The sequence below is a fragment of the Tachysurus vachellii genome, chromosome 10, assembly GCF_030014155.1.
Source record: "Tachysurus vachellii isolate PV-2020 chromosome 10, HZAU_Pvac_v1, whole genome shotgun sequence".
Taxonomy (NCBI): domain Eukaryota; kingdom Metazoa; phylum Chordata; class Actinopteri; order Siluriformes; family Bagridae; genus Tachysurus; species Tachysurus vachellii.
Window position 1 is genome coordinate 19,064,765 of NC_083469.1, and position 72,089 is coordinate 19,136,853.

Here is a 72,089-nt window from a genome sequence, read left to right on the forward strand (position 1 = left end):
CTGAGTGTCATCCATATAGCAGGGTTATGAAAACCCATGTGAGGATATGAGCTCACTGAGAAAACAAGTTTAAATTGAGAACATAAGAGGACCCAGTACTGAGCCTTGTGGGACACTAGTAGAGAATCTGCATGAAGCAGATGTGCATTTCCAACACCTATCATTTTTTGTCTTACCATTGCCATGCTCTACCACAAAGCCATGATGATAGACAGGAGCATCCTTATGATTGACTATGTTGAGGTTTCTGAAGCATGAAGCTTCTCATTGATGACTACAAGGGCAGTTCATGTGGAATGTGCCACTGTAAAGCCTTTGTGGAACTTGGAGGTAATTCTGAGTAAAATAACATTTTAGAATTTACGAATCTGAAAATTGGAGAATTTAGCAATAACTTTTACTTCATTTTTATTCCATATAATTTTTATTTAGGCATTTAGCCTTTAAAGTAAGCATGTTAATCCATATCACTGACCCTGGAAATCCTTAAGTCATAAGAACAGATAACAGGTCAATCCAAGCTACAGGATTTAGCTAGATTTAACAGGCTTTAACATTAAAATTGAGCTCTGTTATCAGTTCTGTGCTAAAATAGCTTTCTGCTTTTCTGCTAACAGAACCTACCAAAGCTTTTTACCAACACATCCCTATCATATCAGGTGTTTCAGTACAGAAACTAGTTAATGACTAACAGGTGGAGTGTTTTAAAACTCTATGTAACATGCATTTAGACACAAAAAAGACATAGTGCATTATATTAGCTGAGAGCAGAGAGAAAGAGAGAGATCAGAGGATGATCGTATCCCCATACACTCACTGGCAATATCTGGGAAGCAGGTGTTTCACTGGAGGGAGTCCAATCACAGGGCATGTCTGTGGAGCATGCCAAAGCTGGAGCCAATCAATTTCAGCAAGAAAAAAGTACGCACCTTCTAAATCCCGCAGCTGAGTCCTTTTCAGAGCACTGTTCAATCTGTTCTATGCGTGGAGTGCTGTGATCTACTTTTTAGGTATCTGCAAACAAGACAGTGCTAGTCGGCTTTGGGGGGAAAAATAAATAAAAGAGTGACTCAGTTTGAAAATGACAGCCGAGGCTTGGGGTTTTGCAGCAGTTTCTTTATTGTAAATGAATTTTTTGTGGGTAGAAAGAGTATAAAATGTAGAATATTGCACAATATAAATCAATTGCACTTTCTCAAAGGTTAACAATGCATCTGTGTATCATTATGCTACACTTACAGCTAGTCCACACTGTGCAATTCGACTGTAAATCTAAACTAATATGTGTATGAATTATAAAAAATATATGGTTCGACTGATGTCTAGAGATCAAGTGATTGGTTCCTAACAATATACTGCATTTAGCATTGAAGTAGATGTAGGCTATGTAATGGCTTGAGGGAAGTCGACTTTTCTCAAGTAGCTAATACAAAGCTGACAAGTAATAACTGCTTAAATTGATATGAATAAGATATTTACATAGCCCTTTTTGTCCGTCACATTTCACGTTTTAGTTCTTGAGGGATTTCAGGTTTTGAGTGTACACAAATAAGCAGGTACATTTCCAGTGTTTGTGTTATTATCCCAGCGTTCGTTATCCCAGTGTTTAACATTAATTGTAGAAAACACCATGTAATTTGCCTGAAAAGATACAATAAAACTTCATTATTTTATGTTTGGACAATCTTCGGCTACACGGTCATAGATGTTGTTCAGTACGAAAGACAGACTATTGTCGAAATCAACAAGTCAGTACAATTTATAGAAAACATTTTTCTTGAGAATGTCAGTTCCTCTTGAGCTCACAGAATATTACAATCTACCAATGTAATTACTTCTCAACAGCCAAATCCTCAACATCATAAAATTTTCAACATTTATAACAGATATAAAGTTAGCTATGAAATAAAGTACTCATGAATAAAGCCATGTATTGTGCATGCAGTCAAATAATTCTGCATTTACACAAAATTTCTCAGAGTAACTTAAAATATGAACAATTTAATAAAGAAAGAAAGAAAATAAGAAAATGTTTTAGATTCAACATTCACTATATTGTTTCCCAAAGTTTGTGCTTTGCTGACTAGATGTCTTAGATGACCGTCCAAAGTAGAATTGAACTACTTGTGAAGGTTATTTGTTCCACTCTATAGAGCCCCTGCAGAAGTAGACAGAGTTAGGACAATAAAATGAGAGATTTTTTTGGATTTAATTAGTAGCCCTAATCTCTACTATCCAAATTGCTGGCTATCTTTACTGTAATCTTTAAACACACATAAAAAAAAAAACTTTTGGTAAACATGATTCCAGATTCCAGGTTGTTATTAAAGATGACAGGATAAAAACAAATGCAAATCCTCATTAAAATCCAATGTCAAAGAGCAACCCAAGTGCTGCAACCTCAAAACACTAGATTGTGGTATTTCACTTTTTGTTTGTCAGTGCAGAATTTGACAGGATGCTCTAGTTGTTCTTGTGGCATCATGGTGCATGAATGCTGGAAATAAGAGAAAGGTGAAAGCATCGATTCAGAGAAACCAGAGTCTCCAGCGTGCATGCTTCTTGGCTTCAGCCTTGGATTTGCGCTTGGGGGTGGAAGTGTACACTTCATGCGTATAAGGCAGAGAAGGGTAGGCCGGGTCTACTGCTGGACACAGTCTTTTCATCAGAGGCTGGAGCTTATCCTCTTGCAACTTAAAGTCCAGCTCCACACTAAAAAAAAAGAGATATATGCATTTACTTTAGGCGTGAATATAATAATTATAATGATTGTAATCCATCAATAATAATTATACTAGTATCAGGTACTTTTACTCATACTGTACTTGTAAACAATTCTCCAACTTTCAAAACCAAGTGATACTATGTGATATAAGCCCAGTATACAGTATGATGAACTCTTATGAACCTACAACAGATTTAGGATGTTTTTAACGACTAATCACGGCAGAAAATGTGCTCTGAGTATTCATTATGGTTCATAAAATCTGGATGCGTAACATTCTTTAATATTTTTAAATATTTATATTTTCCTTTAGAATTTTCAAAATTGCTTTTTTATGTTTGTTTCTAGTTTTAAATTAGATTTAAATTAGATTAGTTTTAAATTTAAATAAGAATATTAATTTTCAAGCTATAGCACAATTGAATTTTTTTTTTGTGTTAGAATTAAATAAAATTATTTTATCTGTTTATTTAAAATTTTTGGGATTTTCTGAGAGAATATGAATATTTAAGACGTTGCCCATTATCTAGGTCACTGTTCAAAATAGAAAATTTGAATAAGCAAATTGACAAGCAAATTTGTGTTATTAGTCACTTTTAGACATTTTTCTTTTTTTTTTTTGAAGCATGTGTTCTGATGACATGCTGATGAATTTGATCTCGCTTGCATCATCAGGTTTTAAAGAAACACGTGAAATTGAGTGAACTCTTTCTCATTAAAACAAAACAGGGACGTACATATACTCAGATACTCGAATATTCTACGTTTCAGAAGTTGTTGCTGATATCATTTGCAATGAAAAAAAATTGTGTTCAATTTCAGTAACAGTTTCACTAGTGCTCCCAGACCTTAGTTAGACCTCACTGTACATCAGGAGTAAGTACTATAACACCTTACGTACAATACTTATGACCTGAAAGAACACATTTTGCCATTTAACAGAATCTTTATTTAAAAGCACTGTTTTAAATGTTGCACATGAGAGCACTTCAGTTCTGTGAGCTTTGCTTTCTTTTTCCTCACTCACCAGGGTCTTCAGGGTCTACATTTTGCTCAGGAATCAAGGTGCAAAACACGGTACTTTGCACTCATCTTTAATGGCCCTATGTTTTCAGGTCAGTCACCCTCTTGTGTCTATTAAAAATACCATTTAAATGGCAAATTGGTTTTAAACATAAACTCAGCCCAAGAAGTTGATGTACATAGGAATACACAGCAGAATTATTATATACTGCATGTGTTATAATTAACATATTATACTATTATTACTATGAATAGTATTGATAGAAAAAAGTATAGGGACACCTGACCAATCACACCCACATGTGCTTTTTTGAACATCCTATAATACATAGATGAATCCTTTTTGGCTGTTTCAATAAAATTTTGGGGTGTGCTTATAGAGTTTTGTGCTCATGCAGCCACCAGAGCATTAGTGAGGTCAGGTACTGGCTGCAAAGTGTTAAACCAGTGATGGCAGAAAGTCAGATGGTGGACAAAGGTGAGAGGATGGACGGTATTAAAGACACCCTCCATGCCATACTGGCCAAACACTGCTGCTGCTTCTCTAGTAGATTAGGGCAGCTTAGTTAACAGAGGCAGGATGTTAAATGGTAGGATGGCATAAAGCTGCTTTAACTAAAAAACAATTTTAGGATAACAACATGGTAGGAATTGTTAAACACTGGATGATCTTAAATATATACATATCCATCCATACATCTATCCATCTATCTATCTATCGATCTATCTATCTATCTATCTATCTATCTATCTACCTACCTACCTACAGTGCATCCGGAAAGTATTCACCGCGCTGCACTTTTTCCACATTTTGTTATGTTACAGCTTTCCAGCTTTAAATGGATTAACTTCATTATGTTCCTCAAAATTCTACAAACAATACCACATAATGACAAGAGGTTTGTTTGAAATCTTTGCAAATTTCTTTCTTTCTTTCTTGAAGCACCTTTGGTACCAATTACAGCCTCGAGTCTTTTTGATGCTACAAGCTTGCCACACGTATTTTTGTTCCATTTCTCCCATTCTTCTCTGCAGGACCTCTCAAGCTACATCAGGTTTATGGTTCTTTGTTTTTTTTATCTCTACATGTTAAACTGTCAACAGAAAAGGACCATAACTCAAGTTCAGTATAAACACACAGTTGACTTTGTATACTACTGTAGTTGTGCTATGGGTGTGTGAGTCACTGTGAGCTGTCTGACCCACTCTCCACCCTACAGTTATGATCCCTGGCTGATAAGATGATTTGTGTGGACGGGAGCAGTTAAATCCTCCGATTAGTGTCCTGCACCAGCTTTAATCTGATCTAAATAAAATCATTCTGCATGCAGCCGTGTCCTGAATACTGTGACTCATCGTAGAACAGTGCTGAGATGTAAAAGCTCTGCAGTCCATAAACGACCCCCACCCCCCACCCCCGACAGAATTTATTAAAATCCAAACACACATAACAGGATGGATGTGAGTACAGTCATGAGCATCAATTATTATCTATTTATTTAAGATTAGTGGGTGCTCTAAATAAATTACAGCCGAGTTGGCAGGCAATTGTATTCACCCAAGCACAAAAAGCCCATGTTTATTTTGCTTGTTATGAGATCACTTGGCACTAGAAGATACAGCGTGTGAGTGTCTGACTGCAGTCCGCGATGATCTACTCAAATAATATGTGTCCTCTGAATTTTTGTCCTGTTTCCTATGACAAGCAACGTAGTTCTAGTAACTGATAGATCCACGCAAAAAAATGATTGGAGTAGATTTCTTTCAGTGTATTAAATTTGGAAATAACACTCAAGTTTGTGTTTTATTCTTCCTGCACTGTTTGTGAAAGCTTAGCAGTTTTTGACTCTTATAGATTGAAGAGAATGGGGTAACAGTGCACTGCTCCAGCATGTATATAAGACCGTACTGAGCAGTTATTCATTAGGTAGGTCTGGACAATTGATTTCTTCGCACACATTCCTGGCCTTATACAGTATGTGGATGAGTTCATGTGGACAGCTGGTAACAAAAGTACTTTAATGATCAGATGACCATTTCATCAAAATGAATCACTTTATACACTATATTATAAATATATACAGACATTATATCAGTTTAATCCTAATGAGCAAGCCAGAGGTAATGTTGGCAAGAAAAAACTCCCTGAGATAATGTGAATGCCACTAAACGAAGTCACTCATCTGGATAAGATCGGCTAGTGCAATTATAAATAATTTTCCTTCTGTGATCTATTCACTCTAAATTTGTTGAAATTTAAGTCTGATTTGTTGATGTTTTGTGTTTGAGTGCAAAACCACTTGCAGTCGTAAAGCTTTTATAATCAACACTATTCAATTCAATTTATTTGTATAACACTTTTAACAATGGACATTATTTGGACAAAGCAGCTTTACAGAAGTTTAGAAACATAAAATAAAAATGATAAAGTTTAAATTAAGCTACTATTTATCCCTAACATTTCCTAATCCATTGAAGCAAATCTGTAACAGTTCTTGTCCAAAGCCATATTCAGGGTGTTTAAGTGGTACCATCCACAGTAATTATATTGATAATAATCTGTTCAAGGTGCACATTCAGTCCCTACACAAGAAGTTTGTACTACGCATGCATTACATTACTTTGACTGGCAGCTTAGTTATGGATTCATAAAACTCTCCTTTTTGTTAACAGCAGATAAAGGTAACCTCAGGTCTTTCTCAATTATATGCTCTGATGCTTACACATGCAAATAACTGCACACTCACAATGTAGGATTTAGATACTGCCCAAAGAGGTTTTTTTTTTTGGCCAAAATACAGACTTACAGTATGTGTACTGCCATAAATATTTGAACAATAGGATTTTTTATGAAGGCCTCGCTTCTGTGTTTGCACAAAGCAAGATTGTTAGATAAAGATTGATTGAGATTGATTGTGTAGTGTTTACTCTGCAAGTTGCTGGCTCTTTAGCAATAAGTGAGGGCAAGATGGAGTACAAGCTGTCTGTATCTCAGTAGGTTACTCTGAAGAACAGGTTATTCTGGAGACTTGGCTTAGGTGGTGCACAAACATTGTATCTTATATCTATGCATTAAGACATACACTCAACACAAACGTGCTTTCATTATCATATCATTTTTTTCAACTGTTTTTATTAACTAATCAGTTCAGTACAGAGATGAAATTTAGAATAGAATTGGAGATTCGTGTGATAGATCCATCCCCCACCCCAAACACACACACACACACACACACACACACACACACATATATACAGTGCGCAGCGTAAATGAATAACACCTTTTAAAAAGTAACATTTTAAACAATATCTCAATGAACACAAAACAATTGTCCAAAATGTTGACAAGACTAAGTTTAATATAACATCTGTTTAACTTTTAACATGAAAATGAAAGTTAATAATTTAATTTAAAATACACATTTTTCAGTTTAACTTAAATTAGGGTGATGCAAAAATGAGTACACCCCACTTAAAGTAAAATTTTAGACTAAAAATGTCTAATTTAACAAGAATTCAATCACAGGTGAGTCTAAATATTCATTACACAGGTGTCCAGCAGACAGTTGACTATAAAAGGGTGTTAGGCTACATCCCATTTCATGCTGTCAGCAATGGCACCACATGGAAGAGAAATGTCACAAGACCTGTGAAAGAAAATTATTTCTCTACACCAGAAAGGTGAAGGCTACAAGAAGATCAGCAAAGCTTTACTTATCAGTCAGAATACTGTAGCAAAAATGGTACAAAAATTTTAAAAAGATGGAACCCCGACCATCTCACAGAGACCTCCAGGTCGTCCACGGAGGTTAACACCTCGAGAAGAGCGTCTTCTGATGAGAAGGGTTGAAGTAAATCGGCATGCAAGTTCACTGCAGTTATCTAAAGAAGTAGAAAGCCAAACTGGGAAGACTATTTCCCATGACACAATACAGCGTACACTGCACAGGAATACCTTGCATGTGTGCAGTCCACGAAAGAAACCTCTCCTAAAGGCCAGGCACAAAATATCCCACCTAGAGTTTGCCAAGGCCCATGCTGACAAAGATGAAGACTACTGGGACTCTATACTCTGGAGTGATGAGACCAAGATAAATGTTTTTGGAACTGATGGCTTCAAAACTGTATGGTGTCGCAAAGGTGAGGAATACAAAGAAAAATGCATGGTGCCTGGTGGTGGCAGTATCCTTATGTGGGGCTGCATGAGTGCTGCTGGTGTCGGGAGCTGCATTTCATTGATCTCATCATGAATTCACAGATGTACTGCTCTATACTGAAAGAGAAGATGCTACCATCACTCCGTGACCTTGGTCGTCGTGCACTTTTCCAACATGACAATGACCCTAAATACACATCTAAGGCCACTGTTAGATTTCTGAATAAGAACAGTTTAAAAGTGATTCAGGGGCCAAGTACTGTACAGTACGTCTCCTGATCTGAACCCAATTGAACACCTATGGGAAATTCTGAAGAGAAAAGTTCACTCTTCATCCATCCTCCAAAAGAGGTCATTCTTGAAGAATGGAAAAAGATGGATGTTGCAAACTGTCACCAGCTTGTCCATTCCATGCCTAGAAGACTTGGTGCTATCATTAACAATCGTGGAGGCCATACAAAGAACTAGATGTAGTCTACTTGCTGTGGGGTGTACTCATTTTTGCATCACCCTAATTTGAGTTAAACTGAAAAATGTGTATTTTAAATTAAATTATTAACTTTACTTTTTACTATTATATTAAACTTAGTCTTGTCAACATTTTGGACAATTGTTTTGTGTTCATTGAGATATTGTTTAAAATCTTACTTTTTAAAGGGGGTGTACTCATTTATGCTGAGCACTGTATAACATCGACATTGTGGAACATCGACAAATCAAGCTGGTTCCTGTTAGCACTTATGTTATAGCAGCTATAAACAACCCAACCCAGGCTGTCTTTTTCTGTCTCTTGAAATGAATAATACAAAAACATCCAGCTTGACATGTTACAGAAAGGCTTAACGTTACAGTGACTGCTTGTTGTGTTGACACTGCAGAGCCCTTCAAAATATTGTACTGACAACTCTACCAGCTAAGCTAAAGCTTAGCTTAGCTTAGCTAAAACTCATTTCATTTATTTGAAGTGTTCGCCATACACATAGGTGTTGTTACTTTAGAAATGTCAATGCATTACAAGAAGTATATTAATATAATTTTTTTGTAACTGGTGCCTAGGTCAGAGCCATGATGTTAACAGAAAATTATTCCAGACCAATCAGACTTGAGTATTCAAGAGTGCTGTGGTATAATCATAGTTATTAGACTTGTCAGGCGATGCATTATTGTTATTCAGAAACAACTGTTAAAACATGGGTGCTGCAATTATCTAGCCATCTTCAGTAGTTTATGATTCTGCTTTCTAGCTGTGTTGCAAAACATGGCTTCTATCCATCTCCTGTACTCCCTCTGTCTGTTTAAAGATCCATCAGTGTCCATTCTCTAGGATGCTTGGGATGGGGAGAGGATACAAAGAAAGGCAAGTTAAGGAAACAGAAGAGAATTCACTCCCGAGTGAGGAGGGAGGAACAGGATGGCTGACTGGCCCGATCGTCTGATTGGCACTTCAGGCTAAAATGCAGAGCTAACCATCAACTGTCAGGTCATGCTCTCTAGACAGCTCAGGAACAGATTGGAGCAATCAGACATCCTCTTTTCCCCCTTTTCCTGTTGCAGATTGTTTCAGTGAGTCAGCAGGGCTCATTAGTGCTGACTACAGCACGGCATTCATACCATTGCTGGCTCCCAGCTGCACACAGTATCTTTATCTCTCTTTATCTTTTTTTCTAACAGCTTAGCAGACTTAAGGCAATCACAGAGTGAAAGAGATCTCTGACAGCTGAAAGAATTCATCTTCACCTGTTATAAAGCATCGGATTTTCTCCGTTTATTCCACCGTCATAAATTCTTTATTGGAAACAGACTTGTGACTAACAATGCAAAACGCATCTTATGTAAGCGACAGGGACAGAAATCAACCACCAGTTAATAATTCATGCCAAAAGGATAGTAACAATAATTGTCCTTGATACAAATAAAGTAGGCATAATGCTGCATACTACTTATATTGGCATAAATACGTTTAAATGCGTTTAATGTAAACGATGTTGAAGTGTTAGAATGTGGAATTCGCCTCGCATTAAAAATGCATCTGCTTGGGTTTTGCCTGAATAAGTGGATATCCACAGCTCAAGATGCGAAGATGGTGGGCACTAAACATTATCATTTTTCAAGCTCTTCTTTGGACAGTCATATTGAATTGATGGTGGATGATATGAAACAAAGAACAGGCTTTCTAGTAAACAAAGAGATACAGGGGAAAAAAAAACATGATTTTTTGATGGATTTGGTATTCATTCTATATACAGTACAGTATATTATGGCCCGGCTTTATGCATCTTTTTATATGCTTTTAACTAGTGAATTAAAATTAAAATAATAATGAATTACTAATTATAATAATGTCTAATTTAATAGACAATAGTTTATAATAGTCAATTTCCTTATTAAATGACAGACAGTTGCATGGACCTCAAGCTGATGTGAAGTTCTAACTTTTCAAGAAAAATAGGGTGAATAGTGAAAATATTATGAGTTTACAATGGGAAACGTGTTCTTATTCTGAATATCAGTGTCATCTCTCAAAGCATTAGACAAGACAGAGCCACGTCAGCAAGGAAATAATCATTGCTTATCTCAGTTCTGTTCTATTTATTAAAATATAAACACGTTTTGATTAGGCCATTTTAAGCATTTTTAAATATTTCTGCTGTCTGTAGTATGAGAACATGCTTGTGCTGTTAAGATGATGAGAAGCACTGATATTTTGACAGTAGTTATATGATTACAAACTGAACTAGTCTTATATCCATTCACTACGTCTCCTCCATGTATCCTAAAACCTGTTTAAATCCTGAGAAAATTAGACTTAGCTAGAAAGGATTTTAGACATTTTACACACTCTACTTTGATATTACTACTTTAATCTATCTATCTATCTATCTATCTATCTATCTATCTATCTATCTATCTATCTATCTATCTATCTATCTATATATCTATCTATCCATCCATCCATCCATCCATCCATCCATCCATCCATCCATCTGTCTATGCAAACCGGAAACCCTGGATGCGATGGTGGAAAGTCGGATGGTGGACAAAAGTGAGAGGATGGACACTATTAAACACACCCTCCATGCCATACTGGCCAAACACCGCTGCTACATCTCCAGTAGATTAGGGCAGCTTAGTTGTTACAGGCACAGGTACAAGAAGTCACTCTTGCCCGCTGCACTCTGATTCTACAATAAGACAGCAGTAAGGTTGGGAAGTTATTCGGACTTGATGATAGACATGTCTATTGATTTTTACTTAGTGTCCCTGCACATGTACACGCACTGTACACTGGCACTTTATTTATTAATATACTTATAATTATTGTAAATTTGTATACTTTTATACACATACTACCACAACTGCTCACCCCATATGGCTTAACTTGCTAACCTGTACAGAAATTGTGTATGTAATTCTCTCTTAATTGTGGTACATTGTGAAGTCTCGAGAAGTGTTAAGTCTTAGTCCTCCTAATTGCTCATTGTGTTGTGCTGGTTTCACACCAAACTTAACCTTGGGGAGATTAATAAATTATTCTCTCTATATATACAGTATAGCTTCCAAACGTATTAATATTTTGTGTAATTAACATTGTGTAAATAACAATTAACATTACTCCCGTTTTGGAGTCCTTGCACTGGCTCCCCGTTAGGTTTAGGGTTGATTTTAAGATTCTGATGCTTACCTACAAGGCCTTACACGGGTTAGCTCCTCAATATTTGGCTGATCTTTTAATTCCTTATATTCCATCTCGCGATCTTCGTTCTTCTGAAACTGGTCTTTTAACTGTTCCTTTAACTCGTTTAAAATCGATGGGAGATACAGTAGGGCCTTCTCTTCACTAGCTCCAAAACTGTGGAATTCATTACCAACTGAGATAAGGCAAGCATCATCTCTTGGCACTTTTAAATCTCTGCTTAAAACTTATTTTTTTAGGGTAGCTTTTAATTTGACTAATTGTAATTTTACATAGTGCTTATTTTATTGTCTATTTTTGTTGATTTAATTTTAATCGTTATATTATGTGTGTAATTTTTTTGCTTTTATTTTGCTTTTGTAAAGCGCTTTGAGATGTTCTTTTAAAAGCGCTATAGAAAATAAAGGTTATTATTATTATTATTATTATTATTATTATTATTATTATTATCTCTCTCTCTCTCTCTCTCTCTCTCTCTCTCTCTCTCTCTCTCTCTCTCTCATTCTCTTTGCGTCTATTAAAGCATGCCTTGAAGCAAGGTTGAGATGGACTTTAACCAGAAACATGGCAAGCACATCACACACAACACTGTCAAACTGGGAACGAAAGCTGAGAAAAATGACTCTGCGTATGTTTACAAAGAAATGTCAATTATGTGGAGGAAGTTTTATAAATGAAATTAGATTTTGCTGAAAGGTCTTAATTTCCCCTATGTATAGAGACATCCAGGACATTATCCAGAGTGACATTATACAACTGTAGGTGTCTGTGAGCTGATGTATATGGGAAAAGGGCAGATGCAGTGGTAGCTTTATGTGTGAGGCTTCACTCTCCGTGGTTAGTGCTAACTGGCATATGACCGAACTGGGGTGGGGGAATCTCAATGCTTATATGTTAGGATTATTTACCATTATTTTTCCACCTAACATCAGGCTGATGTAATTCCTGTAAGGTGGTTACACAAATTCACACATGCTTAGTTAAGCCTGTGAACAAATAATCTGAACTCAGCACTTCAAATTGCATGTGTGACCTTGTCATTTTTTGTTTTTAAATGATATAGTCTACTTTGTAATTCGTCACAGACATGCTGTTGAAATTCATGCACAGAAAGGTGGCAAATTTCAGGAATAAACAGTTTCTCTTATATGCTGTTGGGGGGATTTTGCAGGTATGGTTTGGATCTTACAGGAAAGTCACTTTAAATCAATACAAATTTATTCCTGCTTATCTTTAACCTATGATGAAACATTTCTATCCTGATGATTAGAAAAAGTGATATGCCATGGCCTTCACTGTCACCAGATCTCACATCCCATGGTAGCTTAGCAGGCATGTGTAATTCTTGTAGGATGTTTTGAAGCACAAACGAAACAATACAAAAAAGAGATTTAGTTTAGAGATCTAGTTTTGTGTAGCCTATAATTGTTTTACAACCAGGGTAATTATTGCCCTGCAAATTGCTTGTTTTCTTTAGTTATTTAAATCCTATCACACTGCTGGATACATCTGAATATGCTGAACAGTTATCAAATGGAACTGATGAAAATCAGCCCAAAGTAAACAAAATAAAATGGCATTCTTAAACTCTATGTTTATACAAACAAGAGAAACAATTGCACGTTTTGTATCAACGGTGTTTAACTGACTCCTCTGGCTGTAATTCATTTAAATTCATATCTAATCTATCTAGACAAATGCATTCCCACTGCCATCTTCAGTGTGCTGGACTGTCACTTTTTTATGATAAATGGGAAGCTCACATACACAGTAGCTCCTTCAGTATAAGAGTCCATGTAGAGTAAATGAATGAAAAAAGGTTGCATATAAAAAAGTGTGTGCTTTCATAATGCATTCATATGCTTACATGCTGATATAAACATTCATAAATGGATATCAAGCTGTTCACGTTCAAATGAGGCGTATAAGTGTGCTTGTTTGGATGCATGCAATAGCACTGAACCATAATAACTTTGTTGGTCTTGGTAATAAAATCAGCACTATGCATTATAAATGTAAAATCTCCCAACCACAGTGTTTTCTATAAGTCTTGTAATCCATATGCCATTGGCACACACATTCACACACATCTTATAGGTCATCCTGTGATTATATAATGATGCAATCCAACGCTCTGTGTTGTAGACAGAATGCCCTCTGGCTTTGTATTACATATATGAACACTTACATGATGAATGATCACAGAAGAAAATGTTCCACCATCCGCTATTCATTAAAAGAAACAAAAACATTTTTTGTTTGTTTGTTTGTTTGTTTTAGGTTTCCTTGCTTCCCTATAGCATAATTTAGTTTAATGACTAAATTGGACAAGCTATTTCGTGAATGCACATGAACGCAAGTAGATATATATGAATGCTGCACATAAGTAGTGTAACTGATGGATACAAACTGTTCTCTTTCAGCTGCTGAATTACAACAATGAGATCAAGACTCATCTGTGTTTGTGTTAATAAATAAAGATACTATCGAGGGTATATTTTGCACCGTTAATAGGTATTTTGCTCCTGGAACATAAATATAGTATACCTTTAAGAATACTTTGTGTACATAATTGGTCCTTAAGGACTACTGATGCAACTAATTCTAAGTACACTCTGTACATTTTCACAGATACACACTAGCTAGAGTGGCTCATGAGTATAGATTTTGGTGAGGTTGCACAAGATTAAATAATAGGGGGATGTGGGAGACTGGTGGTTAAGGTGCTGGACTAACAATTGGAAGATCATGAGTTTGATTCCCATGTCCACCAGGCTGCCACTGCTGGGCCCCTGAGCAAGGCTCTTAACCCTCAATTGCTCAGTTGAATAAAAAATGAGATAAAATTTAAGTTGCTCTGGATACAGGTGTCTGCTAAATGCTGTAAATGTAATAGTATAGTCTCAAATATCACATCTGTCTTATGCCAACTTGTGTGTAGTGAATTTTTAGAATAACCCTGTAATAAGCAGCTTTTTCACATTGGGCATGTTTGCTGTGGTCCGAGTGCGAGGGCGACTGTTCCCGGTGCCTCCCTGCTGCATTGTTCTGTTTTCAGACTCACTTGATTCTATTGAACCCAGGTGCATTTACGTTCATCTTACATCATCACAAAGGCGAATACAAAGCGAATCATCATATTTTTTGTTTTTTAGTATTTTAGTGCTATTATGCACAGCAAGGAATCTCACCTCACAATGTTCTCCTGCAAGACATGAAAACACACTTTCTGTGGAAACTAATAATGTCATCATCAGCTAAACACAAGAGCAGGTTACTTTACTTATTGAAAAAGTGCAGACCTGAGTACGAGTTGCGTTGTGATTCACTATAATTGTGTTCCAGTGCAAAACGAAATCAGTCCACATTCAACAGTTTTGTTTGTTTGTTTTTTGTTTGTTTGTTTAGGATTTTTTTTTTTTTTTTTTTTTTTTTTTTACAAATAATGGTGTTCATGATAGTTTTAAAGATTTAAGAAAGCATATACAGCGAGTCGCAAAAACATATCATTAGAACTGAGAGCTTCATAAACGTACACAAATCAACATGCTTAGTTAAAGTCTGAGAGCTCAGTGCTTCAGATTAAACTGGTAACCTTGCGCTTTATTTAGCTTTCATCATGAGGCTTCATCACAGGGATTCCACAGTCATGGTGTTGAAACTGATGTACAGACAGGTGACAAATTAAAGGAAAATACAGTTTCTCTGCTGTAGGAGGCATTTTTGAGTATGACTTGGATTTTATCCTATTACAGAAGTCAAAACAAATCAATACACATTTATTCTAAAAGAGTGATATGTCTTTCAGTGTCACCAGATCGCTCCATCATCACCATCAAACTGACTGAGGGAATATCTTTTGGGAGAATTGTGTTTTGCCTGTCTAGTCCATTTACATTTATGCATTTGGCAGATGCCCTTATTCAAAGCAACTTACATTTTTATCTCATTTTATACAGCATTAAGGGTCTTGCACAGTGGCCCAGCATTGGCAGCTTGGTGGACTTGGGATTCAATCTTGCAACCTTAGGCTAGTGCATCAACCAAGTACAGTTCTGGAGACTTGCCAAGGCATAATTTGTGCCTTTTGTTACCTGTCTGTATGTTTGCAGTGCATTATGGGACTATATATTGTCTGTATAGTATCAAGAGTGTCTAGAGTCTAGCCATTCTTAAAATATCTTGTTTGGTAATAACGTGTAAAGTAGCGCTGAATGACTCATAAAATGCAGAATAATAAGTTGACTGTTGACTTTGACAAAAACACTAACGCTATGTGAAATCCACTGTTTAGCATGAGACTGGTGGAGTGAGCAGCTGTCAAACCCTAAGACACTCCCACCTCCCATTGAACCTATCAGTATTCACCATCTCCAAGCTTATAATTATCACCCCATTTAACGACTCATTAGCCTGCGTATTTATACTCCCTGTTTCCTACTGTATACTTTATAAGTCTTGCTATTCCCATGCACAATTCATCCTTACTACTGTATATCCTGCTTTAAGCTTGTCCTACTGACTTTGGATTAAAAACATTCCCTAAGTAACTGCTTCTTCATTGCTCCTGGCTTCCTGTCTGTAATTTCTTTCTTTTTTTACGTGTTGTTCCTAATAAAAAAAATGTGCATGTGTGTCTGTAATGTTTAAACCAAAAAACCCCCAAAGAGCTAAAAAATAAACCTAATTTAATAGAATCCATTTTAGTCGGTGTGTGAAAATGCTAGGCAGAAACATAAACAACATTCTTTTCATAAAATACAGTATTTCATAATAATGAGTTAATTGCCTACATATTTATGGTAAGCACAGCTTATAGTGTCTCACCTGTAGATGATGCAGGCACTATTTCGGCACGTGTCACAGTTGGCTGTATCCTGCCCTGTTCGGTATGATAGTCGGCTGCCAAAGAAAAAAGAATATGTAAAAGATCTGCCTCCTTGTTCTAATAGTATTCTTACCAACACCCTGGTCCTGTGAGTTAGCATTGCTACATGCTGCACCAACATTTATTCCACTGAAGATACTCAAAATAATGAATACTCATAATAAAATATAGGCAAAAAATGTTTGATCAAGTACAATTCCAACACCATGGTTAATTAAGCATAGCTATACTTGTACTTGCTCTGAAACAAACATCCATCACCATGTGACACTGGTGGCATTGGACATGAGATAATGTTGCTGTGTGAATAAACAGACAACAGGTGAGGAAAAAATAAATGTGAGTGTAGGAGAGTGGAAATAACATCTCTTAAAGCAGTAGACTGATTGATAATCATTTACATTCAGTGATTGACAACAAGGGCTCCTGATGCAGTTAAGTCACCAAAAAAAAGTATAAAGTCTTCAGCTCTAGAGAAACCCTTTTTCCAAATTAGCTAGTAGCTAGTGAATGCACTAAATTTGCAATCAACAAGCTGACAATATGTCCCTGATTGCTTAATACTAAGTAGCTGAAAGATCTTCTCAGTATTACAAATGTGCTCAAGTCTCCAGTGTTATTATGACATACCTACGGCTATGGCTCTGCCAATGTCAATATTCACAGCGAGAAATTTGGCTACGCATCACCCTGGCCAGGTTTGATGTATTATTTGTGTGCCGCCATGACAGGAGATTTTGGTTTCTCCTGAGAAAATAATGCTCAGCACCCAGAAGCCATGCAGTTATGCATTTTTATTAAAGCTTAATGAAAACTTAATTGCATCACTTTATTTGTCAGTGCACTTGGGCATCATGGTGGTCATTGATATTCTGTCCATGTAAAACAGCTGGTGCTGTTGTATGTGCTATGTCACATACCTTACATTTGCCTAGCATAGATGCAGATTCTCATATATGAAATAAAAAAAGAATACAGAATACAGAATTAGAAATGAGCAGCTAATATTTTCAAATGAGACATAAATACATATAGTGGTGTCTAGAAGTCCATGACCACAATGAAAGGTTTATATAATATTATAAAAATATGGAAATAATTCTGCAAATTATGCCCAAAAAATGTGGTACAACTGATAGAAAAACCTGGATCTTTTAATACAGACAGACATGTATCATACACATAGATGGAGATGAAAACCAGCTTTAATGTATCTTGGAAATTAATTGGTGAGTATGGAAATTATTTCCTCTGTTGCACGATTATTGGACCATCTCAATTTCTTTTGCAATATCTTTCTATTTCCTTTGCTCAATCTTGCATGCTTTTGGACCACTGCTGTTGTCAAAAAATGTTTAGTGCTTTGTTTAATAATTCATTTATATTTCTAAAAATATCATTTAAAAAATTTAAACTATTTTTTTTTAAATATGCCATTAAAAAAGCAAATAATCCCAACCTTTTAGATGTTGGGGTCAGAGTGCAGGGTCAGCCATGATTCATAGCCCCTGGAGCAGAGAGGGTTATGGGGCCTTGCTCAAGGGCCCAGCACTGCCAAGCTGCTTGAACGCGGCCCCTTAACCACATGAGCCACCACTGCCCTGTCTGCAAATGTGTGTTGTTGACCATATTAACTGCTTTATACAAAAGGTCAGATTTTCCTCATGTCTAATCTCTTCTACTGAAGCTATTCTGAGTCACTGCCATCTTAAGTGCACACTGTATTTAAGGCAAAATATATACCATATAACACTAAGAACCTCTGAAATTCATTCAAATATTTATAATATACTACTTTCCATTCAAGTTGTTGTCAGTAATATAATTTGTAAGGAAAATTGTTGTATTAAATTAGAAAAGTATGCAAATAGAAACTTTACTAGTGCTGTCAGAATTTTGGACAAGAGTGTATATGAATAGGATGCACAATTTTAGAAAGCTTGGCCACACAGGACGTCGTACTGAAGGTCTGCATTGTGTATCGAATCATACAGGACACAAACTGGTGACTTTTAGTTTCAAATGGATAAGCGGTAAGATATGTAGCTTGTAGGCAAAAGCAAGCAGTCCTACATGTGGCTGGAAGGACAAAAGAAAAAGGTTAAATTTGGATAATAATGTGTAATTTATAGTATAAAGTAAACTCATCACAGATCAAGATTATCAAAGGATGGTCATGTGCACATGATGTAGCAATCCTTTTTTTTTTTCCCTGAGTGTTTTCCAATGTTTAAAACAATTAGATGTCACTTACACATTTAAATCCAAATACATATACTGATATGATTTGTTGAATCACTAAATAAATACAGACACATATACTGGCATTACACCCTTAATGTAAAGTATTATTATTATTATTATTATTATTATTATTATTATTATTATTATTATTATTATTATTATTATTATTATTTATGAGTAAGAGTTTTTTCTTTCTAGAGCGTATGCTCAATTTATTTGCCATAAGTGCTGACTAACAAATTTCATTCTTAGGCTACGGATTTTGTTTGAGATTAACATTTAAGAAGATTACTAATAAGAACTTATGAACTTGTTATTAATTGTATTCATGCAGCTATTATTATTTACCTATTATAATTATTTGTTTGTCTGCAGTAGAATCTTTCTAATGGTCTAATGGGGGTTCACAAACTGGTTGAGACCCAAGCAGATGCTTGTGTATATATCCATGTGATATTAAAAAAAGATCATCATAAATAATAAACGAATAAACCAATAAGTGAATGAATAAATAAATAAATAAATAAATAAATAAATAACTTTTTGGGTTTCTGATTAGACTCCAATATGTGAATCAACAAAAGATCGTTTTAGCATTTCACACAGGAACTCCTAAGGCTCTAAGCTCTCAATCTGTCAAAATTGTCAAAAAAAAAAACCAAACAAAAAAAAATCATGCTAAATGAATTAAGCATTCTTGCGGTTATGACATGTTTGAATGTGCGATTGGATGTGTTTACAGAGGGGCTCTCTTCTTTCCACTATACTCTGCCGCAGGGATCTGGCACAGTATCTTGTGCTAACTGCAGGCTTTAGCTCAGTTCATACTGGGAAAGACGTTTTGGAGTGGAGCCCTGGGTTTACAGTAGGGAGCATGACACCATGCTTCATCATTAACCTGTGAAAAACTCCCTGGCAACTACAGTCTGCCTTACATTACACACCATTAAAATATCTTCATGTTGCTTTACAGTGGAATCCTGCAATGTTTCAGCAGGCTGCTGAGATATGGGTCATTGTTTTTATTATTTGCTTATGTTATTATGCAAAAGAACGACCAGTGAAAAACACAGTGCTGCTCGGAAAATCTAAAATTGCAGCACCTGCTTCACTGTACAAAATTGCCTATAAATAAACAGCTACTCGTTAATTATTGAACTACCTATAATCAGGGCCTTATATTCACTCCACTTATCACTATAATTTTTTTATTACATTTTTAGTGTTTAAGGAATTCATGTAAAGAGTATTATACTATATTATTATATAAACAAGCACTTGCACTTGTTACAGTAAACAGCGGTAACTACGGAAACATTTGGGTCTATGATGCATGTGGTTTGGTGGACCATTCTTTTTTATTGTCAGATGTTTTTCTTGGAAACATGACATGTATTCCAGATAACACTGACACAAATTATATATGAGCTAAAATGATTTCTGATTTGTTGTCATCTTTGTTTAGTGTTCCCAGACAGAACAACTGGAAAACTGAAATGTATTTTGACAAATATGATAGTTGTCTGATACCAAACCTCAATCCCAGTGAGAGTGAAGTAATGACTGCTGATTTTGGTTCAGTTGCAGATGCAAAATATCAAATAGTAGAAATGTGTGTAGTTTGAAACTGTTTGAAAAAATGAAAAAAGATTATATTACACATTAAACCACCCTGCCTTCATGTCACCCAGCTGTATGTTAGCTTCATATTTGATTCATTCTTAGTTGTATGATTGAAATATGTATACTCTATCTTTCTGCTAGCTTTGTGAAATCTGTATAAAATCACTATGGTTTTATCCCCTTAACATACACTATATAGTCAAAAGTATGTAGAATCCTGGTCACCACACTCATGTGTGCATGGTAAACATCTCATTCTGAAACCATGAACACTAATATAAAGTTGGTTCTAGGAAGACTTCCACTAGATATTGTGAGGATTTTTGCTCATTCATCCACAAGAGCGTTAGTGAGGTCAGGTAATGATGTTGGGTGAGGAGGACCAATTCCTCCCAAAGGTGTTCATTTGTGGCTGAGGTCAGGACTCTGGACAAAACTCTTCTTCCACACCAACTTTGGCAAATGTCTTCATGGACCTTGCTTTATTCACACTAGGCCCCTTCTATAGACTAGGCCCCTTGGTTACAATGAAGGGAAATTTTAATTTACAAGACAATCTAGCCAATTTTAAGGTAAGGTTTTTGGAAAACCCACATATAGGGGTAAAGCATTCACATACTTTTGCCCATATACTGTAGTTTACAGATATTATAGTAATACTCTGAAAATATCAGATTATAAGTTGTGATAATTGTGCACCTTAATTCTAGCTTGAATTAAAGTGGTAAGTACACCATCTGCTAATATACTACATCCACTTTTTACTGACAAATCTGGTGGTTTTCGCTTTGATTTACATTATAACCCTTGCCTCTCGACAAGACCGAAGTTAACCTGTTTTTAGGTTTTTCATTTGAACAAAATGAGTTTCAACATAAATCGTAACTAAATAACCCAGGCTTATTGATTTTGCGCAACAGTGGCAACAGTTCACCTTGATTTCATAGGTGGCAAGTGACTCTACAATCTGTAATCATATACCAGCTGTAGAACATCCTGTACTCTGTGTATTCTGTCTGAACACATGCACTGAAAATATACAGGTTTTCGTCAGATATGGCATCCTTGTGGGTTGGGGGTGGTGCTTTGTGAGCATTATTTTCTGGCAGCTACAGGTAATTCGTTGCCAGTTTGGATAGAACGTTGAGTAATTGACATGCTAACGAACCAGCCGTGATAATGATCAGAAATTGGTTTGGGCTGCTGAATTTATTTTTGGATACATTTGTGGAACACCAGTTGTTGGAAAGTATTGTAGCAAGAAAGCCTGCCATTAGCTAATGTACCCTCAAAATGAATAAAATGAAGCAGAATGATTATTCCCAGAGACAGTTAAGTTTTACCGCCATCTGTGAGACAATCAAAATAAAGTTAGAATCATGTCTGGGTCTCTGGGTATTAGCCTGGGGAGTGTGGAACACAGTACAGTGCCAAATTTCTACTGTACAAATCATTTAGTACTCAATTAATAAAACAGTAATAACTCGATGTTTGAGATTAGGGATGTATGAACAGGAGGCAAACTACTACATTTTAACTTGGCAGAAAGTTTCACATAGAATCTGGTTGCATCTAGAGGTGTACAGTATAGCAGATCTGGAATCCCATGGAAAAATAAAACTTAAAATTATAACTGTGCAATATATATCTGAATTTCTTTTAATATATACAGAATAATATAGAAGCAGATATTAATATTTGGAGCAGTGAAAATTGATATTCAGCAACATATTCTATGGAACAGATTCTATGGAAAGCTGAAAGCATTTTGGTAAGCATTACATATCAGATGGTATTACATAATGCCATAAGTGCTGGATGCTCTGCTTTTTCAACCAAGTCCACCTTGCCTGACTTGGCCATGCTTCGATTTGGTTTAAATTCAATGCTCACAGTCTGAGAAACATAGAAAATCCCTTGTGGTAGCTCTCCTGGCCAGCAGAGACAAACAGGGGCTTTTATGTGCGCCTGCTGCTCTGCTTCCCCTCATGAACACAGCTGCTTTAAGCACAGCACAAGCCTGAGTAGGGGATCAGAGGGTGTCACTCTAATAATAACTGCAGAATGGTAGGAAGTCTCTCACATGCACACACACATACACACAGAGCCATATTCCTTTGGAAGATGAAAGGCCTGCCTGATGAGGCACTACTAATTGAGGCTTTTTGAGTGGTGGTTTTGTGATTCCAAGACCAGGCAGGGCTTTTGCTTCTCTCCTGGTGAGGAATTAGCTAGTACTCCACTGTTTCTATGTCTATGTGGAGGTTTTAAAGCCATTAGCTACCCTACGCATAGCCCTTATGGCCCTTTAATGTTGCTTCAAAGGGAGTTTAGCCCAGGATCACTGCTGAGGATGAGTAGCCAATTTAAAATACTTCAGGAAAAATGTATTTTTGGGTGCACCACTGGTGTCAAGCATATGACCAGCGGCTGGGACCATACAGATAAAGGTTGTAATATGGCCCACCAAATGAATATAGCTGATTCTAAATCAAATTTGCAAATCTTGTGGAATATAATTGCAATTAATATAATTGTTTTAGGAAACAGAGATAGTACATGTTAATTCCATTAGGGGGCAAAATTGACTAATAACCACTAAGGCATAAACTCAGCTATTGATAAATGTGCTTAAGATACTCAATATGGTCAAAGATTTGTGGAGATCTGATCATTCCACCTTTATAACGGTCTTTACCTACATGTTTCCTTAAAGTTGAAAGCACACAATTATCTAGAATTCACACAATCTAGAATGTCTTTGTATGCTGTAACTTAAAGATTTCCATTTGAACATGTTCCCGCATGAGAATGGTCCTGTGCACATACTGTAGCTAGGAGCCTTAAAGTCATTGTTTTCTAATGTTGGTGTGAAAGAACTTGAGTGACCTGCAGTCCTGACCCCAGCTCCACTGAGCACCTTTGAACTAGAATGCTGACTGCACCACAGGCCTCCTTGTCTAACACCAGTGCCTGACCTCACTAAGGCTCTTGCGGCCACGCTCCAAAATCTAAAGGAAAGCCTTCCCAGAAACCGGAGGTTATTTCAGCAGTAAAGAGGGACTGAATCTGAAATGGGATATTCAAAAAGCATCAGTATGATTGATCGGGTGTCCACAATCTTAGCCATGTGTGCAATTCCTCATTAGTAAGCTGAAAATGTTATGCTGCACCCATGCTTTTCCAAAAGAACAGGGTAAATATTCATGCAATATTTTACAATTTTATGTGTAAACTTAATATGCACCATAATGATTTTTCTCAGTAGGTATTACTGATTTATTTCACTCAATATTATGGACCATACTTTCAGGTAAATAACAATAAACAGACTTTTTTTTTTAAAAGTGGTCCAGCTATAAGCAAGCTTGGCTTTAAGATATTGTTTAATCAGTGTTGAGTTATGGTTGTCTTTTGGCAGCTAGATTCAAATATATTCATTGTTGTCACTCCATGGCACTCTTATGACAAGTTATTACAACAATACGTCATGCATTACCCTGAGATTCACATAAGCTCATCTATCCTTCCATGAGCTATAAACTTTGCATTGAAAAAACTGCTGTGATATGGTGATTGTGCAAGTACAGCTTTTGAGTGGCACATGTGTTTATATATAGAGTGTGACTCACCCCTCTCGCTGTGCCTCTCCTTTCTCTAGTTCCTGAATGACCCCCAGCAGTACTTTAATGGTCTCCTGGCTTGAGCTGATGAGAGTCTCCATGGCCTGCAGTCTGGCTTTCACGTCTCCATCTGCCCCAGGCAGTGGAATCATCTGCCCACACACATGACTCCTGGTGACTCCTCTGGTATCCATACTACCAAAGCCATAGCTACCATGGAAGTGAGCCTGACTGGTATCCTGGGCGGGGCAGCTGGCTGCACGTGGTAGGGTCTGAGACTGCAGACCATTCAATGGCCCAGGTTCTTTCTTACGCTTGCACTGCACTGATGGACTGTCCAGACATTCCACTTGTGTCAAAGATGTCCATGCAATGGGGCCTGTGACCTTTGAAATGGCACCTCTGTCCTGCAGAGGTTGGGTTGATGAAGATGCGGAGGAACTTGTGGTGCAGTTGGGCTCTTGTTCTGCTCCCACTTCACCCTGATTGGTTAATCTTTTGTGCTTGGAGCTACTTCCTTGGGTACACTCTTCTTCCTTTGATTCTGGTTTGTGCAGGTTTGCATCTACTTCCCGGCCTTGACCTGAAGAATCAATGCTGCTATCTGGGCACAAATCCTGCACATCAGCACATGGTGGCATACTGTGCAAAAGTACTCTAGTCTTCTGTACATTTGCTCCACGTGGCCTTTCCTCCTCAGTAGCTTGCACTTCACTTAAGAACCCATTGTTTTGGTTCTCATAGTTCTCCACCAGTGCTGTGTGTTTGATAGTGTGCCCCTTTTTGCGCTCGAAGGGGAAAGTCTGATAATGCTTCTTTAATTCGGGTGAGGTTTGCACTGCTGTGCTCTTAGTCACATTGGGTATGGAGCGGCGTGCTGGCATGGTCATGTACCTTTTGTGTACGACCTTGCATGAAACAGAGCGCGCCCTGGTGCCCCGAGCTAGACGTGCTGCCTCATTCTGAGCCTCGCAGATGTCCTTGAAGCGGACCTGCAGGGCTTTGTTCCTTTTGTGAACCACGTCTCCACTTTTGTTTCTCTCACTTCCAAGGGTTGGACCTTCAGCCTCTGAGTCTGACTCTGAATTTGACAGGACACAGGGGCCTGCCTCCTTACTAACCATCACTCCTAAGCGAGAGAGAGAGAGAGTTAACGAGATGAGGAAATACAGGGTATAAAATGACAGTGATTGCAGCTTCAGCACAGATGGCCTAGTTTTATTTATTGCTTAACTCACAACATCCTTGCAGTCAAAGCTCATTTTTCTCCCTGTTTTATTTAAAGGTGGAAGTCACAACTGACATTGATCTTGCTGAATTTAGACTCATCTCTATAGCTATGCTTAGTGTGTAGAAAGTAGAAAAGCTCTAAATGAAATAGATACACTATGCATGCTGATAGGGCTTTTGAGGTATTAAACAATGTAGTCCAATTATCTTTTTAAAGCAAATACAAGAACAGAAAACAGAAATTAGAATAGGACAATCTGGCTGCATTAGAGATGAGGGTCTAGAGATGATGCTTGCTGTGGTTTAAAATCTTCCTATTTCATATGTTGAAAATGAAACTGTCATGACTTAATATTATAGCATATAATATCATATCATTGTATCATTATCATATTATTATATACTGCTTATATACTTAATAATATAAATTCTGATAGATAATAAGGGAGATAATACAGTACAACACCAGGCCTTTGCTTCTAAAATGAACAGTTGGTTAGAAACTCACGTACACAGCCAAGCAGTTAGGGAGGGTTGCTGCAAAAAATAGACTTTGTTTACTGGACAAATTGTCACAGGCAAAATGTGTCAGTTTTGTAATTTGTGACAGCGCTGCAATTAGGAAAATATAAAGCGACCGCTTAAAAAAAATCACATAACCTGGAGAGTAATAGTCAGAGTCATGAACCTCAGCCTTCCTGTTTTTTGTCTGCCTTCATACCCATGAAAGTTTTATAGTTGACTCAATTTTACATACTAATTTGTGTGTGTAGATTTTAACAACATCTTTGTACAGTAACTACACTTTTAAGCAGAAACTACAGTATTATTCCCAGTAACACCACAGCAGCCAAACCTAGACATATGGTATTTACTAGATGCTGGAACTGAAATAGGCTTAACTGCAATTATATTTCATTTATATATAGTATGTCTATATATGTGTGTGTGTATATATATATATATATGTATATATATATATATATATATATATATATATATATATATATATATATATATATATATATATATATATATATCATAATGTGTGGCAAAATCTAAACTATTTGTTAAAATCTTTAGGGAAGAGCACAGCTCAGGAACACCAAAAAGTCCCAGAAAACTACATAAAACAATTGTGGTGGATGACATGATAATTCTTCCCCTGGTGAAGAAAGATGGTTTCATAACAGTTTGCTATGTCAAGGACACCCACCAGGAGGTAGGTCTATCTGTGTCAAAAGCAACAATCGACTGAACCATTTACCAGCATGAATACAGAGGGTTTATCAATAGCAGGAAAGACCAGAGTTTGCTAAATATCTTAGAAAAAGGCTTTAGCAGATCTGGAACAACATTCTATGGACAGATAAGACAAACATAAACTTGTGCCAGAATGAAGGTAAGAGATGAATAAGGAAAACAGCAGGAACTGCTCAAGATCTAACGCAAGCACCTCATCTTATGGCGTAGACATATGTGTATGACTGGTAATATAAATAGATAGGTAGAGATCCACAGCATTAGATAAGAGAAGGATTTTCCACACTTTTGCCAACATGATTCTCCAACATGCCTTTTGGCAAACATGAAATTTTAGTCACCACTACAGCATACAGCCCAGGTTGAATGTGGAATGTTAAGACTTAGTCATTTGTTTTTCACTCATATTAACAGCTTCTCACACATAAAATGTACTATACATTTTATTTTGACATGATTTTTAGCCTGTTTTAGTTAAGCCAAGCAATTTATGCTGGAACACCTTGTGATGATGATACGTGTCAGCTGAAGAAGTGTTTCCCTACAAAATCCTTCAACAGCTTGTGACTGATCAATAACACCACAAGAAGACCAAATACTTCAGGCCAGATCATAATTTCAGTCTTAAATATGCCATAGGTTTCAGCTGAACATTAGATGGAATCCTGTTGACTTGCATTAATACTCGAATATTGATGGAAGATAAACAATTATATTACTATATTTTATTACTTAAAGATTAAGATAATATAATTTTGGCTTCAATAAAATTTACGATACATAAGTAATTGATTCAAGACTATTAAACTACTGCTTAATGGGTAAGGAGGCACATATTTCCTCTTACAATTATAAAAACATGGTGTCCTTGCATTACTATGAATTGTCGCAATACAAGAACACCACATTTTAGGGTATGTTTTCTGTACTGGCCCAATAATGCTACTTACTGTATACATTTCTTTAAAAAAAACAAAAAAAAAAAACAGCTAAATAGTTCCCTAGTGCACTAGCATTCATGGTGAAAGGGGACAGGAATTAATAAAGCACCCCTCAATATATAATTCTGTTTGTTATGTAATAAATTATGCCTAACTATGCATGATATGAAATGTCACACAATTGACTATTCATAAACTGGTTGAAATAAAACAAATGAAAAGAACATCAGGATAGAACTTACCGACTCGTTGTCGATGAGCTAATTCACTATCCAAATGTATGATTTGATATTCTACAAACAATATTATCTGTCAGTGAATAGAGAAAAATGTTTATTGAAATCGACTTACAGTATGACTGATCTCTGACTGATGCATGGTACACAATTTGCAATTGCTAGTTGACTTCTCAGAGTTTTTGACATTCCACATTTAATTCATCAATGAATATCAGTTTAGACCATCTCTGGACAACCTAATTACGTATTTAGACCATTAATGTCCATGGGTTTAGCTGCCTGGCAGCCTCAGGGTCTCTAGGTGTCTGAATTTCACTGTGTAAGCTCATCTGAGTAGACAGTAATACACTTATTCACACTATATCATGAAGCCTCTGTCCTCTGGATACTATCAATTCTATTCTGCCTTTCAAATAGTAAGCAGATGGCTCTGTCCAATAGATAACCAGGGCAAATGTGAAAGGAGCGATTGAATGTACTGCTATAATGTATGTTGCAAATACGGTATCATAATAACATGATCATACAGCATACAGAATTGTAGCAGAATTGTGAATAGATGCTAACTTTTGTTCAAGACCTGCCCGAGGATCTGCAGACTCACCTATCTCTCATTTGCTAACACCATCTGTTATCTGTTGTAAACAGATGGCAAAGTCTGATTGATTCATTGATTTGATAATTCACTTAACATCATGCTTGTGGCACGCCTGTGAGGTGGCGCTATTTTTGAAATAGGATTAAAGAAAAATGGATCCTACTTATGTTATTCTTTTCTGTACTGTCATCTTTAAAGAAGACATTATGTACTCATTATGCATCATTTATCTGTATTTTCATTTGAGCAACATCTGGTGCACTGTTAGCTATTGTTCTGGCATGCTATTAGTTATTATGAACATGGATCATAAATCACAATCATGAAGAATAAAAAAAATAATTCTACATTTTACGTGTAAGGGCAACATGAGCAAAGATTTTTCTTGAAACATATAATCTATACTTTATTTGGATAAAGGAGAGATTTTTGTATCTGCTAAAACACACACACACATATATATATATATAAAATATATACAAAAATATGTAGCTGTATATGAAAATGTCACACAATTTGACATCTCTTTAAAACAGGACAGCACCACCCATCATCACCCGGTCTCCTGGTCACTTTACAGCAGTATAACCCCACCCACTCACTTTACAGCAGTATAACCCCACCCCATTCACTTTACAGCAGTATAACCCCACCCCATTCACTTTACAGCAGTATAACCCCACCCATTCACTTTACAGCAGTATAACCCCACCCATTCACTTTACAGCAGTATAACCCCACCCAACTCACTTTACAGCAGTATAACCCCACCCATTCACTTTACAGCAGTATAACCCCACCCAACTCACTTTACAGCAGTATAACCCCACCCAACTCACTTTACAGCAGTATAACCCCACCCCACTCACTTTACAGCAGTATAACCCCACCCACTCACTTTACAGCAGTATAACCCCACCCCATTCACTTTACAGCAGTATAACCCCACCCCATTCACTTTACAGCAGTATAACCCCACCCATTCACTTTACAGCAGTATAACCCCACCCATTCACTTTACAGCAGTATAACCCCACCCAACTCACTTTACAGCAGTATAACCCCACCCATTCACTTTACAGCAGTATAACCCCACCCAACTCACTTTACAGCAGTATAACCCCACCCAACTCACTTTACAGCAGTATAACCCCACCCCACTCACTTTACAGCAGTATAACCCCACCCATTCACTTTACAGCAGTATAACCCCACCCACTCACTTTACAGCAGTATAACCCCACCCACTCACTTTACAGCAGTATAACCCCACCCCATTCACTTTACAGCAGTATAACCCCACCACATTCACTTTACAGCAATATAACCCCACCCCATTCACTTTACAGCAGTATAACCCCACCCCACTCACTTTACAGCAGTATAACCCCACCCCATTCACTTTACAGCAGTATAACCCCACCCCATTCACTTTACAGCAGTATAACCCCACCACATTCACTTTACAGCAGTATAACCCCACCCCATTCACTTTACAGCAGTATAACCCCACCCCATTCACTTTACAGCAGTATAACCCCACCCCATTCACTTTACAGCAGTATAACCCCACCCCATTCACTTTACAGCAGTATAACCCCACCCATTCACTTTACAGCAGTATAACCCCACCCATTCACTTTACAGCAGTATAACCCCACCCCATTCACTTTACAGCAGTATAACCCCACCCATTCACTTTACAGCAGTATAACCCCACCCATTCACTTTACAGCAGTATAACCCCACCCATTCACTTTACAGCAGTATAACCCCACCCCATTCACTTTACAGCAGTATAACCCCACCCCATTCACTTTACAGCAGTATAACCCCACCCCACTCACTTTACAGCAGTATAACCCCACCCATTCACTTTACAGCAGTATAACCCCACCCCACTCACTTTACAGCAGTATAACCCCACCCCATTCACTTTACAGCAGTATAACCCCACCCCATTCACTTTACAGCAGTATAACCCCACCCCATTCACTTTACAGCAGTATAACCCCACCCCATTCACTTTACAGCAGTATAACCCCACCCCATTCACTTTACAGCAGTATAACCCCACCCCATTCACTTTACAGCAGTATAACCCCACCCCATTCACTTTACAGCAGTATAACCCCACCCCATTCACTTTACAGCAGTATAACCCCACCCCATTCACTTTACAGCAGTATAACCCCACCCCATTCACTTTACAGCAGTATAACCCCACCCCATTCACTTTACAGCAGTATAACCCCACCCCATTCACTTTACAGCAGTATAACCCCACCCATTCACTTTACAGCAGTATAACCCCACCCCACTCACTTTACAGCAGTATAACCCCACCCCATTCACTTTACAGCAGTATAACCCCACCCCATTCACTTTACAGCAGTATAACCCCACCCATTCACTTTACAGCAGTATAACCCCACCCCACTCACTTTACAGCAGTATAACCCCACCCATTCACTTTACAGCAGTATAACCCCACCCCATTCACTTTACAGCAGTATAACCCCACCCCATTCACTTTACAGCAGTATAACCCCACCCCATTCACTTTACAGCAGTATAACCCCACCCCATTCACTTTACAGCAGTATAACCCCACCCATTCACTTTACAGCAGTATAACCCCACCCCATTCACTTTACAGCAGTATAACCCCACCCCATTCACTTTACAGCAGTATAACCCCACCCATTCACTTTACAGCAGTATAACCCCACCCCATTCACTTTACAGCAGTATAACCCCACCCCATTCACTTTACAGCAGTATAACCCCACCCCATTCACTTTACAGCAGTATAACCCCACCCATTCACTTTACAGCAGTATAACCCCACCCCATTCACTTTACAGCAGTATAACCCCACCCCATTCACTTTACAGCAGTATAACCCCACCCCATTCACTTTACAGCAGTATAACCCCACCCCATTCACTTTACAGCAGTATAACCCCACCCATTCACTTTACAGCAGTATAACCCCACCCCATTCACTTTACAGCAGTATAACCCCACCCATTCACTTTACAGCAGTATAACCCCACCCCACTCACTTTACAGCAGTATAACCCCACCCATTCACTTTACAGCAGTATAACCCCACCCCATTCACTTTACAGCAGTATAACCCCACCCCATTCACTTTACAGCAGTATAACCCCACCCATTCACTTTACAGCAGTATAACCCCACCCCATTCACTTTACAGCAGTATAACCCCACCCCATTCACTTTACAGCAGTATAACCCCACCCCATTCACTTTACAGCAGTATAACCCCACCCCATTCACTTTACAGCAGTATAACCCCACCCATTCACTTTACAGCAGTATAACCCCACCCCATTCACTTTACAGCAGTATAACCCCACCCATTCACTTTACAGCAGTATAACCCCACCCCATTCACTTTACAGCAGTATAACCCCACCCCATTCACTTTACAGCAGTATAACCCCACCCCATTCACTTTACAGCAGTATAACCCCACCCCATTCACTTTACAGCAGTATAACCCCACCCCATTCACTTTACAGCAGTATAACCCCACCCCATTCACTTTACAGCAGTATAACCCCACCCCATTCACTTTACAGCAGTATAACCCCACCCCATTCACTTTACAGCAGTATAACCCCACCCCATTCACTTTACAGCAGTATAACCCCACCCCATTCACTTTACAGCAGTATAACCCCACCCATTCACTTTACAGCAGTATAACCCCACCCCATTCACTTTACAGCAGTATAACCCCACCCCATTCACTTTACAGCAGTATAACCCCACCCCACTCACTTTACAGCAGTATAACCCCACCCCATTCACTTTACAGCAGTATAACCCCACCCCATTCACTTTACAGCAGTATAACCCCACCCCATTCACTTTACAGCAGTATAACCCCACCCCATTCACTTTACAGCAGTATAACCCCACCCCATTCACTTTACAGCAGTATAACCCCACCCCATTCACTTTACAGCAGTATAACCTCACCCCATTCACTTTACAGCAGTATAACCCCACCCAACTCACTTTACAGCAGTATAACCCCACCCCATTCACTTTACAGCAGTATAACCCCACCCCATTCACTTTACAGCAGTATAACCCCACCCCATTCACTTTACAGCAGTATAACCCCACCCCACTCACTTTACAGCAGTATAACCCCACCCCACTCACTTTACAGCAGTATAACCCCACCCCACTCACTTTACAGCAGTATAACCCCACCCACTCACTTTACAGCAATATAACCCCACCCCACTCACTTTACAGCAGTATAACCCCACCCCATTCACTTTACAGCAGTATAACCCCACCCCACTCACTTTACAGCAGTATAACCCCACCCCACTCACTTTACAGCAGTATAACCCCACCCCACTCACTTTACAGCAGTATAACCCCACCCCATTACCTTACGCAGTATAATCCCACCCCACTCACTTTTCAGCAGTATAACCCCACCACATTCACTTTACAGCAGTATAACCCCACCACATTCACTTTACAGCAGTATAACCCCACCCATTCACTTTACAGCAGTATAACCCCACCCATTCACTTTACAGCAGTATAACCCCACCCCATTCACTTTACAGCAGTATAACCCCACCCATTCACTTTACAGCAGTATAACCCCATCCCATTCACTTTACAGCAGTATAACCCCACCCCATTCACTTTACAGCAGTATAACCCCACCCATTCACTTTACAGCAGTATAACCCCACCCATTCACTTTACAGCAGTATAACCCCACCCCGTTCACTTTACAGCAGTATAACCCCACCCATTCACTTTACAGCAGTATAATCCCACCCACTCACTTTACAGCGGTATAACCCCACCCCACTCACTTTACAGCGGTATAACCCCACCCCACTCACTTTAATGCAGAATAACCCCACCCCATTCACTTTACAGCAGTATAGCCCTACCCATTCACTTTACAGCAGTATAACACCACCCATTCACTTTACAGTAGTATAACCCCACCCATTCACTTTACAGCAGTATAACCCCACCCCATTCACTTTACAGCAGTATAAGCCCACCCCATTCACTTTACAGCAGTATAACCCCACCACATTCACTTTACAGCAGTATAACCCCACCCACTCACTTTACAGCAGTATAACCCCACCCATTCACTTTACAGCAGTATAACCCCACCCATTCACTTTACAGCAGTATAACCCCACCACATTCACTTTACAGCAGTATAACCCCACCCACTCACTTTACAGCAGTATAACCCCACCCATTCACTTTACAGCAGTATAACCCCACCCATTCACTTTACAGCAGTATAACCCCACCCATTCACTTTACAGCAGTATAACCCCACCCCACTCACTTTACAGCAGTATAACCCCACCCATTCACTTTACAGCAGTATAACCCCACCACATTCACTTTACAGCAGTATAAGCCCACCCCATTCACTTTACAGCAGTATAACCCCACCCATTCACTTTACAGCAGTATAACCCCACCCATTCACTTTACAGCAGTATAACCCCACTCCACTCACTTTACAGCAGTATAATCCCACCCCACTCACTTTACAGCAGTATAACCCCACCCATTCACTTTACAGCAATATAACCCCACCCCATTCACTTTACAGCAGTATAACCCCACCCCACTCACTTTACAGCAGTATAACCCCACCCCATTCACTTTACAGCAGTATAACCCCACCCCATTCACTTTACAGCAGTATAACCCCACCCATTCACTTTACAGCAGTATAACCCCACCCCATTCACTTTACAGCAGTATAACCCCACCCCATTCACTTTACAGCAGTATAACCCCACCCATTCACTTTACAGCAGTATAACCCCACCCACTCACTTTACAGCAGGCACAGTTAGAAGGCGCACTTTGATCTTGGAAGGAGCATTTTATCAGTAGCCCAGTTAAATTCAGTGTCAGATTTTAAATTGATTTAACTGCTTTATTGGCATGTGCTTTATTTTAAAGAGCTTTTCCAGGAAAAAGCTTTGCCTAAAAACAACAGTCATTGTTGTAGACATTTTTTTGCCATTATCTTTGGAATTCTAATTTAATTTTGTCATATTACAGTGTGTTAAGTGTGAAATGCTATTCCTCAGCCCTACTTTAATCTGTACATCTGTATAGCTGTAGTACTAGAGAAAGAAATGTGTGAAGGAGGCACATTTGGCACATTATATTAACAGGCATTGATGATCATTTCCATTTAAAATCTCTGTACATAAAGTCACTTAAAATCCAACTACAAAGCAAAATCATTTTGTCGGAGTTCTATTTGATGGTGCTTTTCTCTCCACCCCCCTCTCTCCAGATTATACATAAAGTATCTAATCCTCTTCCTGGTTTATCGTTCTCTTCATAATCCCAGGTTGCAGGTGGTGTGTGAGTGGCTCGATCTGATCTGTCTTCCTTCACTGGACTCTGTGTTGATGATGCATTAGCCCTAAACCTTAGCCTAGCCAAAAGTGTAATGATTTCTGAAGCTATTGTAGCGTTAAGCTTATTCCACATGGTTGACCAATCTAAAATCCCAAGGGCACTGTGATTAAGTGAAAAGTGAAGTTAGCTGAAAAGTTAGTTCAGTGTCAACTCCAGAGCGTTTGACTGGAGCTAGATAATTACATTAAATAATTTCGTCTAAAATTTAAGTAATAGTCTATATAGTTCAGCGGTGTCCAATTTTATCCTGAAAGGGCAGGTGTGCGTGCAGGTTTTCATTCCAACCAAGCAGAAGCCATACCAGAGTTTACTAAAAGCCAAGAACAACTGATTAAACAGGTGGAGTCAGGTGTGGCTTCTGCTTGGTTGGAATGAAAACCTGCACCCACACCGGTGCCTTTGTGGATAAGATTAGACACCGCTGATATACTGTAGTTCCTAATGGATGAGTAATTTTTGAGATTTCCTTTTTTTTTTTTGAGATACACAAATATTCATGTGAACAAAGCAGTGATGGACAACCATGCGAAGCCTTATGCAGGATTGTGTCTATTGTAGTAACATTATATGTGACATCAATTGTAAGCCAGATTTGAGCGGTGTTTCAAACTCAAGCATGCTGTATTCAACTTAAACTTCATCTCCATTTTTTTTTACTTCATTCAATTCATAAAAATCACACAAAAAAAATCCTATTTTTTTCCTTTTTTAGCAATCTAAAAAAATTATTATAATCTTATATAAGCATGATAATAATCTTATATAAGCAGAAAAAGGACAAGATGGAAAGTCTGTTTATGGACTGCCTCTTAGTCTTATGTCATGTTTTTATTGAGCTGTGTTTTAATTACAGCTGGACCAGCTTCGGCTGTAGCTATTCTTCGTGTTTCACTGACAAGGTTGTGCCTTTGGGCATTAGTTTTCCTGATAACCAGCACATGCCAGTTGCACCCGAGAATTGTGGATTGGGCCAATAGAAATGACACGCCACTCTCGCCAAGCAGCTGCAACCCTTAGAAGCGTGTAACATCTTTATCAATTTTATCCCACATTTCTCTGTGCAGCAGCAGCACACACGTGTTAAAGAATGTAAGAGCTAACGTTTCGCTTTAAACTTTATGCAGTCGTAATAGTTGTTCTGAGCTGCTTCTCAAAACTCAAAGAACTATGTATGGACTATGTAACTGATATAGAAAATCTAGGCAGATTTGTGTTTGAAGGCTACATTCAGACATTAATCTTGATAAGGAATATTTAAAAAGTGTATGTAATAGTGAACACATATGTAATTTAAAGCCCATATCTTGATTTCTATAATCTGATGTCACATAGTCTCACTTCACTGCTTCCACTGTACTTATATTAGAACTGTACAGAACAAATGCCAGATAAATATTGCTGCCATTTTGCACATGCCTAATTAAAGGCGAGTATAAACCCACACTTCTGTGATGCATCTGGTAAATTCGGTGGGTCACTCTCATTCCAAGAACAAGTCACGTCATCCTCTGGCTTCATTCAGGTCCGTTCAAACATTTCTGATGAGTGCCACATGCAGCAGTTACTCTTCCATTTTAAACGATTCATTCCACACCAGCTGTTTGAGATGCGGTAATAATACAAGTCCTTATGACACTATTTTTGTAGCTGTCTCTAGATTTTCTTTATCTTTTTATAATTTCAATATTCTTCACCCACACACATGTAAACATATGCTCACTTTAAATATAAATAATACAATCTCGCCATTTATATGCTTATACAGTATGCTTCCGTTTCCAGTACATATGTATTGTGTGCCACTACACTTCTGTACTGCTAGTCTGAGATAAATGAAGCTTGCCTGAAGCATGAACGTATTCAACCAAAAAAAAAAACAACTTTGGAATGTTGGATGATTGATGAAGCTCCAGTGGATATCTTGTAAATGTCCTTTAAATTACGAGTGCTTGACATCATTTGCCATTGACTGGGAAACGACTTACACTTCTGGGTAGGAAAAAAACTTTTGTGTTCCATGTGAGATGATACAACACTTGTAAAATTAATACACAAACAGTAAAGTGCACAGCGTATAAGGTTATTGGAAAATGTTAAACGTTTGCTAATCAATTTATTCAAGTAATATGAAAGGTTAAAATCTGGTTAAAATGACCTACCAGTTCTGCTTTGTTTTGGCAGCTGGTAGCAGGTCAGCTGATGAAAACATAGCTGCATTTTCAGCAGTGGCGATTTTATATCCACATTATAAAGCTGGTTTTGTGCAGATACCTGTGCCTAACAGATGAATGAGAATTCTCTGACTATTCCCGCTGTATAGGAATCAGCTGACCTTGTTTTTTCTTCTTGCTGCCAACACGAAGATGCTGTTCATGACACCGGATTAGCTGCCTTATTGGCAGACTCTGCGGTTTCAAAGTGAGGAGGAGCACAGTAGGATCAAATGGCTGTTATTACAACTGCTCAGTGGGGAAGGATGTGAATCAGAACCAGGAGCTAATCCTGCTAAAAAAGCAGATGAATGGAAATAGAAATAGTACAAGGATGGAATCCCAGTAATTTCTGCTAAATAGACGGAAATGAACATCTAGCAGAGAGTCTAATGGAATGAACGGTGAAGAAAGAACATAGCGTGAAAGTGAACGAGGCTGTAGCTAGCTATTTAATAATGAATTACTTGTTCAGTACTGATTTTTGGGTTTAATTCACCAAATTGCATTTGGTGCAATGGACAAAAGAACAAAAAAACACCTGCCTTCACAGGTGAGTTTTGACAGTGAGATATAAATAATTTAACACGACCTCGTTATCTTGCCAGGGATGGACATTTGAATTGGTATGACAGGAAAGAAAAGAAAAAAGCCCTTTGAGGGCAGAAAGAGAGAGAGAGAGAGAGAGAGAGAGAGAGAGAGAGAGAGAGAGAGAGAGAGAGAGAGAGATGAAATGGTTAAGCAGAAGGAGAAATAGAGGTGAGTTCCATGTCCTCCTGGACAAGAGGTTGAAAAGTAATATGGGTATTTTTTACACTGGCAAGCATGCAAGCGAGAAAGTTCTTTTCTGAGAAGACAATGTAAGCAGCTGTCTCATACTGAAGAACTATATCATTCTCTCACAGTGAAAAAGATATCATCACATGCTCAGGCAGTGACAAGAAGGAAATTTTTCTCTCTCACTCACATACACACACTCTCATACACACACACAGACTTGCTCACTCACGCACACACAGCCAATCTGTATTGGTAAATGTTCCAGTAAAGCTGCCATCACTCAGAGTTGGCCCCAGTAACCCCTTGGTGCTTCAGGATATTGCTGAATCCAACCACTTCTTTCTTGAGTTAAACTGCGGAACCAAAAGCATTACAACACTTGGTGTTTTACAATGCAGCCTATTGACTACAGACTAAAATACGCAACCAAAATGGGCCTGAGAATATTTTTATATTAGTGATTAAAAAAATCGGATGCTTTTAAATCAAATGTCTCTGACAGTAAGAAATGATAGAGCAGGTAATCCATGGGTTGTGAAACCTCTTACGTAAAACAGTAAATCAGTGCTTTGGTTTAAAACACCAATTCAGCAATTTTTAATACTGTATAATTTTTGATGCCTTACGAGAATTTAAACTGTTTCTGAAAATATAACAATATAAACAAAATAACTACAATTTAGCAAAAGCATAACTCACTGAGCCCCAGAAATGGTACATAACCATCAGCTGTGCAGATCTCCATCAAGCACTTACTCGTTGACTGCTCGGACATCGGCTTGTCCGCATCAGCCGCACGGTTCTCATATCTGATTGCGAGTGGAAAATAGAAATGCAGACACACTCACCCTGAGAGGAGCATGAGAGCAGAGCGAGAGCTGCAGACTCCCGATGCGCTGGGACATCTCCGTTCACTTAGCTCATCACTCTGGGGAGGCTCGAGGAGCAGAGACACTCGCGGTGTGGCTCGAGGTGATGCCGGAACTGTGCCTTACACACACAAACACACACACCGCAGAAAGTGTGTGACGAGCGTGAGTGCAAAGACACAGATGCTGTTGCACATCCACAGCAAATGAAAGTGTCAGAGTGAGGATCTGATTGAAGAAGCTTGGGAAAAGAGTCCAGATTCCAGAAAAGTCCAGGATATCTCTCCCTCTCTCTCTCTCTCTCTCTCTCTCTCTCTCTCTCTCTCTCTCTCTCTCTCAGGTTCTCACATCACTGAGGGTGTCTCACACATCCACATGCTCTCGGCACACGCCACACACACGCACACACACACATCACGCACAGATTCACGGAGGCTCTCTGTCTTCCACTGCTGCAGTCTTGTGAATGTGTATGTAAGAAGGAGAGGTATAAAAGCAAGGGGGTGGACAGGGAGGCAGAACAGGAGATTGGAGTTAGAAAGGGTTAGGGGATGGAGAGATAGCGAGGGGGAAGTGTGAGAAAGAGGAGGAGGAGAAGACGTGTGGATGTGTGTGAGAGAGAGAGAGAGAGAGAGAGAGAGAGAGAGCTCTGGGGAAGTCCGGACTAGTCAGCATGCGTTGATCAGTGAGCAGTTATATAATCACTGAACAGGGAGGAGAGAAATGTGTGTGCGTGTGTGGATGCCCATGTGTTTGTTTGTCTTCCGTATTGTCTGATTTTAGCTTATTAGAAGATAACACGAAAGGGAGAAGGATAAGGAGAGAGGACAACAGAAAGGAGAAAGGTGGACATAGCATTACTTGGATTCTTAATGTGTGTGAATAGTAATTAGCAACATTCCTTTGGGAATGGATCAACATTGTTATTAACCACTGCTTTTTCACACACACGCACACACACACAAAAACACCCCTCATGCATGTCATTGTTCACCTTCTGTAACACCATTTTGATCACATAATACCTCTCTGCAGCATTTTGTTTTTCTTCATAAAAGACTAGTTTGTTTTTTTAAGAGAAATGACACAATGGAGATTGAATGTAAAGAATTTGTGACCACCTATACTGTACATTATGGCTGAAATCCAATAACAGTATCTACTGTATACAGTATATGTCTATATCTTACCTATATACTGTAGAGCATAGAACATATCTGTATCTCTATATGTATTTAAACCTGCATAAAAGTAAAATTCTCCCTCTTATGCAATATTTTTGTTCTGTCCTATGGGAACCCAGTTCAAATGAACTCAAGTCACTCAAGTCTAAAAAAAATACTAACGTCTTCTTGTCATACTGTATCTGTATTTCCATCCATTTAGAACACATTTTTCTATTCAGAATATAATAATGTGTTCATATTCAGCTGCATCCCTATTATACACTATATACTTTTTATATTCTTAATATTCTGCAATGTTCCCCTCAGATTTCAGGAGTTGTCAATAACATATCTGCTCAAAGTCAAATCTCCTGTCTCTGCAGCACCCCAGGCTCTGTAAACAGAAAAGATTATACGGACCGCCAACATCTAGCTAATCAGGACAAGGAGTCTTCTCTACTTGCCTTGTCATTTAACTCTTTGGAGGTTTCTGTGGAAAGGAAATCCTCCTGCTGTCTCCAATTAAGGAGCTATGGCCACAGTGGAAGAAAGAACAGGAAAAATAATAAGACTGAAGGGTTGGAAGGATGGTACAGTATAAGCTGGTGGGTATAAGAGAATTTTCAAGTATGGCTTTTAGCAGATGCCTTCATCCCAGTGGCGTCCAATCTTATCCACAAATGGCTCGTGTGGGTGCAGGTTTTCATTCCAACCAAGCAGAAGCCACACCAGAATCTACTAAAAGCCAAGAACAACTGACAGGTGGAATCAGGTGTGGCTTCTGATTGGTTGGAACGAAAACCTGCACCCACACCGGGCCTTTGTGGATAAGATTAGGCACCGCTGCCTTATCCAGAGACATACTGTATGTAGAAGTGCCTTGTCTATCAAGCAGAAGACTATCAAAAACACATCTTCATGCTAGTTCACTAGATCCCGGTCTAAGTCGTTTTAACTGGGGAACCTTTGGTGCAGTTTGAATCCAAGTGTGATTGTTTTTCTTGCCCCTGCAGCATTATTCTGGTTACAGACTCTATTCTGTGAACCTCTGTGAATTCTTAGCTCTCAAGTCACTCATTTGGGTCTTTTGTCACGCTCTCCCGCTACACATTGTATTTCTCACGCAGAAAAACTTACTATTTATCATATATTTAATATGCCGCAGCGCCCAAAATAATGCAACAACCAATAAAAAAAAAGCATATCGTGGAATTGTTCGCTATCATCCTCATTCACCCACAGGAGCTGCGAGCATCATTTTGAGCACAGAGTAAGTCATGATCTCCTGTTTTAATGTTACAACAAAGGGCTCTCAAGTTTAAGTTTAAGTGTTTGTTGCCTTTTTGGACTCCTTTATCATTTGTAATGTTGCTCCCATTTAAAACAGTTCAGCTCAAGCCCAGCCATTTTTAGGGTCATGATTGAGGACAATGTCCTGTCCAGAGACAAGCTGTTTCGTGTTGAGGTTTTGTTCAAACCGACCATCGGAAATACTACGGTGGCAGAGAAACAAATCCGAAAACACATGAACAAATCCGAAAACACATGAACAAATCCGAAAACAAATTAACAAATCCGAAAACACATTAACAAATCCGAAAACAAATTAACAAATCCGAAAACACATGAACAAATCCGAAAACAAATTAACAAATCCAAAAACACATTAACAAATCCGAAAACACATGAACAAATCCGAAAACACATGAACAAATCCGAAAACACATGAACAAATCCGAAAACAAATTAACAAATCCGAAAGCACATTATCAAATCCGAAAACAAATGAACAAATCGGAAAACACATTAACAAATCCGAAAACACAACGACAGAAACAGTAGGTATCGTTTTTGAATGGAAACTTACCAATCATTGGACAAGACACCTGTCACTCAAGATATACGTATGGGTATGGAATCTTATGTGTAATGTGTAAAGTTCTCCGTTTAAATATAAGAAAATAACAGAATTAATCCACAGTGATCCATTCCATCCATCCATTCCAACTTTTCCCTGCGGCAGACTGTTGAACTTCATGTATACCTTGAGTGACAGGTGTCTTGTCCAATGATCGGTACGTGTTCCAATCACAAACTATACCAACTTGGAATGGAAACTTACCAATCATCAGACGAGACACCTGTCATTCAAGATATACAGGTGAATGACAGGTGTCTTGTCCGATGATCGATAAGTTTCCATTCACAAACTATACCAACCTCTTCCGGGTTGTCTGACTTGTCGTTGTGTTTTTGGATTTGTTAATGTGTTTTCGGATTTGTTAATGTGTTTTCGGATTTGTTAATTTGTTTTCGGATTTGCTCATGTGTTTTCGGATTTGTTAATGTGTTTTCAGATTTGTTAATGTGTTTTCAGATTTGTTAATGTGTTTTCAGATTTGTTAATGTGTTTTCAGATTTGTTAATGTGTTTTCAGATTTGTTAATGTGTTTTCAGATTTGTTAATGTGTTTTCAGATTTGTTAATGTGTTTTCGGATTTGTTAATGTGTTTTCGGATTTGTTAATTTGTTTTTCGGATTTGTTAATTTGTTTTGCACTTCTCGGCCACCGTAGAAATACCCTCTCTGCATCAGCATTAGAATGTGGAAGCATTAAAACCAAGACTGCTATCTTTCAAAGCCTCCTAAATTGGTTCAAGTCACCTTTGAAAAAAGGAACCAGGGGCCTCTATTTTCGATGGTTTGAACAAAACCTAAAAATGTCTGGGCTTGAGCCGAACTGTTTTAAAGGGGAGCCAACATTACAAATGATAAAGGGGTCCAAAAAGGCAACAAACAAAATAAAAAACACCAGTCATAATCTCTCTCTCTCTCTCTCTCTCTCTCTCTCTCTTTGTCTCTCTCACACACAAATCAATAAATGGAAATTGAATAAATACTTTGTATTTGTTAAATTATGTTCAGTGAATCTTACCAAACACAAAAACACCCCCATTGTGTTTGGGGGGGGGGGGGGGTGTCACTCTTGCCTGTCTTCAAAACTTGAGAGCCCTGTCTTACATTATCACAAACATGCATTGAGAACGAAATAGAATTAACTACCGAATGTACACTACAGAATGTGTGTGCATATTAGCGTACACACATTCGGTAGTACCAAACGGATAAAATTTAACTCTCTGTTCTGAGAAATTGAGTTGTTGTAGGAAGCATATGTTAATTCTTAGACTTTATAATAACTAATAAATATCTAATAAATCATGGTATGTACAAAGTATTCAAAATGATTATTATTCCTTCACAAAGAAAAAAACTGTATGGGACTTGTGGGAGAATTTTAGCAATGCTGTCTGTCAAACATCTCTGAGAGCCCTATTAGTATGTGCTAGAGGCGGAGGAGGAGGTTCTGCTGCTTCTCCCTGTCTGTCTGTTTGTTGGTGTAAATGGAGTCTCAACTGCTCTGCTATGGGAAATGAAGAACTTCATGGTGAGGATCTCCAGAAGTGATTCCAAGAAAAGCAAGCAAGATGTTTACCGTATTGTTTTCTCTTAGGACATTAAGTTATTGCTGTGAAGCAGATCTTCAGCAAAATCCCCTAGAGAGGAACTGTCTAGAGATCTAGTGCAGTCGTCTCTTCACTAACTGAAGTATCTAGAGTACAATTTCTCACTAATAGAATTACAATCTGTGTTATTTTGTGTAGTGTGTTTTTTTACAGTGTATTTTTATAATGGAAATGTTGCATTGTCAATTTTGTGTACGATTTAGGAATAAATAATATGGTAAGTTTGCTGGTAATTGATACATAGCTAACAAAAGCCACTTAGTTTTCTGCAAATGAAATCGCTATAAATAAACTTTTATTCCTTTTTAGCACATTAAGATTTAGGACTGATTTGCTTCTTGGGACCCATCAAGTGGTTTATTTTTGTTGTTTGCTTGCTTATTGCTCTCTCTCTCTCTCTCTCTCTCTCTCTCTCTCTCTAGCTCCTAACACACCTCAAACAGATAGTCATTGTTGGGACTATGAAAGAGCAAAAACATGAACTAAAACTTCATACATGTAGCGTACATCAGGCAGAATGAGAATCTATTTGCAAGAGGTTTAATGCTAGCAAACAAACCAGAAACCAAATCCAGATTTCAAATCATACAGACAAGCAAAACATCACTGCATGGTCAGTCATAAGCATTCCAGTGCAATCTAGAAAAAAGCAACAAAAATAAAAGCAACAAAATTACACACATAATATAAAGATTAAAATTAAAGCAACAAAAATAGACAATAAAATAAGAACTATGTAAAATTACAATTAGTCAAATTAAAAGCTACCCTAAAAAAATAAGTTTTAAGCAGAGATTTAAAAGTGCCAAGAGATGATGCTTGCCTTATCTCAGTTGGTAATGAATTCCACAGTTTTGGAGCTAGTGAAGAGAAGGCCCTACTGTATCTCCCATCGATTTTAAACGAGTTAAAGGAACAGTTAAAAGACCAGTTTCAGAAGAACGAAGGTCGCGAGATGGAATATAAGGAATTAAAAGATCAGCCAAATATTGAGGAGCTAACCCGTGTAAGGCCTTGTAGGTAAGCATCAGAATCTTAAAATCAACCATAAACCTAACGGGGAGCCAGTGCAAGGACTCCAAAACGGGAGTAATGTGATATTTTAACTTTGTTCTAGTAAGTATTCTTGCCGCCGAATTTGGTCAAACATGGTATAGCAATCAGAACACACTTTGGAGACTTTGAATTCATACAATTGTATTGTGGGATTATATTTCTATTTTCTAAGATTATTTGGTAATGGACACATGATTTATTCATTTTAAGATCAATTCAAGTTAAAGTGATTTCTGTAACTGTTTTTGTTATGTACACTGTCTAGTTATGTAACACTGGTCTTTTTGTTTGTTCCTGAAGTTCATGTGTTTTTCTCTTATCTGTGGGCAAAATCTACGGTCTAGGTTGTGTCCTCTTACATGCATACGTCAGTATAAAAGCCACCTTTAAACTATAGAACACCCAGCTTGTCTCCTTGCAATAAACCATTTCTTTTATTACAAGTCATCATATTTCTGATGACACATTTGTATTTTGATGGTCATCCAGAAAGATTTACAACAGCACAGAAAGGCAATAAGTAAATATGCATGAAAATATGGTTCAACCAGGAAGTGATCCACAAGTGACTGTTAGAGGTCATGCTAATACTCTGGTGAATGCAACGTCTGCTACTTGAAGACATTTTTCAGCTTCGTTCAGTTCTCTAAATATCTCATTTATCATTTTTTTGAGGTATCTATGATAGCCAAACACACAAGAATAAAATAACATTATACGAATTAAACAAAATTGAACCGATGATCTAATATGAGAAAATGCTAATAATTGTTACACAATCCGGTAAAAACCTTAATACAAGGAAACCTCTCCTTAGCTCTCATTGTTGAACCTTTCATTGGAAGATGCCAAGTATCAGAGAGATAGAAACGCTTTTGAGTTCTTTACAGTTGCACTATATTGATGTTTAGCCACACTCCTGGACTAAAAATAGTGTGAATATAAGATGGAAAATTCTTTGCTCCATCTGCTCTCTTCTGCTCTAAAGCTTCTACTTAGATGCTTGTGCTTTCTTCTTGCTCTGCAGATGAATAGGATGTTTGACTCCTGCTTCCTCTGTGCCCTTGAAGGTCATTATATACAAATCCTTTGGCTGTTTAGTGGTGTGGTTTATCACAATTCCATTATAGTCTATACAATGTGTTTGTTTTCTTTCTGTGTATTATGTAAAGTGCAATAGTAGTGTGTAGTGTTGATAGCATTATCACGTCTCCGCTCCATGGTTCCCAGGGCCACATGGGTTTAATCTCTAAAGCATGCCGGGAGGTAGTTTGGCTACTCTAAATTGCCCCTAGGTATGAATAAATCTTCTCACGTTCACATCTATGGGCAATTAAGTAAAGCCAGTCCACTTACTGGTATGTATTTTGGAAAGTGGGAAACCAGAAAAGTCTGGGGAATCCCATGGGAACACAGGGAAAACATGCACAGACAGCAACCCACCCTGCCAGAAACCAGACAAGACCCTGTTAGCTATCCCTCAAGCTATGAGGCAAGTAATGCTAACTATTGCACCACTGTTCCAGCATTGGCCCAATCATTGTACATACTGTAAAATACAGCACTTGTACTGGCAACAGATTAGAAAAATGGCATGGCAGATTTCAAATTAGCAATTATAACTTAAAAAACGTTCAACGAAACATCATCATCAGCCTTTTATTCGAAAACACAGTAATTTTGACTCCCATTCTATTAGGCTGCTCGGCTCTATGGGTGTCTCCAGGTCTTTTACTGTAATTCTGGGCTTGCTACAAGGTGGGACTTTATTTATGTGATTTAGGCAGATGTTATGTGGACAAAATCAGTGGTTCTGAATGTTATCTACAGTGCAGTGTATGGGCTAGGTGAAACTTAACTCCCTCTTTTGCAGGTTCAGCAGAACCCTTGGTTTGAACAGTAACAGTGAAAAGGAGATGCTAGAAATATTTGTGCATCTAAAGCTACTGAAGCTTCACTGTCCACATATTCATAAAATTCCTCACCAATTTACACAATGGCATGTACACAAATACCCAGACAAAATGATCTCAGCAATAACAAGGGTTTAGGGATCATTAGACACAGATAGTGGCTGCACAAATGGCAAAACTTTAATTGTTTTCTGTGCTACTTATGGCAACATTGACCCCAATTTTTCCCAAGAGAAGCATTGACATTTGAGTGTGGTGTCCAGACAGAGCAAATCAACCATCTACTTGTAACAAACTGTGACAAACTTTTGGTGGTATTGAATGAGACAAACAGGATATAATATTACATGATGTATTTTAGTATAAAATTATCTGTTTAGAAAATAATGCTTTTGAATATAAAAATAGAATCTTAAAATTTCGTACAATATACCGGCTGATAGATTTTGGTTTTGTTAAATTAACCCACATGCCACAAGCAGGTAATACAAAGTACTGCTATGATGCATGGTTGCAGTTTAAAGTTCATTTCATATGACTGGATTTATATAGTTGGATATATTTATATAGTCGTTTTTTTTTTTGTTGTTGTTGTTGTTACCTTTAGTAGCCCCTAAAACAATCCTCAGAAATGCGAACAATCAGAACTAGGGAATTGAACTTACTGAGGGATATAAAAAGTGTAGGTTTCTTTTAAATTACATTATATGACCAAATGTATGTGGACACCTGACCATCACAACCATATGTGGCTCTTTCCCAAAGTGTAACATCTGTACATTGTGTATCATAAATGTACAGAATTATGATTTCCCTTCACTACCACTAAGCGGATTAACCCAAATCTGTTCCGAAACAATAATGCTCCTGTGCTCAATACAAGACCTTGTTGCCATGATTTGCCATGTTGGTGTAGAAGAGCTCAACTGGTCTGCACAAAGCCCTGACATCAACCCCAAAGAACAGCTTTGGGATGAATTAGAATGCCCCAGCTCATCTCACCAGGAGCCTAGATTTGTGCACGTATGCCCACAGCAACACTCCAAGAAGTAACTGAAGAAACTGTTATAGCTGCAGACTACTTTTGTATGTTAAGAAACTTTCCACCTGATCTCCATCCTCCAGTACCATAATTAATGTGTATACCAACCAGGGGTGTGTCAGTGATCAGACTTTTAGGGCTGCTCAGCTCTTAATCAGTGAACTCTAAAGGCAGCAAATCCACAAATAAATAATAAAGAAAAAGTGGTTTGAAAATAGGTATGAAGGTGCCAATTGACAAGCAAAGATTGGAAAAAAATTACTTTCTGAAAAGTTATATGATACCAAAGACAAAATTGTCTTGTCACTTTCTCTAGCTCTTTTTTTTTTTCAACTTGTTTTTCAATTTTTATTAATTCGGTTTGCAAATCACATTCTTTTTAACATCACTAAAATTGCCATTTAGTTAACCTTTTTATTATTTTAAATAAAGCTTTGATTCCATGTGAACAGAATAAACCCCAGATTCTGTGAAACTGTTGTTGAGTCGCAAAGCTATTACTTGGTTGTCATATTTGTTATGTAAAATAAATATAATACATTAAAAAAACACTCTATATGAAGCGACAGGTATCAAATTAAGGTTGTTGTTTTTTCTTCACCAAAAAACATGACAGAAATGAAACCAGAAAACAGGGTCTTTGGAGGTTGTAAGTAAGTAAGCTTGTATTTTGTCTTTTTTTGAGAGACTTCCCCTGCAGTTTGCGTTTCATCCAAACCACTCTACGGGCGATGCCATTGCCACGACCCTTCATTTAGCCCTTACCCACCTGGACAATAAAGACACTTACATACGATTGCTGTTCATAGAATTCAGTTCAGCATTGAACACAATCATCCCTCAGCACCTGATTGAGAAGCTGAGCCTAGGACTGAACACCTCCCTCTGCAGCTGAGGGGCTCATGCTCAGCCCGCTGCTGTTCACTTTGCTGACTCACGACTGTGTTTAGCAATGCAAGTTCACTTATGACACGACTGTGGTGTGTCTCATCAGCAAGAACGACGAGTCAGTATAAAGAGAGGAGGTGCAACATCTAACTGCCTGGTGTGGAGACAACAACCTGTCTCTGAATGTTAATAAAACTAAACTAAAAAGATTGACTTCAGGAGAGCACAGAGCGACTATTTTCCATTGAACATTGACAGATCCTCTGTAGAGATCGTCAAGAGCACCAAAATCCTTGGTGTTCATCTGGTGGAGAACCTCAACACCAGCCCCATCAACATGGTTTGCACAGCATGTCTACTTCTTACGAAGGCTGAGGAAAACATATCTCACTCCACCTATACTGACTATGTTTTACAGAGGGACCATTGAGATCATCCTGATCAGCTGCATCATTGTCTGTTTTGGAATTGCAAATTGCATCTCGTATCCCAAAACCCTGCAGCGGATAGTGAGGAGAAGATCATTAGGGTCTCTCTGCCCTCTTTCACAGACATTTACACCACACAATGCATCCGCAAAGTCAGCAGAATTGTGGAAGACCAAACACACCCCTCACACACTCTCCCTCCTGCTGTCTGGAAAAAGGTACCGAAGCATTCGAGCCCTCACAACCAGACTGTAACAGTTCCACAAGCCATCAAACTCCTCAATAACCAAACTAAACTATACCAAGCACAACACACACACATGCACACTCAACTGTATGAACTGCTCTGATCTGCACCAAATACATATTCTTCCAATATACATCTATGTCTACAACACCACCTATATCAAACTGTTTACATGCTGTTTTGCACACTGTTTTTGCTCTTTGCACATGTTGTTTTGCACATTCGTTCAATTGCTGTTTTGTACGGTGGCCGAGAAGTGCAAAACAAGGCAGAACATATTAGAAACAAACTCTCAATGTTGTCGCTGCTGGAGCAAGTGGCTGCAATATTTCCAGTTCAGTTCCAAACATCCTCTATCCTGTGGCGTGTCCTACACTAAGCTTGAGTATGTTAAACATGGGGTGTCTCTGTGCCTCTCTGCTTGGCACAAACTGTTGTACTGAGGTTTGTTGAGAAGACAGATCCTTTTATCAGAGGATACACTGGGCTTGATTTTCCCGACAGAGAGCTGCATGCAGCTGTCAAAGGTACTCTTGTTACACTGGGGAGCAAGCAACAGAAAATTATTCAATCTTATTTTGTTTGTAATGCAGTTCTATGCTGCTAGAGCAATTACTGATTGGATACCTGTATCCTCAGAGGTGGTTGAACATGTTCTCTTACGGGTTTTTTTTTTTTTACTATCCATATATATATATGTTGTAAAGAGAACACTCTCAGAGGAAATGCTGTAAAAAAAAAACACAGATTAAATTATAGCATGATGAACACCAGCGGATCCATTTCAAACCACCTCATTAATCATTTACTGTTAGATGTCAATACTGGCACAAGCAACCTGTCAATTACAATTGTGAGTATTTAGGTAAACGTACTAATCACAGCCATCCCGTGTTGCTTTTGAGTGGCTAATACAGACTAATACGACGTACCACCAAAAGCGAACTTATTGTTATGTAATATAAGCTTATTATCCTGCTGACAGGTGTGAACAAATGTAATTATATGCATTTCAATTAGATTTGAAGTGTCAGGTTATGGTTATGGTTTCGTTGAATGAAATGAGTCTAGTCGACCAGTAGCGGCCTGGCGCAGCCACTGTGTACAGAGGGTACTGATTCATGATGTGATGATGAATGCTATTTTAATGACACCCAGATCCTTCTGCTTATGTGTCATTAGTAATTTGCTCATCAGGGGTGTGAATCCTCCTTGCTTTTTTCAGCCGACAGGAATGAAAGGAGAATACATGATTTTTTAATGATCCTTGTGACTGTAGTTGATTGGGACGTAGATGGAGTGGAGTTCTCTCTAACATTATGATGCAAATGGAGCTGCTTTCTGAAGCTTTCTCTGGATGGTTTATTCATGTATTTAGTTTTCGAATGGCTTTTTCCACACTGATTAGTGCCACAAATGATAGAATAAAAAAAAATATAATATCAGGCTTTTTTACTGACCTATTAAGTGACTTTTGAGACTAGATAACCTTTATTTTATTATAGTATCAATTCTGTTTTCCTATTATATTCTACATTAGTTTCATGCTCATGAAAATTGCTGTGTTGAAAATAACCCAATTTGGATTTCTAGTGCTGGGGCCAGTATGAACCAACACTGCATGGCTTGTTTTATAACCCAGATGTTAGGATGTTGACCCAGCATACTGCGTCGATTTCTAACCCAACATGTAGGTAGAAATGACTTCACTGTTGGACTCTAGACTCCTTGGATTTATGGTTGCATTGTGCATGCTATGTGAACACCATTTTTTCAGAACATCAGAAGCTTGATGCAGCTCTTTTTCTCTTCAACAAAAAAAGCAGAAAGTGTGAAAGCAGCCTCACTCAACTAAAGCATGTTAATATCACATCCATGTACATTTTAAAAGCATGAACAATAAATGCAAGATTCAAATTAACTCATGAGCTAGCCAATATTCCAGGATGATGTTACAGAGGAAAAAGGGTATGTTAATTCCAAACTAGCTAAAACTAACACTAATTGTTATGTTGTAAGCCAAAATGATGAAACTAATCTGTAAATATAATAAGGTAAAGTAAAATATAAAAAAGTAGTTTATAAAAAACAATAGTTTATTGTGTTCATTACAAGAATCCTATTTCGACCATGTTTTTCGTTCAAAAAAGTTCAAATAAAATGTAATAGGCAGAAAGTAAGCAGGATTGAAAGAATAGTTTTTAATTAACACCTGTTTTATTCCTATAATTAATCAAATAAGTTCTTATGGTATTATGAGTTCACTATTAAATAGTCTTACATTTCACCTGCAGTGACTAAAAAAATTATTTTTTTAAAATAACTACTGATTAATTATTGATGATAGCACCATTTTTCAAACACAGCTAAATTTTCCTTATCTTTCTAACTAATCTTGGCTAAAAAAGTTATGGTTGCATAATGTATACATAAATATAATGTCATCAACTAAAATTAAACCTCAGACTAAAAATGCAATTCTGATTTATTTTACTTAGACTAGTTCTACCTGCTACTATGGGTCAGTGGAAAATTACAGAAAATCATGTCTGTTGCCCCATGCCTGTTCCTTTTCAGCTTCACATCCCCAGCCCAGCATGCTAGGTTGCCCATTATCAACCCAATTTGTGTCACACTAACCAAACTTCCTGACCCACTAAGCTAAACCCAGCAATATTGTAAAATATTACAGGTTAACAATATGGTGTGGGTCTCAAAGTTGTAATTTATGAGAACATCATTGTGACTATTAATTGAATATAATGCAATATCTATGTACAATAATATCCATGTGTGATGGCGGAGCCTGCAATGATGCTTTACAGGTACATTTTCTCACGCTACTACCGCTGGTGTGCTAAACGGATGACGCCATTCCATCACCACTGTTGCTTTGGACAGCAGGGAAGAATGTGGCTGTGATGAGGGGAGGCAAAAGCCAATCAGCGTCCACAGCTTCTGCACCCTCCAAGGGAAGCAGAGAATGCAGCATGGGGCTCATCATCACCGCACGGGTAAGGGGAGAGTAATGCTCGGACTAATGTGCATTTCTCCTTCTACAAAGAAAGACCTCTGGACACAGAGGATGACGCGCCTTGAGCCCAGCTACCTGGGTGCTGCCGTCAGCCTGCTCAGCCTCCAGACCTCCGCACGGCTCCCTGTCAGCTGGCCATTTACACTGAACTGAGTCACTTCTTTGAAGATTTCTGCTTTATATCGTAGAGCCCTGTAAATAAATCTGCACCACAAATTGAACTGTCCTGACTCCTTGTGCATTTACTATGTTGCACACATACTACAGTCTCATCTGTACATCTGCTGATCTGCTCACAAATCTATTTTCTAATCTACTTTAAAGCCACTACTGGACCCATGGGTCCTTAATCTTAGCCTTTATGGATTTTGCCACTTGGCTTGTGTTCTTCCTCCCTTTAAGTTGTAAAGTAAATTAATTTCACAATAATAGTTTAGTTGACAAGCTTGAAGAACTGTTATGTGCAGCATAACTGGAAGACTGGATGTGACTGGATGCGACATAACTGGATGTGGAAGTGGTTTCAAAATGCCCTCGTAATACACATTGATATTCGAATCATTTCTGAGGCTGTGGCTCATCAAGCCAACTGTGGCTTTTTGCACAATGTATAGGTTTTAAAAGTCACTATAAAGGAGTGGAAATGGTGAACCAAAGATTTATCAAAAAGCTTGAGGCAAAACAGGAAACGCAAGTTCAGTAATGGAGCGAGAAATGTCTTTATAAAAAAGTCCCTGCTGAAAAATATATTGCAGACCAGCCTGGATTCTGAACTGGTTAAGCTAAACCATACCAGCCTGCTTTATCTGGACTGAGCTGTTTGAACGGGTATTCCTGGATCGTAAAGTTGGTTAAGATTGGGTAAGATGTATGAAGCTGGACAAATCATATACAAATCATTTACAAACATATACAACATATACAAATCGTAGTATAATCATAAACACTCACTCACTCACTCACTCACTCATTTTCTACCGCTTATCCGAACTACCTCGGGTCACGGGGAGCCTGTCCGTCTCACCCTGGACGGAGTGCCAACCCATCACAGGGCACACACTCTCATTCACTCACGCAATCACACACTACGGACAATTTTCCAGAGATGCCAATCAACCTACCATGCATATCTTTGGACTGGGGAGGAAACCGGAGTACCCGGAGGAAAGCCCCGAGGCACGGGTAGAACATGCAAACTCCACACACACAAGACGGAGGCGGGAATCGAACCCCAACCATGGAGGTGTGAGGCGAACATGCTAACCACTAAGCTACCGTGCCCCCCAATCATAAACAAATCATCATAAACTGATAGACAAAGAGATATATAGTAAGTGTTAATATTTCTTGGATTACCCTGTATTGATATCTGTGTCATTGCCTATACTTGGGAGTAAGTTTTAGAGTTAAGCTTCAAGATTTAACCTTCTGCATGGCCTACTGTATATCTAACACAGTCTGGGCCTGTATATTGTCACTTGCTATGTTACTGCTTGGTAGGGTTGGGATTCTATTGGGCATGTTTTCCTCACCACTTGTCAAGTAGATAATGTAATTCCAGATTCAGAGTCATTCTTAGTTCACAGTGCATTCAAATTAAAACTGCTAATCCCTCTGATCTGATTAACAAATTACATTACATTGGAAATGTAGAAATGAAAAGTAGGAGGCAGAGCTGCATCTTCAGTAGAGAAGTGGAAACTTCCAAAGCTGAGTGGTGTAGAAGGTGCTATAAATCAGGAGTCCCCATCTAAAAACTCCCTGAATCCACATTTGAGTTGGTGTAGTCCATCACAGAACAATTACATTATAATCTATCGGATATATCTGAAGCTTTTAGTAGAATATGGCATTTCATAGTGAGTCGTATAAGTAAATAAAGGAAGACATTGCTGCTCTTATATCGAAGCATTTTACTTATCTTCAATCTACACGTCTTATTTTCAGTGATCACCTTTATTCTGTGATATCCACGGACCTATAAGCCTTTCATATTACATGAAAATCATGTAATTTATATGCTATTCCTTTCTCAGTCAACAGATCTTAGTCCGTTAAACTATCATAGGCAATTTTGGACAATTTTTTTAAGACTGCTTTTTCCACCACCATCATTAAAACAACAGCTAAGGTTGCCTTAACAGCCATATCTGTTGGAAGGATGGTGTTCATCACCCAGTACAGTTAAAAAGACATGTAGAATCTGTGATTCATTGAAAGGTAGCCCAACACTTTACCTCTCAATAAGCATGACAATTACAGCTCAATAGGTGAATCAACAGCTCTCTGTATGAGTACTTTATCACGGAAATTATGGACTGTTGCTTTGATAAAATCATATGAGTGTATACTTGTCCTATATTTTCAGTGTTCCATTTAGTATATACAGCTGCAGTTATGCTGATAGAGTCATAAGACATTTTTATATCTTTGGGTATATATGACATAAATGTGACTTCACATTCTGAGGCAAATTTTTAACATGACAATGTAACACATCATTAATGTCTATGACTGAAAATTTATGGAACTTAATGCAATTTTTGGAAATTTAAATCCAATAATCATCTGCCAACTGCATTGAAATAGCATATTTAACTATTGAATGAACATGAGACATTATTTGAAAACGTATTTCAGAAACAATGGGAAATGTCCGCAAGCGTTGAGTATGATAGCATGAAATGGTGCTTAGGATAAGCCTTCGGTCACTTGTCCTATTTTTTATTTATCTAAGCTTATTGTTTATCCAGGCTTATGTAAGTGTGATTAAATACACCTCTGATATGATGCAGTTTATGTTGTGTGTCAGTAGATATACAGAATTGGTGCTCAAATTATTTTCCTTGGTATCAATGGTATTGTTATTTGAACTGTAATAGAATATTCATGCACAGTTTGAGTGAAATTAAAATTAGCGAATACTGACCTCCATTTTACAGGACAGTTATGTTATTAATGCTGACTTTATGTTGACAGACAGCCCAATAACCTGGTTTAGTCACACTTTAAAACCACTGCACAGTTTGATACTTGAACACAGCATGGCCTAAAAGATCCAGAAGATCCACACATAAAGACCCACTGTAATGAGTATGAACTGTGTTTCAGTAATAATATTAGAATATTTAAAAAAAAAAAACCCTGGCCTGACTATAATCTCTGTATTGGTGACCCCACCTCCCCTCCACTGCCCACACACTGGTCTGTAATCGTGATGATTGTTGCAGCTCAGTCAGTGTTTTTAAAAAGTTTGGAAGCCGATTTAATGGTGCACTAGCGGAACCTTTTGGCTTTCAGCTAAAGAGATGTATTTAGCAATAAAGATTTAATCTGTTCTTTAAATAAGTGTTCTATAAAAATTGAGTAAAATATGACTAAAAAGATTAAACAGTTTCTTCTCAGTGCAACATGGGCCATGTGGCCATTGATTGACATTTTTGGCACACACAGTATTTTGTATTGGTTTTTTTTTCCCGTTTGTTTCTCTCGCAGGCGTATTGGGTAGACTTGATTACATGCATGCTCCTTAATGCAAAAAGAAATAAGGCATAGTTCTGTCTTGATTTGATTTATTTTGAACATAAATGACAGCTCAGTGGTTTTCCTTGGTTTACATTTTCAATAAATATGTTTAAAACAAACATCTGACAGAAGTTACAATACTTTTATATAAAAAATGAAGCTTTTTTTTCTGGACTGTTCTCCAGAAGTTGGATTTACAGCTGTCTTTGCTGCTCTTTGTCTAAATCTCTCTCTTACTTTATTCTTACCTATAAGCCTTTCATATTAGTGTCACAATCTATTTCTCTTTCTCTGTCTGTCACTTTTACGTCTGTGGGCCCTTGTAATCAGATTGTTGGCCCAATGGACAAAATTGCATTGGCATAAAAACATTTTGCTATTTTGACTATTGGCAGAAAGTTGGCAGAAATGGATTTAACACGGGCTTACGGTTTGATAATAGTTGGCCCAATGTTGTCTCTATGGACAGGTTTCAAATTCAGCCCACAAGATATACCCACATTTGCCATCCTGAAACTGGTGTTAGACTGCAATTCTGTTTATATTTAGCAAACGCAACACAATTTCAATTAAATATAGAAGCATGATGCTGAATGCCGTGGTGCTTTTCTTCAAAAGATTCACTCACCTTGTTTCCGTTAAAAGATGATTCTTGGCTAATTCTCTGTCTCTCACACACACCTCATTACCACTTCATCCTACATGCATAGAGAGATTCCAGCAGAAAACTCCTAGCACAGCAATTCTAATGAGTTATACCATATGGACAATTACTTGATTTAACTAATGATGGTCTACAAATAGGTACAGTATCAAGATTTTGAAAAGGGAATGAGCCAAGATACATATAGTATACACTCCAAGTCACAATGGAATGATTTAGAAAGGGAATAAAGTGTGGAAAGCTGCGTGATTCAATATATAACAAGAGTTTTTCAATGCTAACTCACTGCTACAGCAGAACAATAGTAACATTTTGTTTACCGGGATGGAGCACATGCATTCTAGAGAAACTTTTTATAATAAAGATGGCAGACAATCCAAAATACTACTCAATAAACAAACTCAGAATCAGGGAACAGGCTCAAATCAGGCTAATGACAAACAGGACAGACTTGGTTAGGCAAAATCACAGAATTGATAGTCAAAGCAGGATTAAAAAACAGATAAACAGACACGATAGCAAGGTGACAGAACACATAGTGTTCTGTAGTCAGAACACATAGTAAGCTGAGTTTGTGTAATTGAACATAGGTGTGTTTAAAGTCTGGTAACTGAACAAGAATGTGTGAGTATGTTATGGGAAGTAGAGTCTTGCACAGCCATGTTTGTGGGCCACAGCTCAGGACTGGATTTGGAGTTTGAGGGTTTGGTTATCCTGACAAGAGAGCCTTTAATTAGGCACAAATTGACTGAGTACAAAATGAGTCATCTTTTTTAGTTTTCCCTGAAATGAGAATATAATATTAAAAATAATTTGAAATGTTAATTAAAATAATGTTGCACTGCAGCGTTTCCGGAGCAGGTGCTAATTTACATATCCACAACCACCGGTGGAAGCCTTGTTAGGATGGTCGTGTTATAGTTACATTTTGTGTTTTGTGTTAGCACAAAAACAAATTATGTGTTTAATCTAAAATAGCAATTTTGAGTTCATGGGCATTTAAAAAATACCCATTAGCAACCACTTCATTGGCACAAATACCCATTAGCAACTGCTGCATCTTTGAAAATTCATATCACTCTTTTGTAATTTCTTTTAAGGTGAACTTCATACAGCCGTTTCAACAAATTCATATTAAGAGTTACGCTAAAACTTACTGCAGGTATTGTCAGTTTTGGTATAGAAGATCAGGACTGGAATGAGACTTTGCACAGGCAGGGTGGAGGATAAGAAAGAGTGAATGTACAAGGAACGCTGGACCTTACTAGACAGATCTACTTAAAATGGCACTGCTATATTCAATATTTTTGTCATACATAGAGAGTTGGCTTTAGTGGTATTTACTTTAGCACCTACCAAATAACAAGAAGATGGAAAACATATAATAAAACAGTAAGAACAAACATAACACAACCATAAAAGCAGACACTAAAACATGAACAATAAAACACCAAGTGGGAGTATTAAATGCTTTTAAATGCAATAAGGCACTCTGGGGGAAAAAAAAAGGGATAATAAAACCATACAGCGTCAGAATAAAGTGCAAATCCCAAATATCACTAAAAAACTTTTTTAAAGTTTTCCTTCCTGAACAGAGACCACATATTGATTTAAAAAAAGGCTTTATAAAACTCATCTTCTTGCCTGGACACATCATAATTTTAAGTATTTCTAGTTAAGACTTTAATACAATAATAGCATTAATAGTCAGAGGAGGATGGATGCTGTTGATTTTACAAATGTGGCTCACTGGCGTCTTGGTTTTAGACACCGTCAATGCCAGCTTGTTAATGTTACACCAGCTAAGACTCTCATTTCTTTCTGATGACTCATTATTGCATAAAATGAAACCTACAATGATTGTGTAATCAGCATTCCAGCATACTTTTAACCAAATCACTGGGCCAAAAAATTAAAATACAAGAAGTAGAACATGAATGTTTCCGATCAGACGTTGGTTGTCGGAAAAAACAGATTCAACAACTTTATTAATTGTGGACAAAACAGGACAAAGAACAAAACTACGTTCGGGAAACAACAAAGGGTCAAGCGATGAGCAAAACTTAAACAAAGGTAGACAAGATAATAAATGTGAGCTAACCAGATCAAACCATGTAAGCAAGCAATAAATCAAAACTTTCCTGATGTCACAGAGTATGTTCTTCATAATGCATGAGAGAACTCAGAGTTTATTTACGCTGAAATTGTGGTGGTGGTAAGCCAAATTTCCAAACCTTGGTCAAAAAATGTATTAAATGATTACACATTGTGTTTAGTGATAGTAGCACCGTAGCACAATAGATAGTATTTCCATGACAGACCCAGGGTCCTGGCTGGTGTCCACCTGGTTGTGTGTTTTCCTCTCATCTCCCAAAAACGTGTCAGTAGCTTGACTGGCCAAATTACCGGTGGTAAGGTGAGGTACTTTATTGCCATTGTAAATATAAAATACAACAAAATTTACTGTGGAAGCTCACAGAGAGCAACTAGGACTACCATAACACTCTAAAGGGAACTTAAATTAAGCAGTTAAAAGAAGATAAATAAATAAATTAATAAATAAATAAATAAATAAATAAATAAAGCACACTGTAAAATATACACAAGTTTGCACATATTAAGGCGTATATATTGCAAATAGTATAAAACCATTAGAGACATATTGCACAATGTATAAAGTGACAAAGTGAACTGTAGTGTATAGAAAGTGTAATGTAATGCATATAGCAGCAAAGAGCCAGGCGTAAATTTGTCCTTAGTCCAAAATATTGGGGAATTATTGGGGGGAATATGGGGTACAGCTACAACATTGGGAAAGAATCTGTATATTGGCCTTAGGTGTGAAGAAGTGTGCAAGTCTGTGGGATGACATCTTGTGGGATGGCCTGCTATCTTATCCAGGGTGTAATCGTGCCTTATACCCAGTTACTAAAAATGAGTTTAAGTGTTGTGAAAATGTGAACAAAGCATGAACACCAAAGCAGGAACCTTGTAAGTGGTACCAGGGTGAAGTGGTAGGAGTAGTTGAAACTGATTGGAAGGTTGCAAGTTCGAACCCCAGGTCCACTTCTGGTGCCACTCCTGGGCCTCTGAGCTATAACTGAGATAAATGTACAGTACTGTAAGTCACTCTGGTTAAGGGCGTCTGCCAAATCCTTTAATGTAAATGCAAATGTGAACCTGTTGTACTTGGAAAACTTGCTCACAATGGATATAAAGATTAAAAATTCTGCCCCCTGTTCACAAATTCACAAATACATACCTGTACAATTCCCTGCCCTCTGTTACTACAGAAACTGTTCAAAAAGTTGAAGTGTAAGAATAAGCAATTAAACAATTATGATTTCATTCTAGCATTTCATCTGAAGTGGTTTTCTCTTTGAATCATTAGGTCTAGAACATTTTTACATACCGTTTAATGTACTAGAATATTATAATAGATTTTGTAAATATGCACCAAATATTTATTGAGACTACACAAGAAGAGGTGATATAGTATTTAATATACTAGCATACATATTTTTTCAAAGTTTCCTATAAACTGTGCACAAACTGAGTGTGTGTGTGTGTGTGTGTGTGTGTGTGTGTGTGTGTGTGTGTGTGTGTGTGTTTGTGTGTGTGTGTGTTTTGAAAGCAGAGAGTGGGCCGCCTCTCTGTTTGCCTCTCGCCTCTCCTCCTGTAATCTGCAACCGAGAGTTAATTAGCACCAGAGCACCTCCTCGTTATTAGTGCTCTGCAATTACAATCAGCGCATTGTCACGCCGATCACAGAAGAGAACAGACAGCACATTAACCTCTGTGCTAGCCTGCACTCATCCACTTGAAATTTTTTACACAAAGTGCAGGCCTATGTTCAGTACAGCAATGCGATAACGATGCCCAAAATACTCTGTAAGACTCGGTTCACTTAGGCATACTGTAAGTGGCATCTTGCTAAATGTGTTTGAATTTGAGGGTGAAAGAAGCCACTGCTTTAAATTCAATTCAATTAAATTTTATTTGTAAAGCGCTTTTAACAATAGACATTTATAGCTTCATGAAGATATAAAATTCAAGCATAAAAATTATAAAGTTTAAAATTGAAATATTTATATTGATCCATAATGAGCAAGCCAGCGACAATGTTGGCAAGCATGAGACGATATAAGAAAGAAACTTCGAGAGGAACCAGAGTGAAACGTGATAGTGTGAATAAACACATTTTCCTCTCTACAGTTTTATATAATCAAGTGGAATTGTGTGACCAAGAACTTTTGACAAACTTATAAATTTGAGCATCAGCGTAATTTCGGAATTATTTTTAAATTAAAATTATGAATTTCTTTTTGAAAAGAGTAAATAACTGCCAGGTATGAGATCTGTGGCTTAGTTAGCCAGTTCAGTTATTTTGTTCAGTCTGTCTTCATTTTTAAAATTGGACTACTGCAACTCACTGCAAGCAGGTCTACCCAAAACCGCAATTCATCCTCTGCAAATGATCCAAAATGACGCTCCCTTCACTGGATTCTGGTAGCCAAACGCATCAGATTCAAAACACTGATGAAAACCTACAAAACCAAAAATGCTCCAGCTTTCTCTTACCTCAAAGCTCTTATCAATCCTCGCACTGGACCTCGCACCATTCAGATCTACCATCTCTCAGGGGAAGACGTACTGTAGGTATACAGCAAGACTCTTTTCTCTCGATGTCTGAACAGCTGAGTCACTGGATATCTTCAAACAACGGGTGAATGCCTACCTCTTCCTGAAACACTTAAACTAGCACTTTTGTTGTATACGTATATTTAAAAACAAAAAAAATCTCTGAACAGAGTTTTAGGTTAAAGGTATCAGTCTGTAACCTAGTGAACCATTGTAAATGTATTCATCAGTAGAGACTTAATATATCATATCCTCCTTAATATATCATATCCTTATCATATTCTCTAACATTTCCTTATTTCTTATTATTTCTATACATTCTTTTTTTTAACTTTCTTTTAAATTTTGTTTATTAATATGCACAGTCTTGCGAGATTGGAAGTCGTATACTGTATATAATTGTTTACTTGACAAATACAAATACTGAATCTGTCTCTCAAGCGCTCCAGTCCAAATGGAAATGTAGTCTTGTAGCATATTTACATCATTTTATAGAGATACGATGCTTGTAATTTCTGTATACAAAACAAACGTTATCACTAGTTTGTTAAAACAGTGATAATTGTTCTCATGAATATGAGTGAGCCTGAGCTTGGGTTAGCTCTGTGTGGGATTCCTCTGGGTTCTAAGATTTCCATGACAACAAGTATTTGGATTTAGCAACCAGAAATTGCCCCTATGTGTGAAGGAGTGTGTATTCCCACCTCTTGCTCAGTTGTCCTGGAATAGAATCCAGATCCACTGTGACCACAGATGTTAGTGACAAATGAATATTCTAAGCTTTGTGTGGAAGCTCTTTCTTTGAACCCTACCAACCATTCAAATACTTACTTAGGAAGCAGTACATTTGGAATGACTGACAGGGAAAAGAAAATAGAGAGAGATTTTTTATCACATAACCAAAACCGTACCACACTGCTCAGTCATAATATTCACACACAACTAAACAATTCAACAGTGAAACTATCCATGTTGCTGTTACCAAGTTCTGAGAAGATTTCATTTCAATCACAGGCAATGTGAATTGTTATTTCTGTCCACCTAGACACTTTGACAGCTACACAGAGCGACTTCACAATGTCCTTACATCTAGAAACATTCATTAATCAAGGACCATCAAGTATGAAGATCTGTGGACATGTACAGTAGTTATAATTTACATTTATGGTATTTGGCAGACAGCCTTATCCAGAGAAACTTACATTTTCATGTAATTAGAGCAATTGAGGGTTACGTGCCCTGCAGTGACAGCTAGGATTTAAGCTCACAACCTTCTGATTGTTAGTCCAACACCGTAACCACTAAGCTAGCACATCCTTTCAAGTGTAATTACACTTTCCTTTCTTGCTATTTCCAGTTTTTATAGCTAACTGAGGCGATCCAACCAGTTCCAGCTTTTTTCAATTGCTAACATGCATTGTTTAAAATTGAAGTCACATCTGCATAACTCCTCACAGTCAGCGAAACAGATGTCAATGCAGACCAAACTGTGAATCATTTTTTCATTGCTTTCACACAAAATGCATTCAATCTTCCAAAATGCATGAACTCTCTTGTCATTCACGCTCTACCACCTGCAAAAAATGTAGGTTTGCTGCACAGGCTAACACGCTGCTTTCATAATTGTTAAAAAAACACAGAATGATGGCAAAATCCAAACAGAATGATGGCAAATTGTATACAGTTTGTCAGTAACCATACTGACATGTATAGAAAATGTTTGCATAATATTTACAATAAAATGAATATGAATAATCATTTCGAACACAGCTAACTGTAATTTCAGCTGAAAACTTACTCAGCTGTCCTGTTTATAGTCTCGTTACCACCTTTTAATAAAATGGGCTGGCTTTGGTAGGATTTTGTTAGGAAACATAGGTAAAGGAAGACAGGTTGATGGAGAAAGAAGAGGGATGGAGAGAGGGATAATGATATATTTTTAGAAATATATAGGGAAAATAATGGGACATTGATACAAACTGCAGCATTTCTGCTCCTTTCTTGTCACAACAAATATACTATATAAGATTTATGTGATAAATTATTTAAAATTCAAAGAAAAGTTCATCATTTCTGTAATATTTTGTGTTGTGTTTCCTGAGTAAGAATTTTTCCCAGTATTGTTTTATGCTCAAATATAGTAAAGCTTATATTGAGACATGGATGAAGTGTTTTAGTGGTTTGAGTGAATTTTACAGATAGAATGAACCATTTGGCCAAGATTCATGTTGATAATTCGGACTGTATAAAAAAAGTGGCCTTGGAATTGAGCAATGCTTGTTAGAATTCAAAAGTAATTACAGTAAACCAGTTAAAAAATGAGAGCTAGGTAATGATTGCCTTTAGAAGAGTCACTTGAGAAAAAACTACAGTTTGTCTTGTTACTGTGAAACAATATAAGTGATCTGCTTGGAAGACTTCCACATGGTGAAAAACCTAAAGCAACAGCTTTACCTGTTACAGATGCCAACACTGGAGCTTTCTTCCATAAATGCTAAATGAATCCTCTTCTTACAGAAAGCATTACTAAAGCAGCATCCTTCCAACCATCCATCTTCTATACTGTTTATCATACACAGCGTCACACTGAACCTGAAGTCTATCCCATGGGACTATGGGCACAAAGCAGGGGACACATTGGAAGGTCACTAATCACAGGGCCCAATCACACACACACACACACTCACACACACTCACACACTTATTCACACACTACAGATGATTTAGTGATGCCAGACAGCTAACAACACATGTCTTTAGACAGGGGAGGAAGCCAGAGTACCCAATGGAAACCAGGGAAGGTTTCCACACACACAGACAGGAATCAACCCAGTTTTCATTTTTTTTAGTATTTAGTATGTCACTCTTTTTCTTTAATGACAGTGTGCACTTGAGCTGCTATAGACCTGATAATCCTGATGATGTTAGATGAAATCATTCAGACAAGGTTCAAGGAAAATATATATATGTTAATAATATATGTATATTTATTAATTTATATATATATATATATATATATATATATATATATATATATATATATATATATATATATATATATATATATGTATATATATATATATACATATATATATATACATATATATATATGTATATATATATATGTATATATATATATACATATATATATATACATATATATATATATATATATATATATATATATATATATTTTTTTTTTTTTTTTTTATTTTTATAATTATTTTTTTACATTCAGTGTGGTCTTAATCTTTGCCCCCATTGTATATACTTTTTCCTGGTCAGCCTATCCCATCAACCTTGCGTACACACATTCACACACTCATTCCCACCTTGGAGCAGATTACAGTAGCAAATCCACCTTGAGCATGATTTTGGTAGGTGGGAGAAAAACAAGATAACCTCAAAACTCAAGCAGACACAGAGAAACAGTGAAAATATAGAAAATGAATCCACACCTTCTGAACAATTGATAAAGGGAAAGCACTGTGGTATAAGATGAAGGGGAAAACAACATAAATCACTTTGCTAGCATCTTTTGTTGTAACTGACCTGAGGACTGTAAATACGGTGATTCTTCTGTGTCAAGCAGAGTTCATCGGGCTGCAGGATAGTCAGCGATATCATGAGTAATTATCACAGATTAAAGTCAGGATGTGTGTGTGTGTAAATCTTCTGTTTGGTGTGTAAGAGAGAGAAAGATGAGATTTTGCTCCTTAGAGACTAATGTACAGTGAGCTGAAATAGGCTGTAGACCTGAATATCTCAACTTGGCTGGTCTAATGTGTGACATTCGGTGTTACTTCAACGTTAATGCAGTTAGTTAGGAGGCATGAGATGTTCTGCTCGGCTAAATTTGCTTGGTTAAGGTGTAGCTTTTAATTCACATTCTGTAAGACAGCTAGGCAAGCTTTTGATCTTCACCCTCAGTCATCGTCAAAATGTGTAAAATTTCATCCTTCGTTGTGAGTTAAAATATATTTCCTTAAGAATTTACTGTTGCATTTGCATTTCTGATACGTTTAGATTTTTTTTGAAAGACCATTTTATTGTTTGATATCAACTCCAATTAATTATGATTTTAACAGAGGTTACAAAGTCTATGAGAAAAAGCCACTCAACAGTGTTCTCAGTGTTTGGTTGGAAAAAAAGACATTTCAACCATCCTAAATCTATTTAACAGACCATAAAATGCTTATTAATCAGCTGAGCATAGTTAAAGGGTTCATAATTTGAACATATTTTATCTTGATGCTTTCATTTAAATGATGTATAAAACTGAATATATGGCTTTGGTGATTCCTAATAATTATAATCCAGGGCAATAATGCGGCCCACGGCCACTTTTATGACCTAAAATCTATAGTAATGATTTTGCTTAAAGGGAAATGTCTTGGGACTGCTTTCCAACACTCCATGCAGTATCAGTTTGTTTTTAGATGTTTTCTGTATCCTGACCTGTTTATTGTCTATTTTGATGCTGTGAGTTTGCTTCAGGTTCTCTGGTTTGTGCCAACCTCAACAAAATGCCAGTAGATGGATTGGTTACACTAAATTACAACTAGAGGGTGTGAACGTGTGACTCAGGACCAGTTTTTCTGATATAGGCTTTGAATTCACTGTGACCCTGAGTAAGGTAAACTGGTAACGCAGCCTTTTTGAATTCATTTATATTCATTATTTTGATAGTTAAATACTATAACAATGTATGACATTCACTCTCACTCACTCTTACTCATTTTCTACCGCTTATCCGAACTATCTCGGGTCACGGGGAGCCTGTGCCTATCTCAGGCGTAATCGGGCATCAAGGCAGGATACACCCTGGACAGAGTGCCAACCCATCGCAGGGCACACACACACTCTCATTCTGTATGACATTCAGTTGTGGGTAAAAAAAACAATATTTAATCGATAAGACAGATTAATAACTGATAATATTATAAATAGGTAATGTGGTGTAAGAATGTGTAATTATATTACACATTAATTAATTATATTTATAATAATAATTATTATTATTATTATTATTATTATTATTATTATTATTAATAATAATAATAATAATAATAATAATAATAAACTTTAGCTATACAGCTGAACAGCATGGAATTAAACATTTGACTTTTGCTCATACATGAAGTTTATAATAATAATAATTATTATTATTATTATTATTATTATTATTTATTACTACTAATTATAATATACACTAAAGAGAGCTTTGCTTTGTAGGTAAGCTCTATGAGATTGGATTCTGCACCAGTCTGTTGATCGTTAATGTGTCTCCATCTCTTGATGTCCCAAATAGTCTCAACATGGTTTGGAGCTGGGAATCCCGGGACTGTGACTGCTACCCGCTGCGTCACAGTGCCATGTGAGGTTAAAAGTAGATAGGCCTAATTAAGGCTTAAAAAATTAATATGTTGTTTGTTGATTAGTAATGTTCACTTGCATGCTAATGCTACATTCATATACTTAGGGACATTGCAGCAAAACATCATTTCCTCCCTCCTAATGAGGGAAAACATTTCAAGTTCAAATCTAAGTGGGAATTTTAAAAAGTAATTTTAGGAAGCTTTGCCACTGTTGTGGATTTCTGTCCAAATATCAAAAAAAAAAAATATGCAGTACATTTGATAAAATACCTTGAAACCCTTAGTGTACATTTTTTTTTTTACATTTCAAAGAATTACAAGTGATAAATTGGAACAGATTCTGCAGTTCTGTTAAAGATTAGAGAGAGCTACGATTAGATAAACTCCACAGCTGCTATTTTTGTCTAGTAAAAATGTTTTCTTGTGCTCAGCATTGAAGTAGTGTCATACAGTAAACAACCAACATCTGCTTGCTTAGTCAACACATCATCAGTGATTTATGAAAAAAAATAAATATTTTGGGAGAAATTCCAGCACTTGCTCTCAGTAGGTGTGACCTACAGTGCTGATTTACTAAATCAAAGCTATGGCCTGTACAGATATGTGTGACGTGAGCCAAATCACATGCTCATTACTGTAAACAGTGTGAAGTATGTATTAGAGGTCTCCTGGTGATGGCAGGATGCTATCGGGCCATCTGCAGGCTGACTGTGATCTCCTTCTGGGCCTGTTTAGATGGATTGGCTTTGACTCGGGCGGAGAACGCAGCTTCTCTCTTTTATAATGCTGTGCCATAATCAGTAACAAGCTATGTGTACTCTCATTACAGTACTCGAGTACATGGTTCACTGCAATAGCACTTTTTTTAAGTGTAATTTAACCATAGTACCTTTTCTTGTAGTTGTTATTTTTAATGATATATTGCATTTAATCCCTGAAGACTGTAAAGGACAATATATATGTGCACCTTTGACACTTTTACACCTTATACAGTATGTGCCGTTCAAAATAAAGCAGTCTCCTGCCAAAGGTCTACTTTCAGGTGCCAAATTCCTATTCAACAGAAGCAATCAATCTGTCTAAAACCATTTAGACAGTAGGCCTAATTGCCATTATCATTTGGCAGTATTTATTTTGTATCTTTAGTTTTTAAATGACACCATATGATAATGATCTAATGTATTTTGATGCCCTACAATACAAAAGCTGTGTATTAAAATGATGTTATTTTATTCCACTCGTCTGCAGAAGAGCACATGGCTGTAGGGTGAAACAAGGGAATAATGCACGGTTGATGGAAAGGATAAAAGGGCACAGCAACCAAAGGGGAAGGAGAGCAGCTTCTGTCTACATGATTATGTTGACATGTTATGTTCTTTATTTTTCATGCAGCTACAACAGTGACACTCTTCCTCCACTGTGAGCCTCACACTGAAGAGTCCAGGGCCTCACACAACAGCTGCACCTTTCTGCCAGGCCTAAGCACTATGGCCAGTCCAGGTCGACCATCATGCTTTACCCTGACACATCCCTCACAGCTCTCATCTGAATGCAGCGTCCCATGCACCTCCTGCTCTCTCCCTCCTTCCCCTCAAGTTAGAAAATGAAAGCTTCCTTAACCATCATCCCTGCTCCAGTCTGTGTTCTTCCTTCCGCTGGTGAAGTCACTACACTAACCACATCTTTTGCTGTTTTTTAAGGTCTGTATTAAAATCATAATGTCGTAATATCATAAAATGAAATCCTACCACTGAATAGCCGTTCACTAAGCTACCCAAAGAGCTGTTACCATTTACTCAAGTTTACTCAGGAACTTTTACTCAAGTCAGTTTGTCCTGGACTCCTTTCACCACTAGCCATAATCCATAATTTGCCCTTTTGCTACATATACAGTCAGTGACAGAATTATATAGGAATTTTCAAGGACAAGAGGATTGTCTCTGTTAGCGACAGAATGGGCAGCAGTAGCTAGAGTATTCCTGTTAATATGCCTTATTTGTTGAATGTGACATTGCATAAAGGCATTAAAGGTTGGATATGCCAAGACTATCTATCAGAATGAATAATAGCACGCACTGCAGTGTACAATGAGTCAGTGTACCCATCGAGTTCTTTTCCCAATATGTAACTATGTTCTTGGTCAGTTTTATTGTAACTGAAGACAACTGAATGAACAAAGGGAAGCTGAACCCATGCATATACTGTCAAAGATACTGGTCGATATTCTGTGGCTAATGAGGATATTTTTCTTCAGCCTCTGTGCAGATATGCAATTAAGTTGCATAACTTGAGCCATTGTGCCAGTGGTTTTGGTCATTTTATTGATGTATATTGACCGTGAGTGCTGTGAGTGCTACTCTACATCTAGTTTAGTTTCTTTTTGAGGTTATATGCAGTGTCTCAGCATGCTCTATAATATGCATTATCTATAGTATTAAATTTCACATTTTAGGCTAATACATTGGTCACATATATTAAATTAAAAAAATTCAACCCCCTGAAAATGAACAAATAATAAAACGACCAAAAAAAAGCAAGCAACTTAAAATTAAAGCTGCCAATGAAGAATAAAAAGTGAGCGAGAGCTAAAGGTCTATGGGAGTGAGAGAGAGAAAAAGCAATGTCACGTTGCTGAGATTATACATTTTCATTGTGATATATACATGTACATATAGCTTGTACCTTTGTATTATGACTTTTAGAGTATAAAGAATCACATCAGTTCTTGCTGGTCCATGATGCACTTGTTTGTTTTCCAGGCTAAGAGACTCCATCCAGACATCTTGCATATGGGTTTGGACTGAGTGTTTTGCTTCAGACTATTATAATCCTGTGGGACCTGGCTGGCTAATTGGCTGGAGGCGGAGGTGGAGTGTTTGTGTAATTGAGTTTATAGTATCAAGAGGAATCCAGAACACATCTACTGTCCATGAAGCTTGTTAGTGAATGATATGTCTAAGTGTTTTACAGAAACGGGGAATTTTCACCCCAAATAATGGTGGTTAAAGGATTATCATACTGAAGCAGAATAATTTAATGGCATCTGTAATGACATGTTAAATATATTGACATGTTAATGACACGTTAATTATAAATGACATGTTAAGCTTGGAAAGATGAAGTTACACCACAGAAATCATACCCAAATTTCTCTTTATTCAAATATATGCAGTATTTTAATACTAGAATTTTCATAATGCAACTTTATTTGTTGTACTTAGTTATAATATTAAAAGGCAGCCTTGTGCTTTATTGAGAACACTAAAAATTATTGATGTCTTTGAATTATTGATGAATTATTTATCTATAATAAGAATCAACTAAATTGCAGGATAGAGGAGCTTAATGTAAAGAATTTCAAGGAAATACCTGAGTATTTTTTACCAATAGTAAGATTTAGTTTAAAAATACATTCTAGTATTCTAAATGGCCTGTAAGTGTATGAACGTATGTGTACATGGTGCCCTGAGATGTGATGTGTTAGGCTGATGATACACAGTATCACAATGGATAGTGTTGCCACCTCAGCTTCAGGGTCCATCTGGGATTCTCCAGTTTGTCTAGTTTCCTCCCACCTCTGAAAAACATGTCAGTATGTAGACTGGCTAAATTAAGTGTGAGCGAGTGTGTGAGTGTATGTTTACATGGTGCCCTTAGAAGATTTGTTTTCCATCCAGGGTGTTCCCAGCTTAGCCTCCAGGTTCACCATAACTCAGGATAACAGGATAAAGTTATAAATTGATTACTCACTCACTCACTCATTTTCTACCGCTTATCCGAACTACCTCGGCTCACGGGGAGCCTGTGCCTATCTCAGGCGTCATCGGGCATCAAGGCAGGATACACCCTGGACGGAGTGCCAACCCATCGCAGGGCACACACACACTCTCTCATTCACTCACGCAATCACACACTAGGGACAATTTTCCAGAGATGCCAATCAACCTACCATGCATGTCTTTGGACCGGGGGAGGAAACCGGAATACCCGGAGGAAACCCCCGAGGCACGGGGAGAACATGCAAACTCCACACACACAAGGCGGAGGCGGGAATCGAACCCCTAACCCTGGAGGTGTGAGGCGAACGTGCTAACCGTGCCCCCCGATAAATTCATTACTTTAAACTTAATACACTAATACAATTTCAAGCATATTTAAAAGCATTCTTATAAATCTATATTTTACCACCATTCTTCTTCTTCTTTTTCTTCTTCTTCTTCTTCTTCTTCTTCTATTTTCTACACTGCAAAAAGTAAATAGCTCTTCATCGTTTGCCAAGATTCCACCTCACCTCCTCCCACACTATCTTCAGGCCCATCTTCCTCCATGTCACCTTTCTGCAGTTTCTCCTGAGATGCAGCCATTTTTATAGAGGCTGCTTGATTTCTTTCATCGGCCTTTAATTTCTTTTTGGAGGCAAAATTCTGCTTGTTGACGACTTCACCAAACCTGTCTCGGTGCTCCTTGTACAGAATGTCCCAAAATAAATGCAATAAAAGCAGCACTATTTCAACGAGGGCCATGTTCAATTTCTGCCACACTTCAAACTGGATTGTATTTGGCCCCTTTATTTAGTTTTTGTCTGGTGCTGTTCGCTCAGCTCGTTGACTCAGCTCCACACTTCTGGGTACATTTCCCTAGTGCTTACTCTATTAGAGTAAACCTGCTGTGCCTTCAGTAATGTCGATTGCCTCTATTCTACCGTTATCTGATTTTGAGTCTTGTTTTATCCCCTTCAGCCATGTAAAGCTAGGTGTTTGCCTTTCTTTCCACATTTTGTTCTTCCTCTGATGTAGATGATCTTCACACATCTCTGCAAGCTGTCTGGTTATTAGCATATTTAACAAATATAATGTTTAGTTACAGGATTACTGAACAACTCACAAAATCTTATTTGTATTTATTTCTTCAGTGAAATCCTGTAAGACATAAAATCAAACAATCAAATGGATGTGTATATCATAAAATACTGTACATCACTGCTGATGAATACATTATGCAGTATTTATCTTGCATACCGCTGTACTTCTCTCACTCTGAAAGTCTTACGGATAAACTGAGGTCCATGGTAGCTAGGAACCACAGGCATTATTTACATCAGAGCTAGATTTTTGTCACGACATCAGGGGCAGTGTCACTGACCCTAGTGAAAATTTAATCAGTCCATTAAATGGCCATTTCCTGTTGCTCATCACCTTTAAAGATCACACAGGAAGATTTAAGTAGATGCTTCTCAGTATCTATTAAACATCTGAAGTTGCCATCGTCATCTGCTGGTGCATCTGCTAGACTTCTTGCCTTTGTGAAAACATGTGCCAGCTCCTGATAACTGAAGAATTTATTATTTATTTAAAAGCTTGTTTAAGTTTGTAATGTTTAGACATATTAAATTTAACAAAAAGCTAGATCATTTAACTTTTGTCAGTATAAGATATTGAATCATAAGTATAATAGACTAATAATAATAGAAAAATTCAATTAAGAAAAGTTTCATCTCACTCCTTTTAGGCATGTATGTTTAACAGTAAAAAGGCAGGAAATATTCATCAGATATGAAAAACAAAACATTTTATACATTATTTTTACTGTATTTAGGACATATTTTATTATTTTACTTCAGGACCTAAATTTACATTGGATATCAAGTCACAGCAGAACACCACACTAAAGTTGTTCATCATATAGAATGAAGAAATCCATATTAATTTTGCATTTTAAAGTCTATTTTTAAAGACTATTGATCCTAGGATTGTCATTTAATTAATCTAGCCGATGAACACAATAGTCATTTACTTTAATGTGTGTTACCATCTGCTGCTTTATGTCCTTTTTGACATTCTCTGTATTCTCTGTAAATCTGTTGTGATTGGAGATTTCCACTGATTTGTAATACATTGGCCACAGAGTTCTCTGGTCATGTCATTTGCTTTTTTGCTTTTTACAATGAGCCAATTTGTACAATGCACAAAGTTCTTGCTCCTGAACGGT

General features: G+C 37.6%; 1 protein-coding gene across 1 annotated transcript; it reads right to left on the bottom strand.

The window, feature by feature from the left end:
* Positions 1-2,079: 2,079 nt before the first annotated feature.
* Positions 2,080-39,125, bottom strand: insyn2ab (inhibitory synaptic factor 2Ab). The gene is made up of 4 exons (XM_060879477.1): positions 38,572-39,125; positions 23,986-25,105; positions 16,426-16,500; positions 2,080-2,712 (listed from the first exon to the last, which is right to left on the bottom strand). Exons 2-4 carry the CDS (start codon positions 25,098-25,100, stop codon positions 2,529-2,531), a joined length of 1,374 nt encoding a protein of 457 aa, XP_060735460.1. The 5' UTR covers positions 25,101-25,105; positions 38,572-39,125; the 3' UTR covers positions 2,080-2,528.
* Between the last annotated feature and the right edge of the window lie 32,964 nt (positions 39,126-72,089).

Bases quoted from the DNA above. Each gene is read 5' to 3' on its own strand.
- insyn2ab (XM_060879477.1), bottom strand. From the start codon at position 25,100: ATGGTTAGTAAGGAGGCAGGCCCCTGTGTCCTGTCAAATTCAGAGTCA. The intron at 16,501-23,985 runs GTGAGTCACACT...TTTCTTTGGCAG, and splicing joins GGAGAGGCACAGCGAGAGGG to CCGACTATCATACCGAACAG. The intron at 2,713-16,425 runs GTGAGACACTAT...CTTTTTTTTTAG, and splicing joins AGTGCCTGCATCATCTACAG to TGTGGAGCTGGACTTTAAGT.